Source organism: Chenopodium album, chromosome 12 (genome assembly GCF_948465745.1).
Source record: "Chenopodium album chromosome 12, dcCheAlbu1.1, whole genome shotgun sequence".
NCBI lineage: Eukaryota > Viridiplantae > Streptophyta > Magnoliopsida > Caryophyllales > Amaranthaceae > Chenopodium > Chenopodium album.
In genome coordinates this window covers 49,916,708-49,987,356 of record NC_137845.1, presented here as the reverse complement: position 1 = coordinate 49,987,356, position 70,649 = coordinate 49,916,708, and the positions used below count along the sequence as shown (strand labels likewise).

Below are 70,649 nucleotides of genomic sequence, written 5' to 3'. Positions count from 1 at the left end.
AGACCCGGTCATACAAAGTCCAAGGCCTTATCAATAAACCAAATCCGCATAGTGGGATTACCAACATGCTTATAAAGCATTAATAATAATAATTCAATGGTTCAATAAATCCTTTTAATATCTAATAAATTCCAATATAATTCAAACTCCTTTTTAATAATTCCACATACCTTCAAAATCAAAACCTTTTAAATAGATACTTGAGAATAAAATCTCATATTAATAACTTTTCAAAATCAATAACTCTTCCTTAAAAAACCTTTTATTTTATTCAACAAATCTTTTAAAATCAATTCCTTTATTTAAACACGATAAGTAATTCAAACCATTCAAAACATGATTTAAAAATCAATCATTCAAAATACTTTTATTAAAATCAATATCTTCACACATAATTTATTTCAAAATCATAATTCAAATCAATTTAATTCAATCACCAATCAAATCATGTAAAACATGTTATTCAAACCAATCACTTTCAAAGGTATCTAGCCACCTAAATGTATCCTTGCTAGAAAAACCACACAAAAAGAACCTCAAGAACCTTGATTCCGAATATCAATCAATACTTTGCACTTTCAAAGTTCAATCACGAATACACCTTGCAAATAACATAACCATAAGGTTATCACAACATAAACTCAAATCTAATGTGCATGGACTATAAAACTCTTTTAAAATAATACTTTAATATAAAATTATAGCTTTGAAATAGGTATTTGTATTTTAGAAAACTAACCATGAAGAAGATAAAGGAATAGGATTAAAGAGAATTGAATTTTCGTTGGAAAGAATAGGCAGAACTTGCAGAAGTCATAACTCCTTCAATATAACTCCGAATTGGGTGATTCTTCAGCCTAACCTCAAGGATTTTTTGAGAGGAACAATCTTCCGTGAAACATCAATACCCCAAAAACTGACCAGAAGTGCCCAAAAACTGGTTTCAAAGATAAACGAGATGATTTGTGTAAAAAGAGGAGAAGAAAAGTATGAAAAGGTTTGGGGAAAAGAAGAAGAGAGAAGAAGAGAATTGGGTTGGTGTGAAGAATATGAGAGGTATGAAGGGGTATTTATAGGCTCATGAATGAGGGAATTATGGTAGGAGAATGTAAAGTGAATTATGGTAAAAAGAATTACTTGGAGAAGTGAATACAGAAATATGAAAACTTTTGATATTAAGGTGATTAAGAATAATAGAATTTAGGAAAGTGTGTTTGTCATGAAAATAATATGGCAAAAAAGATTAATTGGGGAATAATCAAAGATGAAATAAGGTAGGAAAATAAGATGATCAAATATTTAGTAAATGGGAAAATAAAAATTAAGGAAAATTATAGATTTAAGGGAAATAATTAAAAATACAAATTACCAAAATAAATCACCCATAAATCAACCAAGGTGGCCGAATATTTTGAGCTTCCATAGCTCAAAATTTCGGACCCCTTATGTAGAATTTAGGAAATTATTTTGCTAGATTTAAGGAATTAAAAATAATTGTGTAAATAAAATATGATGTATAAAATAATTAATTAAGAAAATACCAACTATTCACTAAGAAAATCATATTTTTTACACTTAGAAAATCCAAAAATCATAGCTTATTATTTAGGAAATTCGGACCTCCTAATTAAATAATTAAAATATAATTTTTGATTAGTTAAAATATCCGAAATATATATAAATAATCCGGTTTTTAAAATAAAATATATGGATAATAAATCTTATCCAAAATCCAAAAATAATAATTGAAAGTTTTTAAAATACTTTTGGTGCCAAAATTCAAATATCATTTTGGCTCCCAAAATATTTATTAAAATACCCTTTTTAAGAGAATACTAATTAATTAATTAAAAAAAATACGTTTCAAAAATATGGGGTATTACATCCATTATCTCCGCCTGAGTCGATGTTGCACTCACACTTGTTGGAGGCGCTGGTGAGCAGAGGAGAGCGCTATCAGTTTTCTTGGCGAGAGCTTGTGCGCATGGACGGCGACTACTCACAGGACTTGCTCCCTTACTTAGCTCCTCCACCCTGGCTTCCCAAGGTTTGATTTTTTTTTTTTTTAATTTTTTTTATGGTAGTCCCTGTTTAAACCATCGAATAACCTGATTATTCGATCATGTTTTAGGCGACTGCTCGTCATAGGGGAAAGATCGAGATCCTGTCTCAATTCGTCCGTTACTCGGGGCCAATTGGTATGGTCGAGGACCATATTGCTGATGCACCAGAGGGTTTTAGACAGGCGCAGGAGTCCCTACCTAATGAGTTCGAACCGGTAAGCTTTCTGACACAGCTTTCATTCTTCTTAATATTGCTTGTTACTGATTTTTTTGCTTTCAGGTCACACACTCGGATATGATGAGCATAATAAAGCTGGTTGGTCATCAAGCTGCGTCGCGGTACGAGTTGTCGGAGTAGTTCAGACGATGTTCACGAGGTATGTTAGCCTGTGTTTCCCTTGTTTACCTTTTGTTTTATCTTACACCACTGATATCTTTTCATCTTGTGTATTTCAGGAGCGACGGAGGTCTCGCTCGCGCTTGAGGCATAGAGGCTCGGACGAGGGGGAGCCTAGTCGCCGCAGACAATCCCCTAAGATTCGTCGGCATTCTCTGACCCAGTGGCAGCAGCCTTAGTCTTCTCAGCCATTTCAGGAGTTTCAGGCTCAGTGGCAGCAGCTTCAGTCTTCTCAACCATTCCAGCACTTTCAGACCTAATGGCAGCGTCCTCCGTCTTCCCAGCCATTCCAGCCTTCACAGCCTGAGTTTAGGCCGATCATTACTCCCGTGGATTGGGGCTTATTTTCAGTTCCATTTTCTAGGACGATGCCTACATCTTGGAGTCACCCAACGCATTTTACCAGCTGAATAGGAACTGCCTTGACTATGTCTTCTACTGGAGTTGTAGAGACTAGTAGGGACACTACTCCTCGTACTCGGATGATGGAGGGCCTTTTTGGTCCGCTATTCCCTTACTCGCAGTCTCGTGATGACACTGGTCCTAGTTCTTCTAGAACTGGAGATTTTTTACTGAGGGTTTTATTATGTACATTGACACTACTTATGTACCATGACTCATTCTTGTGCATTTTATTCACACTCTCTGTATTTGACACTTTATTTATTCGATTAATGTGTATGTTAGTGTGTGCTTGTGACTGTTTGTGTGTAATTGTGTATTTATTAATGACGTGAGAATCGTTATTTTTTCGTAAGTGGGGGTACCGACCTTCTCTCAAAGAAAAAAAGATGAAAAAAGAACAGAAAAAGTTTTACAACTTCCCCAAAAATAAAAGGAAATAAAAGAAATGGGACAAGTTTTACAACTTCCCCAAAAATAAAAAATAAAAATAAAATAAAATAAAAAATAAAAAATAGGACAAGTTTTATAACTTCCCCAAAAATAAAAAATAAATATAAAATAAAATAAAATAAAAAATAAAAATTGGGACAAGTTTTATAACTTCCCCAAAAATAAAAATAAAATAAAAATCAAAGTAAAAATAAAATATATGGAGAATTTTATTAGGAATAAAACTCTCGAAAAAAGAGTTTGAATGATAAACGGTTAAGGAAAACACAAGAATAATCCAGAAAAAGAAGGTCAAGGATAAAAAAGGTGACGCGTGACTACCGTCACACGTGGCCATTGCCGTGTCACGGTAATTATTGCCGCACCACGGTAATTATTGCCGCACCACGGTACTCATTCTTATGACACGATAGTCCTGACTGTGTCACGATGTGAAGATATTGCAGCGGTGTGTTTGCGCGTGGGACAAGATAATTTTTTTGCGTTTCTGGACTCTTTTGGTTATAAATTACGACCAGTTAATTCGTGATATGCATAATTACGAAACGTAAAATAGCTAGAATTTCATATTTCAATAATAATGTCTTAGAATTTTGATAATACATTGCGTGACTGGTCATATTCTTTGACCAATGCAGAGAAAAGAGAGCTAGAATTGTTTCATGTCAGAGATTTATTGGCAATAAGGCATGTAGCAATTGAACATGATTTTCTGAGAGCGGCCTTAGACTATTGGAGTCCGGAAACCCATTGTTTCAAGTTCGATTATGATGAAATATGTTCTCTGTCGGAGGAATTTGGTGCTATCTTTGGCTTCCCCGCTAGAGTTCTCGTTGCAATGCCTATCTGCGTGAATATTATTACCAGGATTTGTAGGCGTCGTTTGAAGCACGCCTACGTAAAGCATGTGCGAATATTATTACCAGGATTTTGAGCGTCACCTAAATCTGACAGATCCAGATTTAAATAAAATTGTGTGTGGTAACGAGGTAGATCTAGAAAAGTTTGCAAATATTTATATTTCAATCGTCCTGTCTCTGAGTCATACCATGTATACCGTAGGAGAGCTTATATTTTTTGCATGTTTAGCAAGCTTTTTTATTTGTAAACGGTAGAGTAGGACATGCTAGTTTAGCATTTGTGCTTGAACATGTTGAGTTTGGAAGATTCCCTATGCCTACTTGCCTTGGAGAAACTCTGTGTGGTCTCGACAAAGCAAAATCTGACTGGAAAGCCGTCAGGAAGGGCTCTCTAGTACTATTGCAGGTAAAAACGAGTTCTGTCTAACAACCGTGACACGTGGCTGGCACTGTGCCACGGTATTGTTTGCCGCGACACGGTGCAATGTGTCGTGCCACGGTGTTCCATCATTTTTTTTTACCATCTGCATTTTTTTTCGTAGATTTGGTTGATGGAGCGTTTGGAACTCTTTGAAGCCCCCGACGATATCAAAAAGTATGGTCCCAATGATCTAGTTCGTAGGAAGAAAAACTACACTACAAACATGTCTTATGATGATTGGAAGTTGTTCTTTGCGAAGAGAGAATTTTCCATTCGATCGGTGGTGCCTTAGTGGAGGCTTACTAGGATGGTTGGGACGAATGATACCCCGTATTGTCGTGTTCCTAGTCTCTCGAAATTGACTTTTTATTTCCCTTCCCGATTGATGCGACAATATAAACTTGAACAGGTAGTTCTACGCTATAATGATAGCCCTCGTTCATAAGTATGAGATATATTGGATTAGAAGACCTTTGTGGACCATTTCTGCGAGTAATCAACCTCCTCCACCCTTGTCTAGTGCATACAAATCATGGTTAAATCCTCAGAGTAGGAGAGAGCGAGTTGGATCACAAAAGTTTCACGGTGATGTGAAGGAACGACTTGGAAGTAAGAAGGCACCTCCTTAAGATCGTCTTGGTCCGAGAACACAAGGAATTGAGTTTAAGATTCCTATCATGCCTAAGAAGAAAAGTTGGGTAAAAGGAAAGGGTAAGGACAAGATGGTGTATAGAGAGAAACAACCTAAGAAACCTGAGAGAGGCGAAAGGGGTGAAAGCTATACAAGGAGTGTGACGGTTCGAGCTACGAAAGACACGCTAATGGTGAAGGCCGACCTAGTTGAAAAGAAGAAAGAAATTCCTAAGGCTAAGAAGGATTAGACCAATAGTGCTTTGCTTTTATGATTTAAGTTTTAATTTTAAATAAGGCGTATGATGCCAATAATTGTAGTGAAATTTATTTTATTAATAATAGCATATTTATTTTTGCCTTAATTAAAACTTAGAATGACTTTTTAATATTATTATTATTTTGTTTAATTTATCCGAGTCAAGAAGTCGGACGCAATGGAAGAATAAAAATTGTCAAATGAAATAATCGTAAAACAATTAACAAAATGCAAAATCCCGGAAAAGGTTGTCTGCCGCGTCACGGTAATCTTCGCCGCGTCACGGTAACTTTTGCCGCGTCACGGTAAGTTTTTCCGCGACACGGTGCTTCTCTACTGCATTTTTCAGCCAAAATTCCGCTGTGACACATTGTATTTTGTCGTGGCACATTAGTCATTGCACTGACGCGGTTTTTTTGCCGTGGCGCGGTGCATTGTGCCGTAGCATGGTAATTGCGAAATCTAGAACTGCTACCATAATTCTGTCGTGCTGCGGTAACTTGCGCCGTGGTGCGGTGGATGTTGACGTGGCACAATGGTGGCTGACGTGGCACGGCGGTTGCCACTGTGGGATTTTCTTGGCTTTGTCGCATTTTACTGTCTTGTTTACTGTACTTGGCCGGCGAAGGAGGGATTTTTAAAGTGGTCGGGTTTCCTTGAGGGGTTGCCTACGTATCTTTAAGAAGGAATCAGGCCAAACGTAGCTCTATCGGGTCTTGAACCCATTCAACTAGGCATAAAATTTCTTGAGTTGATCCAAGTTGGTTAAATTATGGAAGCCGTTGCCATCCATGTCTACTAATTGTGCCGCTCCGTCCGATAAAATGGACTTGACAATATATGGACCTGACCAATTTGGTCTAAATTTCCCTCTTGGGTCTAACTCATTTTTGCGAAGTGCCTTAAGCACTAAATCACCTTCTTTGATATTTCTATTCTTGACTTTTTTTATTGAAATGTCGTGCCATACGCTGTTGATAGATTTGGACATGATGCAAAGCTGCCAAGCGTTTTTCGTCAAGTAAGACTAGTCCATCATATCTCGCTTTAATCCAGTCGACTTCATCTAGTTGGCTTTCTAACGCAATCCGTAGAGAGGGATTTCTAACTCGATTGGTTGTACAGCTTCAACTCCAAAGACTAAAGAGAAAGGGGTAGCCCCCGTTGATGTACGAACGGAAGTTCAATAACCCCAAAGGGCGAAATGTAGCTTGCTTGGCCAATCCTTGTAATTTTCCGTCATCTTTTCGATGATAGTCTTCACATTCTTATTGGCCGATTCTACCGCACCATTCGTTTGTGGTCTGTAGGGTGATGATCTATGATGTTTGATATGATATTTCTACAATAGTTCTGCGCACTCGGCTTGGAAATGCGTCCCATTATCGTTGATCATTTCATGAGGTACACCATAGCGACATATGATGTTTTTCTCGATGAATTAAGCTACATGATTTGCCGTGAGCTTAGCATAGGAAGCAGCTTCGACCCATTTGGTGAAGTAGTCGATTGCTACAAGGATGAACTCATGTCCCCCTTGTCTTGGTGGCGTTATCTTCCCAATGATGTCGATTCCCCAAGTAGAGAAAGGCCATGGAGAAGTGTATGTGTAGAGAAGCGAAGGTGGAACGTATTGCAGATTTGCGTAGACTTGACACTTCATACATTTCTTGACATATTCGTGGCAATCTATCTCCATAGTAGTCCAATAATAACCTTGTCATTGAATCTTTTAGACTAACATCTTGGCATTCATATGCGATCCACATATTCCGGCATGAAGGTTTTCCATGGTTCTGTATGCTTCTATTTTAGATGTGCATAAGAGATTTCTCCCTTGTGCAGTCCTTTTATGGAGTTCTCCCCTGATGAGCACATACTGTGAGGCCAGGAGCCTCAAAGCATGGCATGCCCTTTTATTAGTGTTAGGAGGGTATTCTCCCTTGTCACATAGTTTGTCTGTATACCATGGTTCTTCATTTTCTTCTTGTGATTCTTGTTCATTATCAAGTGCGTGAACATAAGCTGGCTCATATCTTCTTTCTATAATCAATGGCATTCTGACTATGTCTCTTGGAATTCGCACCATTGATGCCAACTTAGCTAGTGCGTCGGCAAACTGATTCTCTTCTCTAGGCAAGTATGTGTATTCCACTTCATCTAGTTGCTCCGTGAGATTTTCCAAATGAGCTTAATACGTAGCGAGACTTTCACTTCTCACTTTCCATCTCTTAGAGATCTGGTTGATGATTAGCGACGAGTCGCCATAGATTCTAAGCTTCTTAATTCCTAAGGCCACAGATGTTTCTAATCCCAAGATGCACGCTTCATATTCTGCAGCGTTGTTGGTGACATCAAAATCGAGCTTCATGGAAATTGGGATGTGTTTTTTGTTGGGTGATACGAGCAAGACTCCTACACCACAACCCTTTTGGTTCGAAGCTCTATCGAAATAGAGCGTTCAGCTATCATCTTCGGTCATGAGTAGATCTTCATCAGGGAAATCATACTCTTCTTCTTCTTTCTCAACTTCTTCTAGTGGGAAATCTGCTAAGAAGTCAAAAACTGCATAACCTTTGATGACCTTTTGCGTTACGAATTTCAGGTCAAACTGAGCAAGGTTGACTATCCACCTTGATAATATGCCATTGAGTGTTGCCTTCTCGAACAAGCACTTGAGAGGATCCATCTTTGATACGACATGCACTGTATGAGTGAGCATGTAATGTCTTAACTTCTGTGCGGCCCACACGAGTGCGAGACACAAATTTTCAAGTGGCGTGTACTGAGTTTCATAACTTTGAAGCTTCTTACTCAAATAGTATATTGCATTTTCTTTGCTTTAGATCACTTGTGCTAGCATTGCTCCCATCATTTCTCTTGTGACCGTAAGGTAGAGTCGAAGAGGAAAGTCGGGTATTGATGGCGCTAGCACAGATGGATTTGCCAAATACTCTTTGACCTTGTTGAAAGCTTTTTGGCAATCGTCATCCCATGTGACTAGAACATTCTTCTTAAGTTTCTTAAACATAGGTTCACATATCGTAGTTAGTTTAGATATGAACCTACTTATATATTGCAATCTTCCTATAAAACCTCGAATCTCTTTCTTAGTCTTGGGTGGTGGCATGGCCATGATTGCCCTGACCTTTGTGGGATATATTTCAATCCCTCGAGAATTGATCACATAGCCAAGGAGTTTGCCTGATGTAACTCCGAATGCACACTTTGCTAGATTCAATCTCATGTTGTATTTGCAGAGTCGTTCAAAGAATTTGCGAAGTGCAATGATGTGGCCTGATCAATCTTTTGACTTGACGATCATATCATCAACATAGACCTCCACCTCTTTATGCATCATATCATGTAACAATGATGTGGATGCTCTTTGGTAGGTGGCACCCGCGTTTTTCAACCTGAAGATTACCATATAGCAATATGTACCCCATTGTGTAATGAATGTGGTTTTCTCCATGTCTTCCTCGGCCATCAGTACTTGATTATATCCAGCATAGTCGTCCATGAAGGAGAGGAGTGCATGGTTTGTTGTGTTGTCAACCAGAATGTCGATGTGAGGCAGAGGGAACCCATTCTTTGGGCTTGCCTTGTTGAGATCCCTGTAATCAACACACATTCTGACCCTTCCATCTTTCTTAGGAACTGGAACCACATTAGCTATCCATTCTGGATACTTGGACACTTTGATGAAACCTGCCGCTAGTTGTTTTTTGATTTCTTCCTTGATTTTGAGAGCCACATCCGGTTTCATACGACGTAGCTTTTGTTTGACAGGCTTTATACCTGGAATGAGTGGTATCGTATGCTGGGCTATATCCCTGTCAATACCTGGCATATCTTGGTATGACCAAGCAAATACATCAACAAATTCACTAAGCAAGTTAGTTAGCTCTTTGCGTTCGTCTTGACTTAGTGTTAATCCAATTTTAACTTCTTTGAGAGTCGTATCATTGGAAATATTAACTGTTTCTGTATCTTCAATAATTGTTGTTTTATTTTCATGTTCTTCTATTGCTTTTATTATTTCTTTGTCATTTTTATCATTAGCAAAGCAATATTGATCAGAGTTAGGGGAACGACTCGCATCGTAAGCAAAGGTACTCATCTTATTGAATTCATTAAACATTACATCAAAGAGGGCGAGGTCAGCTGGGACCTTGCCGGAATTATTTGGGATAAAGGGTGGAGACTCGACAAGAGGCTCAACACTAGGAGAAACTACAGAAAAAGACTCGATAGCAGAAAGGGGGTCGGCCTTAGATCCTACAGGCTCATCAACAGACTCAAACTCGGACTCGGACTCGAACTCAAGACGATTCAGATTCATCAAACATAGGGCATTTCCCAGTGGTCACTTCCAGCTTTTCTCCACTCGGCGTAGTGATCTTCACCGTTTTGCACCAATCCTTTAGAACACCATCAGCTGGGACAATCAACTTAGAGGGGTCAAAATCTTTGCTTGACATGACAGCTTGAATAAGCTTAGAATTATTATTATCGATGTGCTTAGGTTCATTCTTTTCCATCCTGAAAAGAAGATTAATATTCATATCATCAGAGCCTGGACTAGTTGGTTTCTCAGTTGTTGAGAACACATCGCCTTTGTCGATGAAATCACAATCCATGAACACCTCAAACCCTGGCTCACGTTTCCCATTGTAGATGAAAGACTCGGGAAATTCATAGCATGGAAAGTTCTCCCCTTCCTTGATGTATTGGCTATTGAGAGTGAAAAGATAAGGATCCATGGTCATTTCTGTTTTCATGGTTCGAGCATTGTTGCGAGCCTTCACCTTCAAGAGAGTTTGTTTCATATCTTCTTTTGTTGGCTTAAATCCCAAGCTAAAGGTGTCTTTCTTGGGTGCACATGGGTGGCCCCAAAGTTTAGCCATCTTTTTCTTGATGCCAAGGGTCATTCCAAGGAAATGCCCTTGCTTTTTCATGATTGCATTAATGTTGACATTTGAATAAAGATCAAAATCGAGGTGAAACTTCTCTTCTTCTTCAATCATGAGAACATATTCTAGAGAAAACCCCCAGAGATCTCATCTTCCTCATCATGCTCGACATGAACAATAGGAGTGTCAATAACTTGAATACGCATAGGAGAGACATCAATGGTGATTGGAACCCCTCCAACTATGGCTTTGACTTTCTAGTGCAGCGATGATGGGATTGCCTTTAGCTCATGAAGCCAAGGGCGACCTAACAACAGATTGAAAGAAGCCTTAATGTCCACCACCTGAAACTTGGTGCGACGTTTAATGGCTCCAGTAATGATGTTCAACATGATAGTACTCACGGCTTGACGGCGGGTATTATCATAAGCACGAATCCCTTGAGTAGAGGAAATCAATTCTTCATATTTTATGCCCAGCTTCTTCGCAGTGCGCAGCGGGCATACATTGGTTGCTGAGCCATTATCAACTAGGATCATGGGAACATTCATCTGCCTACACACCACAATAAGGTGTAAGGCCTTGTTATGTTGATCCCCTTCCGGAGGAAAATCCTTATCAGAAAAGGAAATCAAATTGCTGGTACTCGGCAATTCCGTAGTAAGAAAACTGACTAGCCCTTGAGGAGTCATATCACTATCAACTCTTATCTTCACAAGAGCATTCATTACAGCCTTTCGATGCTTGTGGGAGGTAGCCAAAAGCTTCCAAACATTCATTTCCACCTTAGTCTTTTACAATTGTTTGATTACATCGTTGCTTACAAGGTCGATGGGATCAACTATTGGTTGTGCTTGTGGTGAAGGTGGAGGTGGATTAGGTTGCTGTAGCCTTCCCTTCCTGGTGAGAACCTTAACTTCAAGGTCCCCCTAAACATCTTCGCTATCTTCATGATTGACAGCGCCAAGAGATGAACAGGCTATATCTTTGAGATAGATGTCTTCATCGTCGCTATCTCGAATTCCATTAACTTCTTCATAGCTTGAAACAAAACAAGCTCTGGTAGAGGTTCATCCACAAATTGGATGAGTAGTGACGGATCAAAGGAGATTTCATCTCCTGTGATAGCCAAAGCATCAGAAAGAGGATCTGTTTGAATATTAGGCTTCTTAGCCCCTGGAGGGACAGAAAGCTGATTAGCATCAATCAGGTCTTAAATTGCATCCTTTAACTTCCAGCATTTCTCAGTAGTATTACCTTTGCCTTGGTGAAATTTGCAATGAGCATTGGGGTCATAGCTAGCAGTTCTGTTCTCAGGCCTGGGCTCCGGAAACGGTCCAATAGACATGATCAATCCTTGACTGTGCAGGCGATCAAAAGTAGTGTCATAGCTCATTCCCAAAGGTGTGTAAACCCTCCTTTTCCTTTGGAATCTCTGAGTGGGAGCACTAAGAGCCAACACATCATTGAGGTTAATGTTGTTGGTAGCATTGTTGGGCTTGGAGGACGAAGAAGAAGGATTGTCGTTCTTCTTGTTTTTCCAAGTGTTATTGTTGCTACCAACAGTCTTCATCAACTCGTCCTCAATGTTGATACCAATATCATACACAGCTTCAAAAGTGTTCAAAGGAAGAAACTTCAAATGTTGCTTGTACTTATGAGTCAGATTTTGAATAAAGAGGCGAATCATCTCCTTCTCCTTGGGAGGATCCATCAAGAGTGTAACTATTTCTCTCCACCTGTTCATATATGTAGTGAAGCCTTCATTCTCCTTCTGTTTGAGAATGGAGAGTTCACGTTCAGAAGTCTTGGCTTGGATGTTACACTTGTAACAACTCATGAAGCTTTCAGTAACATCCTCCCAAGTCGCAGTATGCTTGGAATCCAAAGAATAAAACCACTATTGACAAGCGTACTCCAAGGAAAGAGGGAACACGGTAAGGAAGAGTGCTACATCTAATCCTTTGAGAGCCATAGTTGCAGAAAAAGCCTTCAAGTGAAACATAGGGTTATCAATAGGCTTGAACTTTGGGATGTCAGCAGTAGAAAACTTCTCAGGAAGCTTGTCCTTGACATTTAGAGAAGTGGAAGATTGCTCCACATAGGTGAAGTCCTCAGAAATCTTACTCACTTATTCTTTGATCTTGTCCATTGCAGCCATAGTGACATTAGTCTGTTCCATGGTGGAGACTTTAGTAGTGAGCGTTTGCACCATGGCAGCGAGTGCCTCAATGGTCTTGTTGAGGCTCTCGAAGTCTTCCTTAGTGGCCATTGGAATGAACTCAAAATGAACTGGAGACGAAGGTGGATTCTGTGGAGATTATTGTGGAGGTTTCCTTGTACGCCTCTTAGGTTTAAGAGGTTGTTGAGGTAATGATTCGAACCGTAACAATCTACCTCTACTTCTCGACCAAGCGCTACGATATTAAAAAACAAACGCACCTTTAATGATTGGACTCAACCTTGACCCATCCGGAAAAAAGAATTTTTTTTAGAAAATAAAAGTATGTATGGGAGGATACCATCCGACTTACTCCCTAAAAAAACGGATTAAACATAAGACCTCCCTAATGTACGGTCATGAACGAAACAGTGCACAACTCAAGAAAAAGTGTGTGAACTCGACATGACTTGTGAGTGATTAAGTGAGGTTATAGACGCGTGTTATAACCGTACAACTAGACATGGCACTAAACCGAACATACAAACCACATAAGTATGCAAAAAAAAAAAAAAACTGACAGGGTACTTTTCCTGGGCGCCGTGTCACGGTGACAACTGTCTTGACACAGTGCTGCATACCGTCAGATGGTACAAAGCGCCGTGTCACGGCATTGTACACCGTGGTGCATTATATCTTCCGTGACACGGTGCACAGTTCCAGGTCCAGTTTTGTGATTTTTCTAGATTTTATTCGATTTAAGTCCGTATTAAACTCTATGTGGAATAAAAACCCTCGGTCATAGGTTAGTCCAAAAAAAATGAACAAACACATGTGGGGTTAGCACCAAAAAAAAAAAACACGTAGCACTTAGTCACGATGATGCAAAAAAAGTTCACAACCTAAGGTTAAGATCTATGTTCAACTATGGTCAAGTTTTTGGTGTCAAAGGGTACCATGGCTAAGAGTTTGGACGCGTTGGCAAGGCAGCCTCCCTTGAGGGTGTATGCCAACGGGCGGCTCCGCGAGTTTGTGATGAAATCGAACTCGACTCCATGGTTTGGGTGGATTTGATAACTCGGATGAACCCTTATTGCCATGAGCGTTTTTGGGTTGATAGAGCTTAAATCCCCCGGGGCTAAGACTTATGTAGAACACACACGTTTTTTCATAAAAATCGAAGGAAGCTGACTGTGAGAAGAAAAATAAAGCCACTGGAAAGATTTCAGGACTGCCGAGACACGGCAGAATATATCGTGTTACGGTGCTGAACACCGCGTGACGATGCCTTGTGCCATGACACAACATGCTCTACCATGGAATATTTCAAGAATACTTTTCAAGAATCTTTCAAGTCTCACCCACTCATCTTAATTAAATACCTGTAGGGAATATTTCAAGCATCCCACACTTGAGCCCCACTATGATCATACACTTAAGCATGGTGGCGTCCAAACGGAAAGAAGCTAGAGCAAAAGAGTTGCCAACAAGTTTTAGGAATTTGTAAGCCGTTCACATGGTGAAGGTTATACCCCTTCACGATCCTAGAGATCGATAACTCCATAGTGGTCCTGAACCATGACTGTATATTCGGAGATGAAGGTACAAATCCAACCTAAAAGAGATAGAACCTGCCCTAAATAGGTCTCTACTTTATTCTTCTCATATTCATGTGCGCTTTCTGATTAACATACAATCAATAGGTTAATCCTAAACTTGTTTAATCTATGTTGGTTGAATATTAATGCACAAACAAAACTATTATTGGCGATCACTTGAATTAAAATCATATAAAATTATTAATTATTTATTAAGCGTGATTTCAAGTACAAATTCCCTTTAAACCTGCAAGAGAGGGCGTGATCAAGCAATAACAATAATATCAAGCAACATAATAACAATAATCATCATAATAATATCCTCATCAAAGCATAATAATATTAGCAAGATCCTAGGCATGATACTAACATGATTAATAACAAATCCTAGCATGTCCCTAAGCAATAAAGATCAAACCTTTAGCCCTAACATGATACTAATATGATAGAAGAAAATAGAGAGCAACCTAAACATGATACTTGAAGGCAATAAGTAACATCCTAACATGATACTAGGAATTAAAATAATATAAGTATGCTTCCAAAATATATAGCAATAAAATAACTTACTTTGTTGTCTCGTATCTCTTTCTATCAAAACAATACACACGTTAGTAACTTCAATGAAAATATTAAATCAAACAATTAATTTAAATAATTGAAATAGGGATTTGGGACCAAACCCTCAAAAATTATCAACCTTTCATGTCTAGGACGAAGGCAACTTCGAGCTTGGCTAGGTGTATTCGAATCTCGTGATGGACGGATGTTGTTTTGAAAAGGGAAGGCTTAGAAAGAGGGGGAAAGAATAAGCTTCTAGTTTTGAGAGAGAATATAATAGAAAGATGATTGTTGGTGATTAAGCTTGTTGATTGTTGGTGATTAAAACGGAGGAAATTGACCATATTTATAGAGAAAAACGACCGTAAATGATTAGAAAAGAGTTAGAATTCGAATCGGATTAAAATTCCTTTTGACGCGGCAAGATAAAAAGTATCGCGACTCGATAGGATTATCGCGTCACGATAAAAATAGTTTTTTGCGGATTATGTTTTTATCATAACTTTTGATCTAGAACTCCAAATAAGGCATATAATATGTCGTTGGAAAGCTCTTGAAGTCTACTTTCCAACCCAATTGTCTTTTGTAGAATAAAAGATATGGCCGAAATAGTGAAAAGGTGTCAGTTTTGGATAGAGTTCCGTATTTCTTTCATATCTTTTCCGTTATTGCTCGAAATTAATATTACAATATCATTGGAAAGATAATTTCAAGATCTATACAATCATATAAGATTTGGATAAAAATTATGAGGCACGAAAATAATATCTGAACATATTCCATTTCGCACAGAACAAGGACTCTAAAAAAGAGGAGTTTTATTCAATTTCAAATTCTTTGATCTTATCTTTTCAAAAAAGGATAATTAAGATCTCTTAGAAACTTATAGAACCTTCTAATTAATCCTAATTGGTTTATAAATACAATTAAGATTAGTGAACTCTCCACATGATCATTGGGTCGCACATCAAACTCGTTTAGACCCATTTTAGTATTTTGACCATAACTTCCTCATTATAACTCGAAATTGAGCTTATAATATATTGTTGGAAAGGTCTTTTCTAGCCCCATCCAACTACACAATTATTGAACCCTGATTATGGACTATATTAAACTGGATTGGACGTTTTTCTTAATAGGATACGAAATGAATGATTTTCGAAAACAGAAATGAGTATTTTTATTAAAAACAGAGAGATTCACGAGAGTCTTTTACATTTCACCTTATTCGATATTCATGACGTGAAAGATATTGATCACTGGGTTTGGTTTTTGGGGAGACACAATCAGGTGTCTACAGTAACATATACACATCACAATTCTTTTTTAACTTCAAAAACTATGTATCAAATTGTATGCAATAACCTAAGACATCGACCATATGCCAACAACTACAATAGTTAATATCTACTTCGTATAGAATCATATTTATTGGATTAATCAAAATCTAAAGTTAAATTTCAAATTTTCACTTTTTTTTTTTCAAAATCAAGAGTATACACTTGTATCTTAATTACTAGATTGCGTCTTTTATTAAAAAAAAAAAAAAAAAAAAAAAAAAAAAAAAAAAAAAAAAAAAAAATTACAAAATTGTGTCTATTATCAAAACGCAAATCGAATTTTTATTTGATTTTCGGTTCAGTTCGATTTAATCTAAATTGCTTTTACCCATAGCCTCTTACGGCCTTAACTCATCCCCTCATTACCATACCAAAGAAAACAAAATTACACGCTGAAGGGCTAGCCGCTAGCCATTCTGAAAGTGGGTGGGCCGTAGAATACCCGGAATATTCCCCAGATCACTACACACTTTTAACACTTCCAGTTGATAATCGATTTGCGCGGACTTTCCCAGAAAAACTCCAACAACTCCATTATACAGCCGCCTACCATTTTTCCCTTTCTTTTATAAGCAACTCTTTTGTACCTACCTCACCTTTACACTTCCATCACTCCATTAAAATAAGAGGAGAGAGAAACTAACAGAGATCACCAACAAACAGCAATGGCGACTACAAGTTTGGTGAAGCTAAACGCTGCATCTTCCAATTGGATCGGTCAACACTCCTTCACTCAACGCACCGGATCATCTTCCTCCTCCTCCTCCGTCGCCCTCCCTACTCGCCGAGTCTCCCTTCCCGTCGTCCGCGCTTCCTCTTACGTCGACGAGCTTGTTCAAACCGCCGTAATTTTCTCTCTATTTCATCTGTTTTTACATCAATTTTGAGTTTTGATCGTATAACTTTGTCTGAAATATGGATCTGTGATTTTGATGTTTTTTTTGTTCGAGTTTTGATGATTGTTTGATTTTTATTTTATGATTGTTGGTCGCATCAGTGTAATTTGGTCTTTATGTTGTACGAATTATGATTTTCGATGTAGGTCGGAATAGTCAGTCACTATCAATAATAATTAGTGAAAATTATTCAATTGTCCTACTATTAATGTCGTGTTCTTAGATATTCATGAGTGGTGGGCTCAACGGCTTGTTTGAAGGATGCTATATAAGCCTTGAATTATTATCTACTTGTATTAATATTAACCTTATTATAAATATTAAGTTGTGTTCGTTTTATGACTAAATTTACATTCCAATCTGTCATAAAAGAACGAAGCCTTTATGATTTTTGGTTATAGATTTGGATCATAATGTTCACATAGTGAACTAAATTAATTTGTAGGTTTGAATCATGCTGTAAAACGTTTAGTTTGAATGATGGAAGTTAATACTCGTATATGCTTGTTCACTTGAAATGCTTTTTATAAATTAAAATAAGTTCATATGAGTTGTGAAAATGAGCTACAAAGTTCATTTTACAGCTAAATTTGAGCTTCCGATGAGGTGAAGAGAACGAATCCTGTATGGTCTTTAGTAATAGAATTAGATCATAAAAGCGAGTTAAATTAATTTCTAGTTTTGAATCCTGCTGGATAAGTGCTTAGTTCAAAAGACAAAAGCTATTATATCCGTGTTTTTGTTATGTCTTTATTCCGTAACTTGAGTGTGGTGTGGTGTAGTAATGTGCTAGGCATTAGCATGGTTTCCAGCAGTAATAATGACAGAAAATTAGGAAGAAAAAGACTGATTATAGTATTAAGATGAGAATTACAACTAATTGAACGATAATTCCACTTTTGAGAGGTGGATTCTCTCCTAACATGAGCTTTCGAGAGGCTCACTCTCTCCCAATAAGAATCCTCACAATATTCAATATGATGATTATTCCTCCTAATGAGGCCTATTTATAGAAAAACTCTCATAACAAACTCTTAACTTATTCCCCAAGGTACTACTAATAGGCTATGACTAACATACCCTTCCCCTAATATGGATTCCTTGCATAATGCAAGTTGAACCTGATACAGAGTATTAACTTTGTGCGTTGTCTAATAATTATTGGTTGTTAAGTGATTGCCTTGTTGATGATTTTCTAAATGGATGCTAAATCCCCATACCTTGGATTACTGAATGTGAGGAATTTTGTGAGACAAGAAGTGTATTGATGGTTTGCGTGACATGTAATCTAAATGTTCTTTGCGTTTGTCCTCTTCTTCTGCTATTTTTCTTATTTTTTTAGAGAATATAATGAATTCATAGGTGTATAGGAGGGAAAAAAAAACCCTATCAAATAGAGTTTCATAGATGGTTTGTTATAGACCAAAATGTAGTCGGTGACATCTTGTTTACCAATGTGTTATACACCAAAGATGCTTCCATCTGAGTTCCCTGTTATCTTTCTAGTCTTCTGAAGACTTTTTATTTCGTTTGTGGTCTGATTCATGCCTTCAGACTTTTATTTAATTTACTTCTAATAGTCTCGTCATTTTTATCTGTATTTATAATTTCTGTTGTGATTATGCAGAAAACTATTGCCTCTCCCGGACGTGGTATCCTTGCCATTGATGAGTCTAATGCAACTTGTGGAAAAAGGTTGGCGTCTATTGGCTTAGATAACACAGAAGCTAATCGTCAGGCGTACAGGCAGCTTCTCCTTACGACTCCTGGCCTGGGTGAATATATCTCTGGTTCCATCCTATTTGAGGAAACACTTTACCAGTCTACAACAAATGGAAAGAAGTTTGTGGACTGTCTACGTGAACAAAACATTGTACCTGGCATCAAAGTTGACAAGGTATGGTTATTGAAGAAGTGGCTTGTGTCTTCCAGACCTTCATGATTGTCTTGTATTGTATAACAAATGCTCATTGATGGCTTTGTATTTCCCTCACGGTTCTGTTTCTTTCGTCTACCTTTCAGGGTTTGTCTCCATTGCCAGGGTCAAATAATGAATCTTGGTGCCAAGGGTTAGACGGGTTGGCTTCAAGATCTGCCGAGTACTATCAACAGGGTGCTCGCTTTGCAAAATGGTGAGCCAAATTTAACCTGTGCTCAACTCAGAATTATTCTCTTATATCGATTTCTTTGGGGCTAGGGGTTGGGGTTTTGAAATGTTTAGCAAAGATACTTTTGGTACCGATCCCTTATTCAGATGCTAAGAAGCAAATCTTTGTTTTTCCCATCTTCTGCAAATATCTTGATAATTTGCTTGCTTGGTTTTTACAAACATAGGCGTACAGTTGTAAGTATTCCATGTGGACCTTCTGCTTTAGCTGTTAAGGAAGCTGCATGGGGACTTGCTCGTTATGCTGCTGTTTCTCAGGTACACAAAAAACTTAATGCTTTTCTTTGAAATGTTTTTAGCTTATTTTAGACAGACTTCAATGTTTGCCTTTGAACAACTCAAAGCACTTAGATTTACAGTGGTCTGTAATTAATTTTGTGAATCATATGTGATATAAGTGTGTACCATGCTATCATTTTTGTGTGGTGCTCTGGTGCCTTTCAAGTCTAGTCCTGTTTAATCTCCAGCACGGGAGATAAAAACTAAGTTCTTATTGGAAGTTAACAGGCTAGGCGATGAAGTATTCTTGTTGATCAATTGGTAGTTTGGATGTCTGAGCTTTGGTAACTGTATATTGTAGACATCTTTTTCACTTAATTCAATTTTAACATAGTATAGCAAAAATTTATTAACCTAGAGGTCTGAATGACCTTTTATTTCACATAGCAAGGCCACCTCTTGTTGGCATCAGCAGGACCTCAAATACTGTATGATGGAAAATCTAGGGTGATCAAATGAAGCCCAACCTGGTTGTGTTTGGGTTATCGCTATAACCCACCCAAACTTGCCAATACTCCTAGTTGAGACCCGATGCTGAATAGAGTGATTCTGTGCTAACATTTTTTTGAAAAACATGAAGCGTTTGAAGTTCTGAGATCTTATTATCTGTGTTATTGCTTGTACTAAATTTCAAATTATTATTCTTTGGTGAAGCTTAAAGGGTCCAGACAGATAGTCCAGGCTTTTTTTTTCTTATTCTTATTTTTTTAATAAATATAAATAAAATGCTGTTAAGGCAGAATTGGAGTCTTCTATAATGTTCTTTTTTATGAAGAAAATTTCTCATGTTCTTTATGCAAGTTGAATGAGCTAATCTAGTTGTATAAACCTATGTAAGAGTAGGTTCTTGTATAGATGGTAGTGTTTTTGGACAGGTTCTTGAATTCAATGTATTGCTTCATAAGTTGATTCCTACATCCGATTAGTCCTTCAAATTTATTGTTTTTGTAATTGCTTGTTTATGCTTCAGGACAATGGCCTTGTTCCCATTGTGGAACCAGAAATCCTTCTTGATGGTGACCACCCAATCGAGAGGACTCTGGAAGTTGCTGAGCGGGTGTGGGCTGAAGTCTTTTTCTACTTGGCTCAGAACAATGTTGTTTTTGAAGGAATCCTTCTAAAGCCGAGCATGGTTACCCCAGGAGCTGAGCACAAAGAAAAGGCTTCTCCAGAATCCATTGCAAAACATACACTTCAAATGCTTAGGAGGAGAGTGCCTCCTGCTGTTCCTGGAATCATGGTATGCTGCTTTTAAACTTTCTTTCATTTTAATTCTGTAAATCAGCATAGGTTTTGTTGCTAACAGACGTGACCGTTGTGGAGAAAAATTGAGGACCGGGAAGGTGGGAAAAAAAAATGAATAATTATATACATACAAGGAACATGAGCTAAATCAATCATTTGACGCTTCTTTAATATGAGTATGGGTGTGTCTATGCAAATGGTGAAACCCAGGCATACAACTGAAATGACTCCCTCTTGCCCCTGCCAGTAAACTAAGGGACCAGGGACCAGACAAAGGGACCAGAGAGGTGCCTGTATCATACTTTGTATATTGGAAGAACAAAGGAGACTATAGTCTCTAATTTTTGATAGCAATCAAGAAAAGGATATAGTCTGAGGGTGGGGAAGAGAAGATCCATGGAAAATCCTAGATCCCAATTATGTAGTTTTCCTCATTTCGTGCACTCAATTCTGACATTGGGACTTTTCAAATGAACTATCTGTGCCAAATTTTATGGCTTTTTGATATTGTGGCTGTGGGTTGACCTATTTTCTAAATTAGCTTGGTGTTGCTGCTCTATGAGCTCTGCCTTGACTTACCCTTTGCTTTCTCATTAATTAATTTGTTCATGGTATTTATCTGAACGCAGCTTAGCGTATTGGTCCATGTTCCTTATTACCCTTTCTTTGTCCCTCAATCTCCAGCTGATCTAATTAGGTTTCAGGTAAAAGGGGTAAAATTAAATAGGGGCAGTGAAAGTTTGGCAAGGCATGCTCTTGTAAGGGTTAGAAAATCGATTATTATACGGATTAAAAAATTGATCATTATTGTCTATTGATTCCTTGATTGTGATTGTTTTTGTTAACTTGACGTACAAAGAGATCTAACATCATTTTTTCCGTTTGTATTAGTTCTTGTCTGGAGGTCAATCAGAAGTGGAAGCAACCTTAAACCTTAACGCAATGAACCAAAGCCCCAACCCATGGCACGTCTCTTTCTCATATGCTCGTGCACTACAAAACAGTGTACTTAAGACATGGCAAGGACGCCCAGAGAACGCAGAAGCTGCCCAAAAAGCTCTTTTGGTGCGTGCCAAGGCAAATTCCCTTGCTCAGCTTGGGAGGTACTCTGCCGAAGGGGAGGATGAAGAAGCCAAGAAGGGTATGTTTGTCAAGGGCTACACCTACTAAGGATAGTGTTTTGAGCTATCTATAAGTTACCATTGTTAGAGGTGTATTTCATTTTCTCCTCACTAATTACTTGATGTGATCGTCAAGACTCAAGAGCAAGAGAATTGTTTTAATTAGATCGTCACTTGCATTTCCCCTCGTATTGTTGTATGGAAGTATAGAGGTGTTTGAATGTCTGCTTGTTATCGCCTCTGTATTGGCATGAGAATAGGTAATGGATAAATCGGGAATAGTGAGGTTTTTATTCCCTACCTCTAATTATTTTCTTACTAACTAAACAAGTAAGAGATTTTGCATTTCTGACTCATAAATCATTATTTTTTTGTTCAAGTTAAAGAACAAATTAATAATCACTTTATCTTTTTGCTATATTATTAAAATATATTTCAAGCCAAACAATTGCACATGTATTCTTGATAAAATTATCTGTTGATGGGCCTTTTTAGGTACAGTTATGTAAACTGGAAAGCTTAAAATAAATCAAATTTCACTTATAAGTTAACTAATCAATACTTTGCTCCAACACTACATCATCCTATCTCCTTATCGATTAACTCCAAAAGCCGATACTCATTGGAAGCATCTTAATTCGACTCTAACTAATCCATGGTATTTAAAACTTACGGCCACATTACAACGCACTAGTATTATTTTTTTATTTTTTTTGAAAGGACAACGTCCTATCAAGCCCTAATACTTAACTTTCTAAAATATACTACGTATGAGTATATAATAGTTAACTTTTCACAAGATATTTTTAAAAAAATACTTCATAATAATTATTGCAATAATATCTTTTAATTAGATTCTATCTCTTAATTAATATCACATCAATAGCTCAAAAGTACGAATTACAACTTTACAAGTATTTATCATTCAAGAGATTGCAATCTATTATGAAGTACTTGTAAGTTGTAATACATATAGCATCCACTAAATGTTGCCATACTTACTCTCCCTTAAGAAACTCTCCCTTACTTTGTACTTCATAAAGACAACAATAAAATAGTAAAATAACAACTAGTCGATGACGAGTCTAATAAAATAAAATTGATAAACAATTTTAATGCAAAAATATTACAAAACCATCCCATCACGAGCGGAGTTTAAATAAACACAACCAAAGATCAATGGCAAAAAATAAAAATGGCAATTTATCATTATCCCTAATAAAAAAATCCGCAGTACATAACACATCTTCATTTACGACTACTTCGTTGAATAATAATAATTACAACTGGTTATTTCCCTTGACCTTGGAAGCAACTTGACTCCTTAAACCCTCTACCGCAACCTTAAGTCGCTCAAGATCATCTAAACCCATATCATCAATCGGCTGTGCAAGAACGTCCTCGTAGAAAAAGTACGACGAATTGTTTTCGTCTGCATTAGGGTGTCCGAAAGAGTATGCCTTTCCTGCAGGAGAGAATGTAGCAACCGCACACTCAACGCCGCACATTGAACACAACTCGCTCGCCTTCTTGAACAACCCGACACGGCGTTTCGAAAACGTAACTAGTTTCCTGGGTTTGTTATCTATCGGAGTAATGTCGATTTTCCGTTTGCCTTTACCACTGACTTTTCCCACAGCAGCCATTGAACAATTGAAGAACCGTACGTGTATACAATGAAAGAGAACTAGGAGATAATGGAGTTAAACCCTACTACTTAGTTAGGTTTTTTTTAATGGTTTTTTTTTTTTTTAAAAAAAAAAAAAAATTTACGAAATACCTTAAATGGAAAAGGCAGATGAATTGGGGGTGTATATATAGAATTTTTTTTTTTCATTGAAACCGTGTATATAGAAATCATAGCACCGTCATAACTCTAACTTTGGCAGTTAAAAAAAAAAAAAGAAAGAAAAAAAGAGAAATCATGTCTTTTTAAAATTATGATTTTCCCGTTAAAAAATAATAATATGATTTTAAAAAGATTGAATTAGAGGTTTGAGGGCCATTGAGGGGTTTGAGGCAACGTAATATAAAGCATATAAAATTTTAATGGGTCATGGGTACGATATTGGGCCGCAAATTTTAAGATGCAGGTGCACATGCATATATTTTGAACAATTAGTAAATAAAATATGAACAATTGCAAATTTTGAACATTCAGTAAAAATTTTGAACATCTCAAATTTAAACTAAAAAAATTTGAACAATCGCAATAATTTAATAGTTTTCTGAAAGAAGTTTGTCTGACTCGTAATAATTGAATAGTTTTATAATATAAACTGAACATTCACTACATATAAAATGAACATTACTTTATAAAATATGAATGTATAAAATTGCATATTTATGTTCAGTTTTTGTGACGTATTCATATGGAGAAAGAGACTTTTAATTTAGGGATTGAGGGAGTATTGTTTTTTTAAAAATCTGATTACGAAGTATATTTTAAGGACCATAAAAGCAATTTGGTTAGAAGGGTTGGCACATTAACTGATTTACTTTCTAGATGAATTCTTTTTTGTAGTTCTCTTCGCCTTACAGAAATAATAATCAGTAAAAATAATTTAAGTTTAGTACTTTTTAATCTAATTACGGAGTATATTTTTCCAATATGATCTAATAGTAGTTTATTCATTGGTTAGTGCACTTGCAGTTCTCATGTTAATTAATCTGCATTTGTAAGAGTGGATTGCATGATGAAGGGAAAGCAACAATCTAGAAGCACATATAACAATTCAATTAGATGTATATAATTAATATTGGGATTTGGGACCTAATGTTCACTACCTTTCATGCTCACTTGATAGTATAGGTCAATCCATAATTTATGCAAACTTTATTTATCTTTAACATTGTTGTTGCCACCCTCAATTTAGGCAAAGTTTTCCACCTACAAAAAGACAGGATTCGATTTTTGTATAATTGTAATCATGCTTTAACATTCTTGGTATTTCTTCATGAGTTTCGTGCTTTCCTTAATCATGCATATTCAACTGGTGAACATAAATCCTTCAATGTAGGCAAAGTATGTACTATGATTGAGCAAGGTTTAAATAGCCAAATAATAACACTCCATTTAATTATAGGTTACAATTAGGTTAGATCCTTTGTCATGCACGAAATTTTTCAATATTATTATGTGTAATAGAATTATTAATTATCTATTTTATATTTTTGTATGATGCTACCCCAATCAGCTCCTTAGCTTCCATATCCCCAAATAAAAATCTCATTTGTATTTTATACAAGTTTTTAGGACGGTGAATAAAATAATAAGATTGTGGAGTTTAGTTGATTAAGGTAGATATAAAAACATGATAATGAGATTCAACTGATTAAAAAATAAATAAATCAAAACAAGTATTTGATTAATTAAAAGTATATAAATATAGAGATAATAAATGATTTAGCGTCAAATGAGAAGGGTCTTTTCATGAGAAGGATTATATGTGCATATATTTTGCATTGAATATGCATATATTTGGAACTAAATGTGCAAAATAAAAAATTCAACTCAAATTTGATATATATGCATAAATTTTGTACATACTGTGCATAATTTCAGTTTCCCAAAAAAATGGAAAATTTTCAACAGTTCAAAAATCGAATTTGCACATTTATTGAAAAAAATATACACAACTAGTGAAAAGAAGCTTTTGCACAATATAATTAATCATTCTCATTCTTTTCATTTTAAGAAACTTTTCATAGATTTCAACTCTAATAAAATAGAGTTAAGTATATAAATGGGGTCTATCTTTTTTACTTTTTCACCTTTTGGGATCTCTTAGTTTTTTTTTTCACCTTTTGAGACCTCTAGTTAATAATCCGATAAGTTAATTCATATTTAACTCACTAGAAAAAAATTTAATCCCTTCATTAATATTTTGTCCAAAAAACTCAGTCCTTTCATTAATATGATGTCATATATAAAAAACATAGGTCCTTCATTTGATTTCACCCAAGGTAAGATAGCTTCTTGTTTATTTCTCACTGTTTTCTAACAAGTTATTTATATTAGATCAATTGTGAGTAATGCAAATTAACTTATTATGAAATATACATTGATTTTCAACCGTGCTTGTATTATAAATAAATTTTTGGTCAATTCAATTTTGATCAAAATTTTGTTATCTCTTTCACAAAATTTAAATTAAAAAAAATAAAAAATAAAAATAAAAAATAAAAAAAACTTTTGTCATTTAAAGTTTGGTACTATATTAGTTTTGTCAAGTTTTATGGGCGGACCAAGTGTGGCTAGTTGCACTCAAGGGAGAACTCTATATGAAATAGAGAAGATTTTGCGTAGAACACATTCACGTGAGATCGGACTCAGCAACAAAAAGGCGCGAGTCTGAGAAACCCGATTAAAGCCCGCGCACCAATATTTTATAAAATCGATAGTATTGTCTTATTCCTGATAAAAATTATCTTATTCCTGACTAATATAGTCTTATTCCTGATAAAAATTATCTTATTCCTGACTATTATTATCTCATTTCTAACTAAAATAATCTTATTTTTGACTAAATTTTTTTAATTCCTGACAAATATTAAACTAATTAATATAATCTAATACTTGACAATACTAATCTAATATGTGACAATACTAATCTAATACATGACAATAAATATTTAATACCAAACAGTAACAATCAAATACCAAACAATAAGCATCTAATACCTGACATTATTTTCTCTTTTACCACTGACCCTCTTCTTCTTTCATGACTACTCAGATTTCACATCATCTTTAACAAACTTCTACATTTCATCATCAATTAACAATTCCACAATCAAATTTCACAAAATCAAATTAATCAAATTCACCCAAAACCGCCGCAACAAAGCCGAACCCTAGACATTAAGATTCGATTTAACCCCAAAATTAACCCCTGTTACCATGAATTACACAAAGATTGGTATCTTCAGAAAAAACAAACCACTAAGCTTCAGAGGCCGAATGGCAACGACGGTGAAATTCTGGAATTCTAGTACTTCTGATTTCATGAATTGCGATGGTTCTAGGCCAGAAGCAGTGGCGCTTCTTGACTCTGCCAGTTGCAGGGGCAGATTTTCGTTCAATTAGTTGCCAATGTCATCCTTGCATAGCTTCAATGGAGGAAGAAAGTGAAAGAGAGAAAGGGGAAGAAGGAGAATGAAGATGGTGGACTTACGTGAGTCCGTCTCACCCAAAACTTTACCTACGAAGTATCTTCGATGTGGACTTATTTTATCCCTAAATTGACGATCGAATTAACAATAAACCGGAAAATGTTAATTTGCTAATCTACTAGATAAACACTAAATTATGAAATTGATATTTGAATATTAAAATAAGCAGAAGAAAAAACAAGAACTTACTTCAAAAGCTATTTCAATATAGGAAAAAAAATTAATGACACGGTTGTTTACGAGCGTCAGATCAATTCAGTATGAAGATATTGACGGTCACGATTCAATCCAATAATCAGCCAACAAACAAAATAAATAGGGGACTATTTGTTTTAGTAGGGACTATCTTTTTATGGGCAGCTTTTTAGGGGATTGAGTTTTTAATTCAAGGGACTATCTTTTTTACTAATCCTTAGTTACTTTTTGGCCGGAAATTCCCTTTGAGATCCCAAAAGGTGAAAAAAAAAACTGAGAGATCCCAAAAGGTGAAAAACTTAAAAAGATAGACCCAAACTTTGTACTTAACTCAATAAAATAAGACTTTTTTTAAAAATGAAAATCTTAAGAGAAACAAGACTTTCATTTGAAAAAGTAATGAAGTACTACCTCCGTTTTATATTAGTTGCAATTTTAGGGTATTATTTGTGAAATATAAAATATTCCAAAGTTGCAACTAATATGAAACGGAGATAGTATTGGAGATGAGGTGTGAATGTTTGATTTATCAAATGTAAAAGATGGTAATTGTGTAGCTAACGTAGGGGATCAATCATTCAATCAATGGAGATGGAGGGGAGACGTACAACGCTATGCAAGGGGAAAATAATTCGCAGAGACCGCACCCAATAAGTTTAAGTTGTGTATACTCCATGCATCAAGACTTTTTAGGCTGTTAAATTTTGAGACAATATGAAATGGGCCTAGGCAATCCGAACAAGGAAGAGGAGAGTTTGGTCCACAAACAAGGTTTTGGAGTTTCCATACTAAAACCAATTGGCATAAGAGGAATAACTCCTCTACCTTATAAAGTGAAACCACCTCTCCTCTTTATCCAATATGGAACACTCACAAGTAGGGTACAATGAGTTTTAACATAGGCTCTAAAACATTCTACCTACATACTAGAAATAAGCACCATAATAGCAATGTGAAACACGTACATTAAAGACACAAGCACATCCATTTGTCCCACTAACAACATTCATAAACTAATTATGTCTCTATAATTAAGGACAACTACCGTACTAATTACTCTGATCTCAAGATTCTCAACAAGATCAATAAATAAGAGGATGGAACCATAAATTAGATATATATTTCGACAAATTACAAACTTACACTTTATAAGGGGAGGTTGTGGTTCTAAAATATAAATAGCAACCATGTACGTATCTAAACAACTAGCCCATAAATAAACATAGAATTTTGCATGTTAAAGTTAGAGCATATGATCAACTCAATTTGAGGAGCATGTGGTTAAGGCAACAAGTACGTGGTTTTGTCAAAAAAAAAAAAAAAAAAAAGTACGTGGTTGTTGCAATAGTCTTGTTCACTCAGCAAATCAACTTATTCCTATCAATACTATTATTTTTAAACAGGAAGTTGGAAGGACACGTGTCCTCTTTCTGCTTTTCCTGTTTTAAAATAATTTTTTAAATTAAATATATATATATATATATATATATATATATATATATACATCACCTCAATCTCAATCCTCAACCATGCCTATTCAACAAAATAATAATTTTTTTCCTTAAAAAAATATAAAAATAGCAATCCCAAACCTATACCAAAAAAATAAACTCATGTCTATAATTTAGGTTTTTTCTTTTTTTTTTTTTCTCTTCTAATTTTTACAGGGTCTTCTTCTCCAACCGGCTCAAAACTTTCATCATCAACCCATATCATTGAAAGGATTGAATCAACATCACTAACTCTATCATCAATAATACAATCAACCATTTTTATTGGTGTCCTTTGGCTTCTCTCAATCTAACTATATAATATTTCCATCTTTTCCATCTTTATTAGTATTTATATGGTAGTTATCAATTAATTAGATATATTGAACTTTATCTTTAGGCATTCTACGATACATTTGAATATCAAGGTACATTCATTTTATTTTTTTTCTATATTATTTTGCTTATCAATTAATTAGTATGGTCGACATATCAATTTTAAAACTTTTAATCATTCAAATTTTAATTGCTTGTTTTGGTTATGTCAAGTCATAAATATTTTGGAAGATTCAAATTGTGATACGAATCCAAATTTATTAAAGAGTTACAGTCTAAATTTTCACCAGGTTATTTTGAAATTAAGAACTTTTACCTATTTTCTAAATTGGAAATCATCACTTCCTTTCCTTCTTCTCCTCTCCATTCTCTTACACTTCCCTAATTCTGAAATTGATACATTCTGAATTATATTTCGTTAGTATATTATTTTAATGGATGAATTTTGTTTTTGCAATATTAATCATACTTTGGATGGTATTTTTTGGTACAAGATTGTATTTGACGATAAAATAGATTCGATTTTTTCAACACTTTGCATGTAGTTGTTGAAGGTTCTGTTTTTTTTTTTTCAGTATTTTTGTTCACTTTTCAACTAACTTAAATTGCATTTTGATGTTAATTTTTACTTACTTTCACATATAATGCATTGTTTGATTGTTTTTTATAATGTTGGATCCATTCTGGATTGCGGTTTTACTTGGTGATTGAATATTGGTGTCTCTTTTTGCATGTGATTGAATATTGGGTTGAGGTTCTTGATGAATATTTTGCATGTGAGTTTTTGCACTTACTGTGAGTTTGGAGTATAAACTAAAAATCCCGTATTATTTTATTAATTAATGTTGTGTGTCCAAAAAAAAATTTTATTAATGGAAATTTTGCGAACAACTACCGCAAAAGTTCCAACTTTTGCGAACAACTACCTTTATCTTTTTTTTATTTTTTTTAATTTTTTTGCGAACAAGTACCATAAACTTTGTATTTGTTTTGTTAACACTACCAGTTAACGATGGACGTTTCCTTGCCATATGTGGGTCCCAGTAGCCCACCCTAATTCGTTCAATACACAAATAAATGAATAATTAACCAGAAATCATAAGAAAGATTAAGAAAATGAACGAATATTACCTGTTTTTTCAATCCTAATAGCTTGAATTCGATCTCTAGGTGAGCAATTTCACCTATGCCCTAAAATTTTTCGAAGACAAACATTCAAAGATATAGAGAGTATCTAATTAGGGGGAAGATCGTTAATATAAAGGAGATATAGTTGGAGGGAAAAGGACGAAAGGTGGGCCCCACATACGGCAAGCAAACGTCCCTCGTTAACTGGTAGTGGTAACAAACAAATACAAAGTTTGTAGTAGTTGTTCGCAAAAAAAAAAGATACAGTAGTTGTTCGCAAAATTTGGAACTTTTACGATAGTTGTTCGCAAAATTTCCTTTATTAAAGTTTATTTTATTGTTTATTTTCAAAAAAAAAAAAAGAATTAATAACTATTATGGATAAAGTTAATTTTAAACAAACAAAAACCACAATACGAAAAATAGTCGTGCATCGCACGGGTTTAAGATTAGTTTTCTTTTTGTAACAAATAGCTTAATTGATTTTTCTTAGTTTTAGCAAACGTACTATACAAAAGGTTTGTAATCTTTTTGCTCCATTCAATTCTTTGACTTTTCGTTAATACTCCATCCATTTTAAAAAAAAAACTTGCTTCATTATGCCGACGTTAATATTTGATGAATAATATATTTAATTATTAATAAATATAAATTCTAATAACAATAGAAAGTTAATAATCAATTCATTGAGATGATTCCAACAAGTACCTACATGACTATTTCTTTTTTCTTATGTATAAATCACAAACATTAGTCAAAATAGAACAAATGAATAGTACAAAAATTAAAAACGGAGCATGTATTTAAAAACGGAGGGAGTATATGTTACACTTTGACTTTTTTTTTCACTATTCACGTAATGGTTTTGACTTGACTAATATACTAAATTACTAGTATATAAAAAAATAAAAAATTTAAGGAAAAATGGAAATAAATAATCCCATGTTTGTGTGGTCTGATAATAACAACCCACCTTTTGATTATTACGAGGCAATCCCACCTTTGTGTGTCATCTTCTTTTAACAAACTTTTTTACTTACAACCTATTAAACAGGTTAAAATATATTTTTTTATTATTTTAAAGCCACATGTCGCACAATAATTGGTCAAAATAAAAAAAATAAAAAAAAAAGTTTAAAACAAAAAAACATGTAAATTTTTTTTTTTTAAAAAAAGAAAAAAAACCACCACCACCACCACCCCCAGCCACCGTAACTCTAACCCTAGCCCCACCAAAAACCGTCCTGTCGCCGCCCTAAACCCTTGAAAACGGCCGACCGAAACCCCCTAGTATAAAAAACCACCCCGCCGAACAAAACCCACCTCCAAAATCACCCCCGAAATCGCCATAACCACCACAGCCCAATTCCACCACTCCGAAAACCTCACCTAGCAGCCTTAAACCTGCTGAAACACCACCCAGACGCCGAAAATCCACCAAAAACTCCACCCAACCGCCGAAAATCAGCCGAAAGCTCCATCCCAGCCGCCGAAAACTCCATCCCAACCTCCCTAACCACCCCGAAAATCTCCACCCTAGCCTAACCACCCCGAAAACTCCATCCCAACCTCCCTAACCACCCCGAAACCTCCCCCCCCCTTAAACACCCTATAAACTCATCCCTGTTGCCGGCTGGCCATTTTCGGAGGTTGAGGAGGGTGGCCGGTCGGTTTTGGTGGTGGCTGGGGTAGGGGACAGGGTTTCACGGTGGGGGTTGGTGGCTGGGTTTTTTTTTTTTTTTTTTTTTGCTTTTTTTTTATTAAAAAAATGAAATAAACCTATTACATTTTGACACGTGGCATATAACCTACAAAAAACGGTCATTAACAAGTCAGGGTCTGTTAAAAGAATATGACATGCAAAGGTGGGATTGTCTCGTAATAATTAAAATGTGGGATTATTATTGTCAGACCACGCAACGGTGAGATTATTTATTTCCATTTTTCCAAAATTTAAAACAAATGTTATTATATAATACATTGTTGGATTCATTATAATGTCGTATATTTTTATAATATTAATTTTCACTATAATCTTACTAACATATAATTAGAAAAATTAATGGTCAAAGTCATATCTCAACATGCGTGTTTGATTAAAGTGTAACACTTATTAAAACATAAAGGGAGTACAAAGTATTTGAGTTGTTACTTCGCCTTTTTTTTTTAAGGTAAGAAGAAGGACCCTATTGAAGCAGCACCTCTCACAGGTTTAGCCAACCCAACTCCGCTGGTCATCGTTTGAGAGTAGGGGGGAGGTAAGGAAATTCCTCTACTCCCAAACATTTTGTAGTTGGTAGGGCTCAAACTCGTGACCTCAAAGTCACAAGGTGAGTTCCTCACCAACTCCACCAAACTTTGCTTGGTTATTTCGCCTTTTACTTTGAAACAATGTACGAGTAGATTTTTAATACAGTGATAGTATAAGTCAATTAATCAATATCAAGCAAAACCATATAATATTCATTTGTAGTCAAAATAATTATACTCCGTAATATACTGTAGATTTTTAATACAGTAATAGTATAGTCAAAATAATATTTGTAACATTGTAACACGAAGACAATAATTGTTGAAGACCATTAATTATAATTTCTAATGATATATACTCATATAGAATTAAGATTCAATTTGTCTTGCAACTAACTAACTACGAGTAATAGAAAAAAAACAAATGAAATCAAATACGGAATACAAGAAAAACAATCACCCAAAAAAAGCATAACATATACTTCTTCCTTTTTAACTTAATTTGCAACATACCACTTTAAAGAGCATATTAATTTATTTATTTTTTTTCAAAACAAGAGCATATTAAATTAGACAAGTTAAAAAATGACTATACATATAGAGACTTTGTTGATTAACGTATGTACAAAAACAAAAAAATAAAATAAAAATCCAATAAAACATACGAAGTTTTAATATTAATTTTAAAGCATCGAGGGAATATAATACTTATCCATTTACGTCTAATTTAATGAATGTGTTCATCTTCAAGAGCTTTGCATGTTTGTACATACGCTAACTGAATTGGTGAGAGCATCTGTCATGTCTCTGCTGCAAACATTATATGCTATATTTTTCTCAAGCAAAAAACAAAAAATAATCAAATATACTGTATTTAATATAAAATCTAGTATATACATAGGATTCTATTCTATTTCTTTAGCTTTTTTTTTTTTTTTTTTTTTTTTCTCTCTTTTTTGGATGATAAATACTTAGGATCCCTTTTTCTTACAATCCTAAGTTTCCTATTTCTTTATATTGTAATTATTGTAATATATAATAATTTATATATGCAATTATGACAAGGGATGAAAAATTGAACAGATCAGCTTCCGTAGATGGGGCAGGTCGTGGCAACAATTTTACTTGCATCACGTAAAGTACTTAATACTAATTATTATTATAATAATTATATTAAGTATTATATGGTCATCATGTTGCCAATATATTGTGATAATCATAACATGTATATGTGTTTGCTTTGCATTCTTATGATTAGTTAGCCACTAAGTACTAAGTACTTTGAAGGGTTCTAGTCTTTCACAATCATTATTAGTAATTACTTTAGGAAATATATACAAGTAATATTTATTGCTCGCTTTTTGAGTCTCTTCTTCGACCAATTAGATGTATTCATTGAATCGTTCAATTGTATATATGTATTTACTAGCCCTTTATAGTTGCAAATTTGATTAAGGATATAATACGAGTATTCAAAATATTCACTCTTTAATTAAAGGAAAAATTGGTGAAAATAATCCCAACTTTAAGGCATTTACTTTTAATAATCCCAACTTTAGATTATTATTGAATAATCCCAACTTTAGGGGGTATTCGCTTTTATTGGTCCCAACCGGTAAACCAACCTGTTATAACAGGTTATGGGACACATGTCGCAACATAATTGGTAAAAAAATATATGATATATATTAAAAATTAAAAATTAAAAATTAAAAATAAAAAACCAAACAGCCTACATCGCCCACAATTCGCCTGCCCCCTTCCAACCGCCTACACTCCGGCAGCCCCCTCCCCACCACCCACAATCCGACAGCCGCTTTCCCCAAGCCCCACCCGTCGAAAATCCCCCTCCCCACCCCTTCCAACCACCAAAACAACCCCTCTTCCCCTGCACTGCCCTGATTCCCACCCCTACCCCCAAACCCCTCCCAATAAACCATCCCCTCCCCTTTCCCCCACCCCAAAAACCACCCATTACCCCTTCCCCAACGCTAATAAATGTTGTTCGGGGCTAGGCAAGGGAGAAAGGTGGTTTTCGGGGTGAAGGGAAGGGGATAGGTGGTTTTTTGGGATAGTTTTCGTGGGTGTGTTGTGGGAATCGGGGCAATTTAGGGGAAGGGGGGCTGTTTCGGTGGTTGGGAGGGGTGGGGAGGGGGTTTTTCGGCAGGCTGGGTGTGGGGAGAAAGGTTGCCGGAGTGTGGGGGTTGGGGAGGGGGCTGTCGGAGCGGGGTTGGGGAGGGGTGGCGTGATGGTTTTTCTTTTTCAAAAAAAAAAATCTTTTTTTTCTTCTTTTTTTTAGTCTTTTTCAGCCAATTAAGTGGTGCCATATTTATTTAAAACAAATAAATATATATATTACCTGTTTGACAGGTTACCGGTCACTTGGGACCAATAAAAGCGAATACCCACTAAAGTTGGGATTATTCAATAATAATCCAAAGTTGGGATTATTAAAAGTAAATGCCTCAAAGTTGGGATTATTTTTATCAATTTTTCCTTAATTAAAAGTTAAGTGACACGTATTATATTGAGAAGTGGTACATCAGATTATCTAATTAATTATCTAATTAATTAATCATAAATTATTATATTTATATTAGGTAAACTAGTACGTAGTATTACATTCCTTCCCAAAAAAAAAAAAAAAAAAAAAAAAAAAAAAAAAAAAAACTTGTATTACATGCGGGCTATTAATCTATACCTGGTTTATAAAACCCAAACAATGCAATTTATGCCACATGCATGTCTTCTCCTCCTTTAATCTTTTCCCATTTCCTTTTATATATTGTAAAAATATTTTTAATCCTAATACAATTAAATTTTTTTTTTTTTTAACGATACTCCTTTCACATTTTCCTATATACTTAATACTCCCTCCGTCCTTTTTTTTTGCCCCATTGCAAATATATGGGTCAAAATTTTAAAATTTTGACTATGAATTCTCGTTAATCTATAAGTGATAATTTATTCAAATGTGATCTTGTTAGAATCGTCTCATTATATATTTTATTAATATCAAGTTTTATAATTTTTACGCGTGTTGAATGGAGATATATACGTTTAAAGACACGTCTTTGAGACCATGAAAAGTGAAATAGGGCAAAAAAATAAGGGACATATCATAGATGGAGTAATTAATACTATTAGTACATTCAATTCTTGTTACGGAGTACGTAGTACTTAACTTTGGAATATTTTATGTCTCACAAATAATATCTCAAAGTTGCAAATAATATGTAACTATTTACTATAGTATATAAACAATAATTATTTGCAAATTTTTCTATCACTAAAATCATTTCATCGGCTATGAATAATTAAACATTACCAAGGAAAAATCATTGCCTTATTTCAAAAAATTTAAGTGACGAAATATATGGAGTAATACATGTACAATATCATTTAATTTGAGTTTAGACCTTTACCAAGGAAAAATCATTGCCCTGTTTGAGAAAACTATTTTGAGAAAATTAAGTGATGAACTACATAGAGTAATATATGTACTATATCATTTAATTTGAGTTTAAACACCTTTAAAGATGAAGAGTTTTGACTAGTGAAGATTTTGTGGGGTTATCACAACATCACAAATACTAAAACTCCAAACTTTGTGTTCATGCAACTCTTTTGTTTTACCACCAAAAAGAAGCCATGAATATGTTTATTGATATTATATTACATCATGTCATTTTCAACAAAAAAATTTGGGCATTAAATTTGGTAGAGAAGAAAATGAAATATAACAAGAGTAAGCAACTTTCATAAAATAGACACCCATAAAAAATGACATTTTGAAAGCAAAAAAGTAGTAGTAACACACTAACACAGTAACATGACTTGAAAAAAAACTGATTTAATTAAATTTTGTTGTTTTTCAATCTTATATTATACGTGAGTCCCACAAACATCATACTATGTGTGGCCCGATCTACAAAATAATCTGAGCCAGTATGGAAAGAGAAAACTCACTCAATTTCATTTTCATTTTTAGTGCAAACCCCCATTTCTCTTTTTCACCTCCAAACAAAACCTCTAATTTTCCCCTCTTTCTCTCTCTTAAAATGCTCTATTTTCTGAGTTGGGTTTTTAATCATTAATACCCATTTTCCCTCAAGCTGGGATTTTTTTCAGGTACTGTTAATTTGATTTTTCTTTTTCCCATATTTTAGATGATTTTTTTTTTTTTTAATTTTTTTTTGTGGGTTTTTAATGTTGATTTTTTTTTTTTTTAAAAAATAATTTTACTTGGGTTTTTTATGTTCTTGTAATTGGGGTTGTTTATTTGATAGTTGTTGTGATATAGTTTTGGAATTTGCTTCTATTTTGAAGGGCATTTTTTGTGGGTTGTTAATTTTGTACGCTATTATTTGTGCTTTTTTTTATCAATTAATTTGGTTCTAGTTTCTAGGATAAATGATGGGTAATTAAGATCTGCAGATGGGATTATCTGTAACATTGTTTTGCTGAATTTGAATAAGTATATATGTCATTATCTGCAGTAAAGCTGGTGCCTTTTTCATTATTTAAGCTAATTATTTGGGGGAAAGAATTTCTCTTTTTTGGTTTCCTGCATTTGTGTTTATCTATCAATAAAGCTCATTTGATTAATTGAACTGTATTAGCTTGTTTGCCCTTATGTTAGGCAACTGTAGTTGCGATTGATTTGTTTACTGTCCAAATTTCTTGCTTTGATATGGTGGTTAATGTTCTGCTCTACCTAAGATATCGTTTCGATGTTTTCGACACGATTGGTGCCTTGGTGGATAGGGATTTTAGAAATGTTATGGATATAATAGGCAAAAGAAGTACATTTGACTTGTGATTTTTACTTTTTACCTATGCTTGTAATTTTAAAAACCAGCACTGATATAACAAATTTAGTTGGCCAAATGTTGGCGGAATCGCTTCGAGACTGTTCTTATGTAAACAGACCTTCTTCTGTAAATTACCTAAGTGGGTTTTTTCTTTGCTTAGAATAACAGAGAGAAAGAGGGGGAGAGGGACAGTGGTTGGAAAACTCGGATGTAATGTAACAAATGTAACCGACTTTAGCTTTTGTGGTGCATAAACAATAGTTTTTAGATTGTCAAAAGGAAGATAAAAAAAGTGTATGATCATCCCTCTAATACGAATATTAGAAATGAATGCATTGTTTTTACTGATGATCGATTTTGGAATTCTCTAACCGTTTTTAATTATAATTTGGTAATTTGTATATTTTTGTTAGAATGTTTAGCATACATACCTCCTAATCTTCATATACATAGATATGTTTCGGCAGCTTGATGATTGACTCATCACACTATGTTTGTGCATTTCTTTAACAGGATTATTATTTTGCAATCAGAAGTACCTGAATGATTTTAGCGTCATTCACGATTATGTCGTTAGAAAACTGCAGCAGCACTCTTGTTTTATAGTTCAGATGCTTCTTTTGGAGTAGAATGGTATGATACAAACTCTTGCCCTTTTTCTGTGCCATAATTTTCGTTTAGTATGGCACATGTGAGTTTGTTTCCCGGTAATTGTGAAATTGTTGAAATAGAAGAGGAGTTGAATCCAGGAGAAAATTATAGGGGTAAGAACTATTTGACGTCTGAATTGAAAAGAGAGGAAAAGGACTCTAGATCTCTTGCCTCAAATTCTGGGAACATCAGTTCTCTAGAGGATGATCTCAATCAACTATTTGAGATGTTCAATCGCAGAGTTTCATCTCATGGGTCCCCTCATCCAAGCCAAGCTGGGACATCAAGGAAGAATGCTTCAAAAAAGCCTGTCAAATCAGGTGGTTCATTTTCGCCTGGACATGGAGTTTCAGATCGTGTCAATCTAAAGCAGGCACTTAGGGGATTGTGCCTTTCTCAGGCTTCTGAAATGGCAGCCATGAAACGCTCTTCAAAATCAGGCACATCAGAAGCTGGAAGGATATCGACTAGGTACCGTAATGTAGTTGAAGACAGTGTATCTGATCATTCCCAAGATGATGGCCGAGGGGGCATGCTCGAGATATCACTTGTTCCTGAGGAAGAAACTTTTAACACTTTCCGAAACATCCGTGGAAAGTCACCAGCATCAGATTATTGCTTTTCAAACCGAAGTTCTCTTACAGAAAGAGAAACTGGATTCACCCTAATGTCAAAAAATGAAAAAGGTTTTGAGTCAAATTACTATAGCAATCAAGTATTGAGGTCTGATAAACCTGTATCTGTATCGTCTCCATCATCTCCTCATGTTGATGACAGCATCCCTGACACGGGTCATAGTATTTTGACTCAGAAAGGAATAAATATGCCATCAACTAAAATGAAGAATCAAGCAGGAAACACTGAATTATTGCAGCAGCACATGTTTCTATTGCAGAAAGAGAAGCATGCTTCTTCAAAGTCTTCACCACGTATTAGCAATGAGAAGGGCTCTGTGGAACTTGCTCGAAATGGTCCGGCACATAGGGAGGTAATTGCAGTTGGTGCCCGGAACCAAATGTCAAAGGTTGGTATGGAGCGCAGGGAGGAAAATACACATTCTTTGCGTCATTTTGATCTCCTTGACAAAGCCGGAGAGCATAGCAAGAGCAGCATGACAGAGATTCTTAAACTTTCTGCCTCAACTGATCTTGTAAGTCAAACACCTTTGACGGGGTCACTGCAGGATGAGAATCATGTGCTTCTTCAATCCTCTTCTGGTGATGAAATTATCCCTTTGGAATATGCTAGGAAAGTGGCAGAGGAAAAGGAAATGATTTCTGTGTCAACTGAAGCTGGGAATGAACAGGTGCATCCAATGCACGAGGATGATCATGCTGATATGAGCTCTCCACATCGTCCTGACCTTGGTGATAAAGATTTGGGTGCAAGCAGCAGTAATCCAGCACCTAATAGGGTGGTAAGCAAAGAAGCTACTGGAAAATCAGCAAAACTGGGGGCCGGTAAGAAGATCAGCTCCAAGACTGTATCCTCAACTGGCTCCCCAAAAAGGAAAAAAGGAAACAAGTCTACTAGAAATGCGCAGCATCTGGTCAAACCTCTTATCAAGACTAAGAATTTGATTAAGAGGAAGTCGAAGAAGAAGATGAACACAAATAATAGCTTGAAAAACGTGCGAAGTGAATTCAATAATGACTTGTATTCAGGCCCAAATCCAATTGTATGTCCGAGATGCCAATGTGTAGTGACAGAAACCTGGAAAGAATCCAATCAAGAGTCTTTGGTATCCCAGCAGGAGTCTCCGTTATCCCAGCAAGAGTCCCCACAAACCCATCAAGATTCTCATGTATCCCATCAAGAGTCTCCTGTGCTCTTTCAGGACTCACCAGTATCTCCCTTTGCAAGTCTCAGTGCTGAAATTAGCTCAGGCAACGTTATATCAGATGTTAGCACACTTGGACCAAGTCCTGATAGCACAAACCAAGAGACAGCTATTGCTGAATCTAGTGGCAACTCAAAGTTGAAATACAAGGGGGAATTCACTCAGAGTTCAAAAGACAGCCCTGGTGAATGTAGCAGTAGTACAAGTATTAGTGAAGAAAGCATTTTGAGCAGGCCCAGCTTTTGTGATCGGCCACACATGTCTAAGGATGTAAGGTGGGAAGCGGTTCGTCATGTGAGGTTTCAGCATGGAACTTTAGGCTTGAGACATTTCAATCTTTTAAAGAAGCTTGGCTGTGGAGATATTGGAACTGTTTATCTTGCTGAGCTCATTGGTACGAACTGTCTATTTGCTATAAAGGTCATGGACAATGAATTTTTGGCTAGAAGGAAGAAAATAGCGAGGGCACAGACAGAGAAGGATATACTGAGAATGCTGGATCATCCTTTTCTTCCTACTTTATACTGCCAGTTTACGTCAGATAACTTGTCATGTTTAGTTATGGAGTATTGTCCAGGGGGTGATTTACATGTTCTCCGGCAAAGACAGCCTGGCAGGTGTTTTACAGAACAAGCTGCAAGGTAATATGTCATAATTTTATTTATTTGTTTGTTTTTGCTATCGCCCCCACTCCTTGTATAAAATGATGCCAATTAACATATACTTCATACTTCAAAACAGACAGTACTACACGGCTACACCTGTTTCCCCTCTATAACTTTTCTAGCCGCTAAATAAACCTGCAACGAGTTTATGACCAAAATCCTTGGAAGTAATGCAACTATATGATGCTAGTGAATTCATGATGCCTCTCTATAACTTTTGTTTGTTTATTTGTTTACAGAATAATATGTCATAATTTTATTTATTTGTTTGTTTTTGCTATCGCCCCCACTCCTTGTATAAAATGATGCCAATTAACATATACTTCATACTTCAAAACAGACAGTACTACACGGCTACACCTGTTTCCCCTCTATAACTTTTCTAGCCGCTAAATAAACCTGCAACGAGTTTATGACCAAAATCCTTGGAAGTAATGCAACTATATGATGCTAGTGAATTCATGATGCCTCTCTCATCTTTCCAATTCACCCATGATATACCTAGTCTCATACAGGTTCATAGGTTTGTAAATTATTGAGACTGCTTTACAAAGAGCCATTCAAAGCTCTGCCTAATCTTACTTCATTTTTTCTAGAGAAGGGGGTTGAATTCTAGGAATTGGCTATATGTTCTGAAGTAGCTTAAACTTAATGGTAACTGCATATTTCATGCTGCGTTGCTGCTTGTACAACTTACTGGCTGAATGCAAGTTGTGTCAAGTTTTTAAATATTAATCGTGTTACATCCTTGACCGTGTGCTTTGTTTCTTGTGAGAGGGTCATATATGTCATGAGGCTCTCAATTTGAACTTTCATATTATTCTGTAATGACTAAATATTGTTAGTATTTGTAATGAGGTTAGATTTATGAAACCTTGTTTTATAATGCAACATTTTATTTGCAGATTTTACGTTGCTGAAGTACTCCTTGCATTAGAGTACCTCCACATGCTTGGAGTTATCTATCGAGACTTGAAGCCTGAAAACATTTTAGTCCGAGAAGATGGGCATATCATGCTGTCAGATTTTGACCTCTCACTCCGATGTGCTGTTAGTCCGACTCTTCTGGTTTCATCATCGATGTCAGAGACCTCAAGAAAGGTCTCCCGTCCATGTGTTGATTCACGTTGTGTACAGCCTCTCTGCATTGAACCTTCCTTTCAATTAACATGCTTTACTCCTAGGCTATTAGCCTCTTCCAAATCCTCTAAATTGAGGAAAATGAAATCTGATGTCGCTGCTGAGATGAGACCACTGCTGCAGTTAGTAGCAGAGCCCACCGCAGCACGGTCCAACTCTTTTGTTGGTACCCATGAATATTTGGCCCCTGAAATTATAAAAGGAGATGGTCATGGGAGTGCTGTTGATTGGTGGACTTATGGTATCTTCCTTTATGAACTGCTTTATGGTAGAACACCATTTAAGGGAGCTGGGAATGAAGAAACCCTGGCTAATGTTGTACTCCAGACCTTGAAATTTCCAGATAGCCCCCTTGTTAGCCTTCAAGCTAGGGATCTAATATCTTCCCTATTAGCAAAGGATCCAGATAATCGCTTAGGAACTGAAAGAGGTGCTGCTGAGATAAAGCAGCACCCGTTCTTCGAGGGGCTGAACTGGGCATTGATCCGATGTGCTGTACCCCCTGAGCTTCCTGAGTATCGGAGCTATGGGATGCCAAAAGTAGCATCACTAGAAAATAATAACAAATATGCGGAGTACAGTTCTGGCTCTGGTTCTGCAGAGCATTTAGAGTTTGAGGTGTTTTAGCAGATCCTTTCCACATAATGTTTGTATTTTAAGTATAGCCCTTATATTGTAAAGTTTTGTTATATGGTACAGTTCATTTTTACAGCAAGACATTGAGAAGAGGTGGTTCTTGTGTCATTTTATGACTCTTAAAAGAACTTGAAGGTTACAATAAAATTTTGTTCAGCTGGCAAGTACTTAATGCCTTGTTGAGATCATTCATTTTATTAGTGTAGCCCCTCTATGTTTCCCTTAATTGTTGTAATGGTATTATTGATTTCATGAATGTTTCATTTGGTAGAAATTGCAACAATTTGACATTTTTGGCTAATATTTTTTTATTTAATTTTTTTTAAAAAAGTAAATGTTACTGTGTATAATTTTTATTCTAAAAAATATCAATATATACTTGTATAGTTTTTACTTATAGAATTTTACAGATTTAATGATAAAAGTTGCACATCAGCAAATATAAGTCATATAAATACCTAGTATGAGTATAAGAGTAAAAAATATTTTACCAATAGAAGGATATTTGAGAATAAAAAAGGTAAAGAAATGAAAGTAGTGTAGTAGTGCTCTGGTTATTTTTTGTAAATTTTGAATTTCCTCGAAATTGACCCTTGTTGATTTTTGGTACCCATTTAAAACTTTATTTTATTTTGGTACTCATCAAAGTTACAAAGTATAGGTTTTGGTACTTCCGTCTAACTTCTATTAAACTTTCCGTTAGTGGAGCCCATTATGTAATTAATTAATAATTTATTCTTTTAAAAAAAAGGAAAAAAAAAAAAAGAAAAACTTAAAAAAAAAAAAAACCAGCCACTGTCACCTCTCCCCCCTCCCCGTCAGCCACCTTTCCCCCTCCCCGTGCCGGCTGCCGGTGCCAAAATGTTTTCCCGGTGCCGGTGACTTCACCCCCTCCCTTCCCCCGCCGATCTCCTTCCCCTTTCCCACTCCTGGCTGCCCCCGACACCACCCCTCCCCTCTTTGCCCCAAATCAATTTTTATTAGGGTTTTAGGGTTCAATTTCTTTTCTCACTCCTCAAATCATACAACAACCTTGGCTTGGTGGTTGTGACAGCTTTGGCGTTCGCAGTGGTGGTCGCCGGCTTGTTTGGAGTTGGTGGTTCGTTTGTGGTGGTTTGTTTGGTGAAACGCGGTTCGTTTGTGGTGAAAGGTGGTTCGCTTGGTGGTGGTCGTCGGTTCGTTTGTGGTGAAAGGTGGTTCGCTTGGTGGTGGTCGTCGGTTCGTTTGTGGTGAAAGGTGGTTCGTTTGGTTGGAGTCGATGGTTAGTTTGGTGGTGGTTCGTTTGTGTTGAAAGGTGGTTCATTTGGTGGTGGTCGCCGACGGTCGGTAGGGAGGGAGGCTGGTAGTGTAGTGGCTGAGGAGGAGGAAGAGGGGGTGGCTGGGAGGTGGCAAGACCATGACTGGGCCCCACTAAGGGAAAACATAACGGAACATGGACGGAGGTACCAAAAGCTATAATTTTAAACTTTGATGGATACCAAAGTAAAATAAAGTTTTAAACGGGTACTAAAATTCAACAACCCCCATCTTTGAGGTACCAAAATTCAAATTTTCCTTATTGTATTGCTTGTATAACTCAAAATAGTGAACTTGCCTTTTCATAGGCAAATTTTGTTTTGAAATATTTTGCATGATTGTACTTTGTTACAAATCATTGTATTGGTTAATATGTTCACGTGAACTTCATAATTTTTCTTAAAACTCCCACTTGAACGTTGACATAAATGGGGTATGAGTTTTCTCATTAAAAACCTTGCTAGGTAAAACCCTATGGGATAAAACCATAGTTAGGAAAATACAATACAACGATATTATATTATATTCTTTGGTATAATGCCTCGTTAAAATCCTTGTCAAGAAAAACCCAGTAGGATAAAAATCTGGTCGAAGGAAAAAAGAGTCCAGCGCATATAATACTCCCCCAAATTTCAGCGTAGTTCACGAAGATGCCGCGTGCATTCCGATTTGTGAACTAATTGCTCAAATTTCTTCAAAGGAAGTGATTTGGCGAACAGATCGACATTCACTACTAGAAAAATATTTATTTGCTGCATTTTTGTTAAAACACTGCAAATTAAAATGGGTTTTAAATGTACATAAATTAAAACTATTAATTTGCAGGGGTTTTTTAAAAAATACGCTGCAAATCAATATTTTCCCCCTCACCCTAAACCCTCTCATCCTTACCCGCCCTAATTCATTTCACTCTCCCTCCCTCTTTCAACGTTCTGCTTCTTCTGTAAAAAAAAAAAAAAAAAAAAAAAAAAAAAAAACGTTCTTGCTTCAAACTCCACCACCTCACTTTCACAACCATCGCCGACCGTTTCCTCCGCCTCAGTCTCTACAAACAGCTGCCGCAGCCTCACCATCGAAGTGTAGGACGAAACCCTAAACAGGTAAATACTTTTTAATTTTTTTTTTTTTTTTTTTGTAAATCAACGAGTATCAATTTGAGTTAGTATTCATCGACTGTCAATTTCACAATCGTTGGGTTTATTGAAGCTAGAAAAAACGACTCTATTGAAGCAAAAAAAGTCTCATTTTGGATTAATTTTTTCGAGAATTGGCTTTCTACCTTGTTCTAGGTTTTAATTTTATCAATTTGCTGCTTCTGGGTTGTTCGGATTTGTGGTGAATTTGCTCATTGCAGCTTGTTCTAGGTTTTTATTTTTATTAATTTGTTGCTTCTAGGTTGTTCTGATTTTTTTTCATGAATTTGCTCATTCTAGCTTGGTCTGCTGCTTCTGGGTTGTTTAGTATTTTTTATCGATTTGCTGCTTATGTGAATTTGGTAATTTTTTAATGAATTTGCTCATTCTAGTTGGTATAGACGCAACTTATGGGTGTTCGAAAATAGATGGGAAGCTGATGAAGCTATTCTTCTAAGACACTGCAGATTGGTGACATACTTTGGTGAGTACTCTGAGAGGATTTATGGGGGAGTTACCCCTGTCTTGAATCCTGCTGGTGATAAAGTCTGGTCCCCTCCCCCCCCAAGCCGTTGCAAAAATAAATGTTGATGCCTCTGTGGATGCCGAGGGATGGGTTGGTGTTGGGGTGATTACTCGTGATTACAAGGGTCAAGTTTTATTTGCTGCAGTCAGAAGAATTCGTGCAAGGTGGGAACCCCTGGTGGCAGAGAGCAAGGCTGCTTTGTTCGCTATTCAAAAAGCACTCTCCTTTGGCTACAACGACATCATTCTTGAGACTGATTCGCTGCTCCTTGTTACCAAGCTCAAGAAGAAGTCTCTTTCCTTTGCTGCTGTTGATGGTATTATTGAAGACATTATCTTGTCTAGTTCGTATTTTTCTTCCATTGTTTCGTCTCATGTTAAGCGTGATGGTAATTTTGTTGCCCATCATATTAATAGGTTAGTGCCTATTAGTAGTGAACAATGTTGGGAAAATCTCGTTCCAAATGAGATTGCCCCGTATGTACTCTTGGATACTCTTACTATGAATTAATGCACTAGCCGCTTTAGGGGGGGTCAGCCACAACCTATACGGGTCTACGCTAGAAGAGTCAAACACGGGTATCAACAACACAAACCACAAAGAGCAAGGGACAAAATCAATTAAGAAGAGGAGAAGGAAAGAAAGCAACCTTAGTCCTAGGATGTTTATTTATGTTTTTCTATATTAGCTAAGTTTCACATGTTAAGCCTTAAGGTCATCCTTGACCATCTTAGTATAAGTAGTATGGGTAGTGTTAGTGGAAAATCGGGCAGAAATTGAGTGAACCTTTTGAGAGATTTGTAGCCTCAAGCTACTAGAGAGATTTGTAGCCTAAAGCTACTGAGAGATTCATAACCTCAAGTTATGGCTATCTTTATGTAATCCAACCTTTAATCAATCGAATGTTCAAGCTTTTAGCCTTAAATTAATATTAATTGTGCTTAATTAAATCAGTAGAATTCAGTCTATAACACTCAGGTGTCAATGTTGAATTCTCGATACTTCAACATGAGCTGGTATTTATCAGTGACATATACCATGTTTTCTGAGAATTGAGAAATACTTATTGTTCAATTTGAGTGATCAACTGAATGCTTTTATGATTAGATTAGGAGGTCATGATAATGGGTTTTCTGTAATGTCAGGTCCGCGATGTGCTTGGAGATGGGCGACTCATTAAGAGACGGATCCGTGATGGAGAAGGTTCAAGTCTTTTTTGTTTGTTTGTTTTTGTGAGTGTGTATGTCTGTGGTTTGGATTCTGATATTATACGCTGATTAGATAATACCAGATGATATCTTGTGTATGTCTGTGTTTGTTTGTGTTTTTTTTTTCATCAGTCCACATCTTTCACTAGCTTATGGATGTTAATAGTGGAGGTGAAAAGCTGTAGTCACATTGTGTACATATTATGATTATTCTATGCATGCATTCTAGCAGGCTGTTGTGGCTTGCAAATTGTACTCTCCATTCAGTTTGTATATACCTCCTCTTTTAATGGAATTTACGGATTTGTCAAGTTTTGCATTCCTCAGATTCCATATTGTAGTGTGCTGTGGCCAGTATGTACTTGTGGTGGCTTTGGCTTCTCTAAATTCTTTATCAAACTCATTTTTCTTGATTCTGTTTACAGTTATTTTTCTTTCTTTTCTTAGGTGGGTTTTGAATGACTAGTTGTACTGTAATTTTGTACTCCAGTAACTCCAATGTGTTGAATTATTCAAAATTATTATTTTTCGCTGCTTTTATAATTATGTTGCTGATTAATATTGCATTCAATAGTTATATTATTCGAGCTATGACACTGAAATTTTCCTCCAAAAGATATCTGATCTGGTTTAATGATATTACATACTGAAAAAAGAGGGGTATGAGTTTTAATCTGTGATGGTTTATTTGATCCTGTTTTTGATCAGGCCTTGCAATATTTCATTTGGTGTATGTTTAAGATTTTCTCATTCTTTGTGATTACTAGGGGAATTTCCCGTGGACTGCCCACTTCAGGACAATCAACTATGTGTCCATTACAAGGGCATGCTTCTGGATGACAAGAAGACAGTCTTCTATGATACTAGAATTGATAATGATGGTCAGCCACTAGAGTTCTGTTCTGGAGAAGGCCTGGTGAGTTGTTATCTTTATCGTGCACATTATGTACTGTAGATTGTATTAATAAAGAGGATAAAACAAAATGCATTAAATTTTATTTTTTGCTGTTAGATATAGTTGCTGTTATCAAGAAGAGAAAGACTCCCCTGCCCTTTGCATTAATATGAATTGGCCTATTTGTTAGTATTATGCTAGAAGAGTGTATACGCAGACGCCTTTTTTTTGTTCAAAATAAGCACAAAGCAATTCTTATCAACTCGACAATTTTTTTTTTAATCTGCATCTTACTAATATCGATGTATTTATTCTAATCTGCCCTCAACTTTTATATTTGAAAGTCACTTCGTCATTAAAATAATACTGTAATACGAATAATTTTATCTCTTTGTTAACCCTCCTTGATTTCTGCCTATAAATCTAAACTACACCTGAATGTGGATGGAAGGAGTTAATTCTGTTTTATTACCTTAGTGTTGGAGAAATGATGAGATTCCTTGTCAATTGAATAATGTGTCATAGAAGCCTTGGCAGCAGAGTGCTGTGTAGCTGAAATCATATGGTGGGAATACAATTGGCTTTGTTTTGGCTCTTAATAATAGAATCTGTATATCGTGCACATTTGGTTGTCATTGCGCACTTGCTTGTCATTGTTTCCTTGTGGGCCTAGCATTAACATCAAGGTTTTTGTGTTTTGAAGGATTAGCAAGGTTTTTTTTTTTTTTTTTTTTTTTTTTTTTTTTTTTTTTTTATTTATTTTGTGCATGTACTGAGAGATTTTTTGCTTTCTGATTAACATTAGACCGGTCTTTCTTGACAGGACTGGACTGGTTTGGATTTCAAAAGTATTATGGCCGAGACAGAGAATATTAGATCCACGGTATTGCACTATCATTGATCTACAGGATCAGTGTTGCTTTGCCTCAGTTACTGATTCGTTTGTGATATCATGCATGTTCTGTTATTTTCTATTCAGACATTTTAATTCTATTATTGTACTCTTCAATGACCTTGGAATTTAATGCTTTTACTATTAAGTACAGTAGAATTTTTTTGTGCAGCTTTTGTAGTTCTTGGTTGGTTAATTCTGCTTCAAAGATGTGGAAACTGAAACTTTCTCTGATTGTCCATTGTTAGGGTAACAGGCTTTTCAAGGAAGGAAAGTATGGATTGGCAAAAGCTAAATATGAGAAGGTACATGTTTCCTTCTTTAACATGGTCGCCTTTACTTGCATGATTCTAAACTTGTGAAAAAATCTTAATTATGTATATTGATCACTCTTTGTATAAGCACTAAAAAAAGTAAGGGAAAAGGCATTGCTTAGCAATTTGCTTTCAAAAAAAAATAAAAGCATTGCTTACATTTTGTGGAAAGGGAAGTATATAGATATACATATTTGTTTTACTCATAAGGGTCTTTCTATATCCTTCTGAGAGGTATAAGAGGGACTAGGAACAATGTGACACTAATTCTGTCATTCATATATAACCACTTTTGAACCTATGTGAGTCAATTGTTGTCCAAATGCCATTATTTTTGCATAAGTGAAGTATATAAGTGAAGTATTATTATTATTATTGTTATTAAAATTACTTTGATGACTTACTATATATATTTTATCATGTTCATAAGTTTGCATGTCTTTAAATGAAGATCCTTACATTGATGATGGTATTGAAGAAGTGCGGAACATATGGGCCTCATATTTCACTAATTATTGCGTGCGATCATAGTTTCGCGGCAATATTTTGACTTTTGTTTTGGATTGATATTTTTTGTATGTAGAAAATTGAATCGTACAATACAATTTATCATATGTATTGTGCTAATCTAATTTTATTAAAGTATTTTGTTCATAAAGTTCAGGAATACAGGTCCTTCATGGGTATATTACACGTAAAAACAGAGGAGGTGTTGTCGAAATTTTGATTTATTAATTATTTATTACCAAATAATGGTTTTTTTTTTTAAAAAAAAAATACTATTAATTAGCAGTGGGTGTTACACATTAAGCGCAGCAAATAATTTATTATTTTATTAGTAGAATGTATTTATTTGCGGGGGTTAGAATAGAAATCCGCCGCAAATAAATGCATTGATTTGCAGCGGATGTCATCGCAGCAAATCAATCAATTGATTTGCTGCCTTGGCGTTTGCTGCCACCCGAAAAACGCAGCAAATTAATGATTTTTAACCGCTGTAAATAAATGTTTTTCTAGTAGTGATTGTTGTCACAAGACTGAATTTGCTGGACATCTATTTTCTCTTTCTTTTGCACATCATGTGTGAAGAATAGTTTTGGGGATATATGTTTTGTTTTGTTTTCCTTAATATATATCCTTTAGTTAATTAGTTGAGATATGCATGTTGTATTGTCTTCAAAGATGATGGTTGGATTTTCTGTTATCACGTTCATTCCACATTCTTCTAGGATATTACTAATCATCGACCTCAGACATACACACTCTCGTCCTGCTTCCTAAAGAGCTATATGAAGGTTTTATGTCTTCGTCGAGTGCAATTACTAGATATATTATTGGATCAATATTATGGAGATAATAATTAAGTTCATTCTTTTGGATCGTCATTGCCTGTTGCTAGACGTAATAAATGATCTTTGGGCTAGTTAAATAGTCCAAATCTCAATAGAATGGATCTTATGAGGTCGCGCATAAGGGTGATGGATTGAACAAAGCATGAAACCCTTTAATGAGCCTCATGAAGAAGTAGCCGGACATATGGAGTATAAGGAGGAAGTAGTTCGGACTTGGTTAGGAGTTTCGGCTTCAGTAGGACTCTAATTATATAATAAATAGAGGCCTTGCCTAGGTTATGCATACAACACACAATATACAAGAGCATTTTATTGTGAAGCAAGCAACCAAACCCTAATCCCTATCAAAAGCCTCCTTCTTTCACTCCCCTCTTGCCGTACAACCGTACAACCCTCCCAGATGCAAGGTGTTGCGGTGGTGGTTCGTAGTGGTTTGGGCTCGGTTTTCTCCTATCCTCTTCGTAGAAGGTGGATCGAATGTGTTCATTACCAACTAACTAATATTAGTGGAGGTTCAATCCTAGCCCATGAACCAAGTAGAGGAATTGCGTTTGAGGTTTTATTCTCCTAGAGTTCGTAGTTGATCGCTTGTGGAATCACGCTTCAAAGGTATAATTATGTGTTCTTTATATGTTATACATGTTGATCTTGATTTACGTGTGAACAAATATGATTCGTGAAATTCCGCAATAGTACCTATTTCCCTACACTATCTACTCTACATGATTCGAGGATGTTGTGGTCAATGTCTGCTTTGTTAATTTCCATGATATTGTAATGCCATCATAAGTGAATAGATATCCAGTTTGTACTTGGCATTTTATGGATCTGAGAAGTATCCAGCATTTGCGTACTCAACGAGAGCAACATCTTGTTTTAGTTGATAATATAAACCAAGGTCTTGTGTCCCTCGTAGGTATCAAAGTAAGTGTCGAACTCCCTTCCAATATATATATATGTTGGTGTGTTGTTGTACCCGGTTAACGAGTTCTCAGAGAATGTTATGTCGGATCTAGTGTTGTTAGCTAAGTACATTAAGGCTCCAATTGCACTTAAGTATGATACTTCTAGACCTAGAATTCCTTCATTTGTACTCTCGGGATCTGAATGGATCGTTTTTCATATTTAAAAAATGAACAACCATTGGGAAGTTGATTGGAGTTGCTTTGTCCATGAAAAATCTTTTCAAAACTCTATCTGCATAGTTTGATTGATTGATGGGAAAAAAAAAGTTACCATAACTCAGATCAAGTGCTCAATTTGCAATCTAAGATAAAATTTAGTTTTTTCAAGGTCTTTCATCTCAAATTAAACTCTTTCATCAAGTATTTTGCAGTTCTTTCAAGCACATTTGAGGTTCCGATGATATTCAAATCAACATAAACTGCAATAATAGGGAAGCCTGATTGTGATTGCTTTATGAAATCACAGGGACTAATTTGATTATTCTTGAACCTTTCTCTCATAAGGTATTCACTAAGACGATTATACCACATCCTCCCAGATTGTTTCAATCCTTAAAGTGACCTGTTTTGTTTTATGGAAAGTAATTGTCCAGGCTTGTGGTTTTCTAGTAGTTTTGGTAATTCTGGGACTTTCATGTTAATGTCTGTATCGAGTAACCCATAAAAATATGCAGTCACTACATCCATTAATCGCATTTGCAGTCCTTTTGACACTATCAAACATACCAAAAATCTTAATGTAGTTGCAACAACTACTGGAGAATATGTTTCTTCATTTATAATCAATCCTTGGAATTCGAGAAAATCCTTGGGCTACAAGTCTTTCCTTGTATCTAACTATGTCATATTTCTCATTACGTTTTCTCACAAATACCCATTTGTATCTAATGGGTTTTACATTTGCAAGTGTAAGGGTTATTTTCAGAAAACTTCTCGTTTTTCAAGTGATTTTAACTCAGTTTGCTTTGCCTCCTTCCACTCTGGCCAATTACTTATGCGTCGACATTCTCTTCACTGTTCCTGATTCATCATCATTTTCATCAAAACAATTTCGATTGTAATGGAATTTGAAAATATTGCATTTACGATAACATCTTTTCTATTCCAATGAATCTTGGTAGAAACATAATTCATTGAAATTTCATTGTTATAGATGTCTTTGTCATCTTGTTCATTCCCCGTTGGGTTGTTTTCTTGTTTATTTCCTTTTGGATTATCATCGTAATCTTTACTTTCATCCAAATTTGGTCTTTTTGGCCTTTTGATAGGGGAACATCATCAGTCTCATTTTTTATTCCATCCAATCTGTTAAATTTCTTAGCTTAGAATATTTTGAACCAAGTGGTCTCCCTCGCTTTTGGCGTGTTTGAGATTCATTTTCAACGGCCTTATTACCGGTTGGAATTTTAATACACGCAGGGGAATTTTCTGTTGGTATATGTGATTTTGTCACCTTCTTTATGTCTACAAATGCATCAGGCAATTGATTTGCAATACTTTGTAAATGAACAATTCTTTTTTGCGTAGGTCCATTTTCTCTAACCCTAAGGCTGGGAATACTGTCTCATTAAATTGATAATCGACAAATCTAGCCATAAATAAATCATCAATCAATGGTTAGTACAAGATATTCAATTATAGAGTGGGATTCAAACCCGACATAAATTCCCAGCCTCCTTTGTGGACCCATTTTTGTTTATTGGGGTGGAGCAACATGAACAAATACAACACAACCAAAGATTTTTAGATGTGTGATACTTGATTCTCGGCCATAAACTAGTTGTAGTGGCGAGAATTTATGATAAGATGTAGGTTTCAATCTAATTAGTGCTGCTGGATGTATTATAGCATGTCTCCAAGCAGATGATGACAATTTTGACCTCATTAATAATGGTCTTGAAACAAGCTATAGTCTTTTAATTAGTGATTCAGGTATACCATTTTGTGTATGAACATGAGCTACTGGGTATTCAACAACAATTCCAATTGACACAATAATCATTAAATGTTTGGGATGTAAATTCCCTAGCGTTGTCGAGTCTTATTTTATTTATTGTTTGATCTTGGAATTGAGTTGTTAATTTGATTATTTTGGCAAGTAATTTTGCAATGGCGACATTTCTACTTGAAAGTAGACTAACATGTGACCATCGTGTAGAAGCATCAATTAAAACCATGAAATATCAAAATGGTCCACATGCCGGATAAATTGGCCCATAAATATCCCCTTGAGTTCTTTTCAAGAATTTTGGAGATTCAGTAGCAATTTTGTTCATATATGGCTTTATTATAAATTTTCTAAGTGAACATGCAGAGCATGTTAATTCATCTGATCGAGGAATTTTAACTTCTCTTATTGAATGTTCCACTGAATTTGCTATAATTCTTTGAATCATCCTTGTTCTTGGATGTCCCAAACGATCATGCCAAAAATTAATCAAATGTTTGTCATCTAACTTCTTGTTTGATATGATATTGATTGATTTCTAAGGGTCATCATATGTTATACAATATAACCCTGAAGAATATAACCATCGAAGAATATGCTAGCAATTTCTCATAAATATAGTTCTTGTCATATTATCCTACCATGAGGCATAAATACTCCTTTTGAGCTGTTGTCATTGTTTCCAAATGATAACTATTTTGGCATGCATTTTTAAAGCTTATGAGATTTCTTTGAGATTTACTCAAATATAAAGCATTATTGATTATCAATTTTGTTCCATTTGAAAGCACTATACAAGCCTTTCCAGATTCTTCAATTAATTTAGCTTACCCGAAAATGGTGTTTGTATTGGCTTCAAACAACTTTAGTTGTGAAAAATACTTTATATCTTTCAAGATAGTATGTGTTGTTCCATTGTCCAAAAGGCATTAATATTCAAAACCAACTTCAAGCAGATCCATATCTTTATAAAATAATAATTATGAGAGTAATTTAGAATAATAACATGTAAACTTTATTGATGATAAAAATTATTATTGCATGACTAGAAATTTAAAATATAATATAGAAAAGAAAAATACAGTAAAACATAATACATATCACTTTAGCAGATGGGAAATGATCTAAGCGTTGTTTTGTTCTCCAAGGATGAAATCATTTTCATTTCAGTGTCGTCCATAAAAATTAAGACACATCAAGGCTAAGACAAGGAGCATTTCTTCATTAACATAATTAGCTTCTGCGTATTTCCCTTTCCTTTTACAGAAGCTCGGTAAATATCTACCAAATACTTGGATGTACGACAAGTACGTCCCCAATGCCATGTGATGCATATATGTAACATGTGTCTTTTCCTTTTGAAATAGTTTGTTTGTGGCTTCTAGATGATTGCCCCTTATGTTTCCCAGAATTTTTGAAATTATTGTTTCTTGAAAAATTATTCCTACTACGTCCACGGCCGCGGTAATTCCCACGAGCATTATAATTTCCACATCCACCATTGTGTAACATTTGCCTCAGGTGGATAAGAATTTTTTGTTGCATTTGCCTCATGAGTGGCCAAAGACTTAGTTGGTCTAAGATTATGATTTTTCAACTGAAAATCAATTATTATTTTGCTCAGCAATAAGAGATACACTCATTAGTTCATTAAACTTTTTAAAACATCTTTCATGATAAAGTTCCTGCAACAATAAGTTGCTTACGTGAAAGGTAGTGAGTGTTTTTTCTATCATATGTTCATCGTTGACTGGATGATCACATTATTTCAATATAGATATTATCTTATGTATGGCTGAATTCTAATCAATTACAAATTTAAACACTAGTAGAAAAAATGATATTTGTTACGGTTTTTTTTAATGGTATTTGCTACGTACGGGTCTGAACTATGTAGCGAATAAGGAAAACTATTTGCTACTTTTAGAACCGTAGCCTTTTATATATGTCCCTATATATATCCTATATTTTTTTCCTTAAATTAAAGAGAGAGAAGGCTATTAAATAATAATATATAAAAAAAAAAAAAAGAAAAAAGGAGGGCTATAATAACCATTTGAATTGAGTACTGTAAATAAAGTGGGGAACTATTTTGTGAAGGAGTAAGTTTTGTATGTGGCTAGCCACAAGGTGTGGCCACATTGATGTACAAGAATAATCCTTATTTATATACTTCGTATTTGAGTAACCTTATTTCCCTACCTTATAAAAAGTGGGAAAATACTCTTGTGAATAGTGTTAGGATATTTTTAACCCTGAAAATGTTTAATTACCTTTATACCCCCATTAATGTTGTATGAGTAGTTTATGAATAATCAATGTATTTATTTTATTGCTAATTTGTTATTATTGATCAATTTCACAACATGGCTTTTATCGTTAATTTAATTGCTCACTTGTCAGTATAATCAATTTAGGATTGCTTTAATTATTCTAACCTTCATAAGTATTTTTTTTTTAAACCTAACCTTCATAAGTATGATTATGAGAGGTTTTGATTTTACATTCTTTCCTATATGAAGCACAAGGAACTATGGAAGCAAGCATTTGTCCAATATAGTGCAAAAGCAACTTGAAACTGAAATTGATATATGAGAAATCAGGCTCAAGTGTGGGTTGGTGAATCGGTTATATTTCGGACAGTAAGAGAAAACTGATGTCCATGATTTTGATATAAGTTTACAAGGGTATTGGTTCATTTAAAAAAGTTCATGAAAGTGAAATCCAAAAGATCATATGAGCAGTTCTAAAAAAAAAAAAAAAAAAAAAAAAAAAAAAAAAAAAAAAACTAGAAGCTAAGACAAAGGTTGGTCAAATACAATAACCAGAAAGTTATTCAAGAGATTGCGGTATTAATGTCATTGAGATAGTTTAGTTAGTTTGGTGACTCTTAAGGTTCAGCAATAATTGCCGAAGTTTTTATTCATTTGAACTGAAGACTAGCTTGGTAGAAATTTGAATTGGGAATGAACTTGATTGACAATTTCAAACAGTCAATCACTCAACATCTACTGTTATTAATCATTGGACCTTATTTCTCCACTTAACTTAGGGTCTATTCTCATTGACTGAACTGAGCTAAACTGAATTGGACGAGAGTTTTGATTAGTTCAAGATTTCAATCTTTATCCAGAGTTCTTAGAGCCTTCTGATCTTGCTACCGACTTAGGACACACTATGTTCGTTGATTCTGAAAGCATTAAGATATGTGAACTGAACTGAACTTATTAGAGCTGAACTAAACTGAAATGAAATGAATATTTTATGAGAGAAGGAAATTAGGAGCTGAACTGAATTGAACTTATTAGAGCTAAACTGTACTGAATTGAAAATAATCGTATGTGAACAAACCCTTAGTTTTTGAGGTTACTTGGTCCATTTTGTCCACTGCATTTTTTACCGATTCAAGAATATAACTTCATTATTTTTGTAACTTTAACAAAATAAATAATGACTTATAATATTAATTTACTCTGTAATCATTGTTAAATGACATTTACTGTAATTATTACGATCATAACTTTAACCGATTAAAACTTAAAGTGAGGTGTATTGGTATCTTATATGAATACAAGAAAAATATAGACATGTGATGTCCTGCTAATTGAACCATTTCAAATCTGTACTTTAAATATAGCAAACATCTCCATGTCTAGAACTCAATACTTTATACAACTCCTTCACTAATTCTAGAGTAATTTGCTAAAGTTTTGAGCATTGCTAAGATACATGACATTCAACATATAAATCGCATTTGTACAAATAGTTATAATAAAATATATGCAAACATGCATAAGGTATTAAGACTAACTGCAATAACTCAACTTGAAACACTACCTATACCGCGCGCATCGCGCGCATAGGATCCCCTAGTATTTATAAAAGTAACCTTATTTTGTCCACTAAAGTAATTCCAATTCATTATATGAGTAATATCAATTAATTTAAAAATAAGTAACCCCATTTGTTCATTCGAGTAACCCTGTTTTTTTATTTTAAAAACTGAAAGAACGATTCCACTTATGTAAAAGAGTAACCTTTTTTTTTCATTTAAGTAACTCACATACGTCAAGATAACTCCATCTGCTCATCTCTGTAACCTCTATTACTTAATTAATTGTCTTAAATGTGAAGTGGCCACACCATATAAGAATTTGTGTTTGTGAAGTATTGTACTACCTATAAAATAAGATAAGATAGGGTTAAAAAAATACAACTTTATAAGGTCATTTATAGTCACTCAGAGAATCTCAAAAGTCAAAATCATTTTCTCATTCCTATCTCATCTTCTGAATTCTTCGTATAAATGATATTCACATATTTTAATACTGTTTTATTCCAAGATAAAAAAAGGTTATATAACCTTTGATGCCCATCATCTCCCCCATTTTAATGAGGTGTTACCAGGCTATGAGGATATATCATCTTTAGATTGTGATTCTCATTACAATATACGATTTCGTCGATTTGTGAATGATGTGCATTGCGGGTAATTTAATGAATTGATTTTATGATGCTTTAGAATTGTCTTATATCCTTGGGAATTAGGGGGTGTTGATGTGAATGAATTGACTAACATAATTCAAATGATTTCTCATGTGCTACTCCTAATGATAGAACTACATTATATTATGATGAGTCTATTTTGAAGGGCAAATCAGTTCAAGGTGGGATATCATGATAGTGAGTTCAAATAAATTAAAGTGATTTTAATGGTGAACTAGAATTTTATATAAGTGAATTCAAATTAAATTAAAATTAAATAAATTAACAAATTACATGGTTTCAAAAAAATTAACAAATTACATGAAACTATATATATAATTTATATAAGTGATGTATATTACATTATTGACATATATATTTAATAACTTATTATTTCTTCATCGTTCAAATATTTGTAATAAGGTTTTTTTACAGATTAAATGGAGTAAATTGACTACATTACCTTAAATATAGATCCACCCCTGTTTTCTCATGTTTTCTGCTTTGGTAACTCGAAATTAACTAGTGTTTTCCAATGTGAGTTTACGGTGATAATAGATGTTGTAATATTCACTTTCCAAAAAGGTGGAGGAAGTTAATTCAGGACTAATTGTCTAGATCTGATTAAAGTGCTATGTGGACGTGCATTGACTCAACTAATGTTCGATGTTGAATATTGAGATCTAATTTAAATTTATTTTAATGTAGTTATCTAATTTAATTTTTAATAATAAATTTACATACGTATTAATTTAGTAAATTTATATGTAATATAATGTTTTAATTTTTTGTATGTAGTAAATTGTTGAATATGTTGAACTATTTTGAAGAATGATGAAGGTGGACCATATTTCTCGTGAAGCTACTAGTCTAATGAATGCAATTGCAAAAAATATATGGCGAATAATGTTATAGAGAGAGTCTATTACTTGACTTCTACAATGATTAAAAGAAGATGAAATTGGAGGAGGAAATTCCAATTTGGTTGAAAAAACTCCAAATCATAGTAAGAGGTAAACCTTATTAATTATATTAGATTATTCATTTCTATTATTAAATAAATAATTAAATAATATTTGGTTTTTATCAATTTTGTAAGCATGTTTCAAGGATTATTCCAGCATTTACTATTTAGATGTTTCTTGTGGAATTACATGTTGATGTGTAATATTAATTGCCTACATATTGAAGCTTGAATTACTTATATGAAATAAAAGAAAATTATATTATTTTAAGGCGCAATCTATGTAAGTTTTGCGATCTTCAACTTTGAATTCTGCTTTTCTTCTCTAATTGTTCAGTTTGTGATCATATGTATGGTTGTGAGTTCTATAAGCCGTGAAACATGGCCAGTATTTTCAAAATAGTATTATGTGGATAGTTGTTTGGACAAGAGACTGATGATATATCTCATGAAAATACGCTTATGTTGGAATAGATATGACTCATAGGAGGGTTAGTCCAAGAGTTAAAACCTTGGTCTTCATTTTTCTTGTACTCGTATTTTATATTGTTTTAGAGGGTCGTCTTTCTGCCTTTAGTGCTAATCTTTATAGCTTTCTCTGCTACTAGCAATTAGCTTATTGTCCCATGCTAATTAGAACTTTCAGCTTGAGGGATGTGAAAGAATTTCTTTTAGGTAGTGAATTTTGCATTGATAAAATTCATCTGATCATAAGTTGGTCAAATGGAAGGTCGTGATTGAGGATTTGTTACCAATAGTTGCAGAATGCTTTCTGCTAGTTTGAAGGTGCACCTTTGTTAATAGATCTTGGCGCATGTGATTCCAGTTTTGTCCATCAATTAGAAAAGAAGAAACTTGTTGTCAAAACTTGGTTGTTTTCATGAATTAGAGCCCACTATATTGTTAAATGGAACCGAGCTACTATATATAAGTATCTTTTCCAACATGGAGGTCTATATACCTCTATTTAGGTGCTCCTAGACAACCGAAAAATTTCCCAAGAGGCTGCATTATATGCAACAAATGGTTTGGCTAGTAGAGGGATTTTGTTCAAGCTACGATCAAGACTAGCTAAATTCAAGTTCTGACCGGAAAACAAGGAGAGATTCAAGCTAACTGTAGAGTAATTATCCCATAAAAGAAATAGACTACTATTTTACATAGTAGAATTTGCTACAACCCTTCTGTATTTTGTAATTCTGCATCTACTACTACAATTCTAAAAAAGCCAAATTCAATCTTAGACTACCAGTCTTAAAATTAAATTCTAAGATAAGTATCAAGGAGACATGTTTTCCTCTACAATAAGTTCTTGCATTGTCAGTTTAGATGGATACAACTTCAGAATTGTCAGTAAAAAGACAACTTTTCTTAGCCAATTATGTAGATATGTTCAAACCAATTGGTAAATTCCTTTATATAAGAAGTAGCTCACTAATATAACCTGAATATCCTTGTATTTTGTCCTGAACTTACAAAAAAGTTTCTCTTTTACACTTTTTCTAAGGTGATTTTGGTGCAGTTGTAAGTTTCAAGTTGTAGGTCCTAAGTTTAAGTCTGACAAAATAACTTCTCTAAAGAACAAGGTAAAGTTTACACCACGCTACTCAAACTCTTCATACCTCAAGCACCCACATTGGATCCTCGACAACCAAATATCGAATAATTTCATAAATTATCCAAGTCTAAAGACTTAGACACTTGCATAGTTACATTTGCCTAACACGAACCCCCAGTTTGATTAACAAGGATTATATATATTTAAAGCGGAGGACTTATATTACCCATGGATACATTTGACACCCTTCAGCAGACTAATAAGTCGTGTATAATACGTGTTTTTAGAGTCTATTTAGGTAGTTTTCGAGTCTAGATTAGTTGTTCATAACTTATTTTGGCTTGATTTGGTTTAGTTGTGATCATATGATGCTTTTATGGGTATATTCGTTGTTTTTTATGTATTTCAGGATTTAACGAGGCTATATGAAGGTTTTACGAAGTTATGGATCTTGATCATAGCTTGCCATTCACCTTGAAGGCTAATGTTTGATGTTGAAGGGAAAAGAAGCTAATTTCTAGCCAGACACGCCCTTGTCACTTAGAGACATGGGTGTGTCAGTGTGTTTTGAGGAGGCAGGAAGTTGGAAGTTGAAGTTCTATCTGAGGCACGCCCATGTCGAGTCAAGTGTTTCGAGCTAGCAGCGTGCTAAGGGAAGCATGGCCGTGTTCAATGTGGGCATGGCCATGCCTCGTCGAGTGAAGTTGGCCCAGCGAGACACACCCATGTCAGAATTTGACATGCCTATGTCTCACTGGAGTTTGAAGAAAAATTGATTCTGACTTTAGGCACGGGCATGTCCTGTGTGATACGCCCATGCCTGGACGAATTTGGTCGGTTTTAATCCGATTTCTTTCCTTATTCTATCCTATCTTTTGGCTTTATTATAAATACCCTTTAGTATTATAATTTCATAATCGATGATCTTAGAACCCTAGTTTTCTCTCTAGACTTTATTTTCATTGTAATTCAAGATTATGCACTCAAGATTCTTCGTTTATCTCTCGTAATTCAAGATTTGGTATTTTCTTATTCTCTTTAATTCCTTTTATTACTAATTATGTTTTCTTTAATTCTTGTTATTGTTTTCATTAATATGTGTGAGTAGTTTCCTAATTTTAAGATCTAGCGAAACCCGAATATGATTAATGCATGATTTAATTCTTTAAATTCTCTAATGATAATTATTGCAATTGATATGCTTAATTGATTGTGCTCATGCCAATACTAGATTAGGGATAATTATTATTGTTATTAATCCATTATTTTAATCGCAACGGGAGTTGGGTTTTGACGGGTTTGAATAAAACAATTAAGGGTTTGAAGTTCGTCACGGGAGTAGTTGAATGGATGATTAGGAAGTTAGAGTAATGTGCTCAAAGTCTTTAATTTACATGATTCCACGAAAGTAGGCTTGATTGTGATTAGGGAAGCCATTGATAACTCGGGAGAGACCATTGGCACATCCAGATCCACTACCAATGGCACCGTCCTTCTATAAAATTCCTCCTATTCCACCACCGTCAAACACATCAACCTCAACCCTTCGTACGGTCCAAAGAACTACCCCAGATTCGACATCAACTCCACCGTGACCCCCACCAGCAAATCCTCTAGAGAAATCACCACCCTTTGCGACCATCGGTGGTAAAAGGTCAACTTCAAACCTGCCTCGATCAGCGCCGCTTCCTCTACCATGACTACCGCCTTGGCCACCGTCGGTTCTACACCCTTCACCACCAGCCTTCTCGGTGGCACTACGTTGGATACCATTGTTTGAACCACCATAACTCAGGGAAAAAACTCTATACTCCACCACGTCCTTCTCTTTCTCTGCCACCCTCGAATCTACTTGAAGGTCTTGTTCCTCCATCTTCTCAAATACTTCCTGAGATTTCTCATTCATGTCCTCCTCATTTGGTCGTCATAACCCAGAATATTGGAGCAGCCACTTCTTCAATTCTTGCCAATCACGAAATGGTTGCCATTGGTTTTTGGATTCGAACCGCTGTAACCCTTTCCCAACAAGTCCTATTGTGGAAGCCTTAAGTTTCACCTCTTCACTTAAGTGGAAAAAATGAAAGTAATCCTCCATTTGAAAGACCAAACATCCAAGTTTCTTCCATTGAACTCATGAATTTGAAGCTCTAAACGAATGTTTCGCTCTTCCTCCAAATCCGAAATTCCATGTTCTCTCTTGCTAGAAATGTGTGCATACTCTTCACAGATCCACATATGCATATGTTGTGCTGCACTTTCTACAGCTAGCCTAAACGTCATTTTTTTTTTGAAAAAAAAAACGAAAATAGCAGCCTCCCAGAACAGAACTGCTTTGGTACCAAGTGTGATGAATTGAGTTCGGTCACCCAATAAAATCAATGTAACAATAAGAATTTCTGATTTTAAGTAGCAAATTAATAAAGATGAAAGCTTAAGATTAACTGATGATGGTGAAAGGGTTACAATAATAGGTTAATAGCTTAAGGCTATCAATCTTCAAAAGTGAGTTTAGCTCACAACTCTCCAAAAGTGACTTGAGGTCACAACTCTCAACAAGTTTCATCCAATTTTTGCCTACCTATTTCCTTCCCCTCCCTTTCTATTTATACTAAGGACTATTCACTATTACCCTAGTAAACTAATAATACTAGAATACCTATACTACCCCTCCTTAGGTTAGTCCATTACAATACCGGCCCCCTATTCTTCCACCTTGTCCTCAAGGTGGTTTAAAATTAGCACTTAATATCCTGCCTCGACAATGATGGTCATTATCACCCTTGATGCCTGGCTTCCACAGCCGATTGAGCTCCTTCGTGGTGAGTTCTCTTAGTGTCTCCTATGAAGAAACTCGTGTGAGGTGATCTTGGGAACTATTAGATGACCGAGAGTGAGATTGTGTTGTGTGGTAGTCAAGTGAGTTACTTGTAGAATAGTAGTAAGTGGACTTTGGTTGTTTATAGTAAGTAGCGCTAAGTTCCCAGCTTTGGTATAGATGTACGCTGACATTCTTTCAACAAATACCCGGCTTGAACTGTCTTTAATTTCCAGTGTCTCATTGGTAAGGCTTGTTACTCCCCTTCCTGGCAAAGCTATGGTGAAGTGTTCCTGGAGGTTGCGGGAAACTGCCGGGGGTAGACTTCAGGTTGCAGAAGTTTGGTCAGGGAAGTGAGCCTTGATTGAGTGAAGTCAAATGTGAGTTTGGAAGAATGAGAATGAGGGTTAAATATTGGTGGAGTAGTGAGTGTAGGAGTTGACAAATGGGGCTAAACAGAGTTAGCCTCGAGCCCAAATCTTTTAGCTAGATTCCATTTTAGGAAGTGAAAAATGATGGGCTTTAAATGAGAGGATGGTTTATAAAGGTGCTGGGTGATAGAAGATTGCAGGGTAGAGATGTTAAGCTTTAGAACATATATTAGGGAAGTGGGCCATGTTGTCGTGGGCCCAAGTAAGGGCCTGACTTCATAGAGTGAACTACTCACTACCACAAAAGTGGAATAAGTAACACACCTTACATAACTGTTAAGTTATATAGGCGATCTCTAGAATAATACAGAACGCCTATGTAAGATAAGCGTTTTGTATCTTGAAAACTATAGAACGCCTATCTAAGTTAACAACTCTGTATAATATATCTACATTTTACACTATACAATATAGAACGCCTCTATTCGTTAGCCGATCTATATTGCACTTAAAAATAATTAAAAAATAAAACCTCACATAAAAATATAAAAAAAAAAAAAAAAAAAAAAAAAAAACCCTCAAACCCTACCTCATCTTTCTTCTCCAGCCGTGTCACTTCCCTTTCCTCAAATTTTCTATTCTCATTTCATTCCCTCCTCAATTATACCCCTTCTCGCTCTAACTCTGAAACTCGGATCGCCACCTTCAACATTAATCACCACCATCACCATCTCAATCTCAGATCGATCGCCAACAGCCTCCAGTCGAACGCCTACAACAACCACCACCAACTGTACCTCTACAACCACCAACAATGTTCACCCACTACAGCCGACCACCACCAAAATGGAGTTATTTCCCGAGTTTCAAAGTCGGAGTTTAACACCAAGCGCAATCAATCCACGAAAATGGAGTTAGACCCTGATGATGCTTCCATCGACGATATAGATGATCTACAGTCAAATTATCTTCAGGTTTATTTCTACTTAATTTTATTTATTTATACAAGTTTATCAATTGTTGATTATATATACTTCGTATGTTAATTGGGGTTTTCTGAGTTTCTGGGAACTCCTACCTCCCACAATTTAACCACCGTCTACCACTGCCAAAATGAAGTAGCAACCTAATTTGGGTTTAATTCTTAATCGTTTTAGATCTCAGATTTCTGATTTTCATCTTTAGATTTGGTTTTAAATTCAATTAAGTTACATCTCAAATTTTTAATTTTCATTTTAAAATTTCATCTTGATTCTCAATTATTTTGGATCTAAAATTTCTAATATTCTGATTTTTCAATTTCTGATCTACAACTCTGATTTTCATTTTTTTTTAGGAAAAATTTTTATTTTCATTGTTGCTCTTATTGGTGTTAAGTGAATTGTAATACCCGAATATTTTATAATTTAATATTTTAAATTAAGTTATTTTAATTATTAAGTAACTTTCCTTATCTGCATAGTTTATTTTTGGAAGTCCAACTTTATACTCTGTGAATACGATGTTAAAAAAAAATGGAGTTCGTATTATTTTTGATTGTGCGTGACTTCCATAATCTAACCCCAATTTGATTCTTCTTAAAAGTGTCTTTCCTTTTCCAATCTCCATGTTAATACAAAGTATTTCATTCTCCAAATTCCATCATTAGAGAAACCCCACATCCCCACAATACGTTTGTAAGCCCGCAAATTACAACGTTGATCGTATACCTTGTCTTGAATGTTGTGGCTGGATTGTAACTAGTCGGAAGGTAATCGCGCTCGGTCCTTTGGAGTTGTTTGATCATATTAATTATTATATGTAGTCACACTATATTAATTTGGAGATGTTTGTATTATTTTTATTATTATTGTTGTATGTAATCACACGATCTTAATTCTTTGAGTTGTTTGATTATAGATTATTGTTTTTATTAATTGTATTGTTATTTGTATGTTCAATATATATATATATATATATATATATATATATATATATGTGTGTGATTAAAGTGTTGTATTATATGATTTGATTGTCGTATTAATTGATTGCGTTATTTATTTCTAGGGATTTAATATTGTTGTTATAGGGAGTATTGTTTTATCGAGGTTTTAGGGTTGTTAATGCAGAGTATTATTTTTGGGTTGTGAGTTAATTATATTTGCGTATTAGTTTAATTGCCCTATAAGAGTTGAGATATACTATGATTGAATCGAGTTCGAATTATTATGTTATTCGGAAACCTGTGCCAATATTGAGATATTATTTTATTATCATGTGAATGATTATTTGATCGAGTATGAGATCAAAAGGTTGAGGATGATTATTTTATTCTTGGTTTGAGGCTCGGCGTTTATTACCTTAGTCCTTGGCATATTGGTAAGAGGATGATAATCATCAATTAAGAATGAGGTACAATCTTTATTTATATTTTTCTATGGTCCCTTACAGTGGGATTGACCCATATGTGGTCTAGTTTAAGGTGTTTTTATGGTTATTGAGAGTATTCAAGTTTTTATACTTGTTGGTTTGTTATTCAAATTACCCATGTCCAAGCCTAGGTATAAAACAAAGAGCGTGGCATATTTATGGGACAGATGAGTTGAGTAAAGATTCGTATTATTATTCAAGGTTGAGTTAGACAAAGGTTATTTTCAGAGTACAATGTGTAATGTAGTTTTGAACTACATTGTTTAATTGAGCTAGAAATGTTAATTATTATATTATTCTTTGTATTCTGATGTGTGGTGATTACTCAGCTGCGTGTGTATATTGTTTTGTTGTGCTACTTGTGTTTGCGGCCATGTCTTTTTCTTATGGTGGCCTTGCGACGATCTATTTTGGAATTTGTCCTTAATGGTGAGCAGTCAAGATTTTCTTGCAGGTTTAACAAGTAATCGTAGCTAAAGGAGCTCAAGTGTTTCGATTAGTATGCTATAACGACTTTGTAAAGTTGTATAAATAGCTCACCTAGTTTATTGGGTTGTAATTTTTGGGATTTTGTAAGCCTTAACACTTGACAGGTTGTCGAGTGTGGCGGTAATACCTCCGATTTAGGTGTATGCTTCCGCAATTTTATAAAAAAAAAAAATTAAAGTTGTTACTTTTCCTTTAATTCCTGTTTATTATCCGTTAGTAAATCGAGGGTGTTACATGAATAGTATGAGGTAGTTGTTTTGAGTATTATTTTGTGAATTGAAAATCAGAAAATTAGTGAAAGGAGCAGTGTTTCTTTTGAGTATTATTTTTGTCGAGTTGCTAAATTTATGGTCTTACTTTTTTAATCATATGTCATGAGATGTTTTATAAGTTAATTGACTTTCTTTTTGGGAATTTTGTTTCATACGGAGTATGTTGTGAATTAATTAATTGTTCATAATTTTTCCATAGGTATTGAAAGGGTGAAGAAATATCAATGGATGAGGGATGGAATTCGACAAAAAATTTGCCTCTAAAATATAAATTGGCAGATAATGTTTACAATTTTTTTTAATTTCTTGACTTGTAATTTTTTTTTGAAATTGTATATTACACTGTAATTCTTCATAAATTAATAAAATGATAACATTATGGCGTATTGCTTTTTATCGACGAATTATTATTATCATTATTAATATTATTAATAATGATAATAATGATTTTTTTTTAAAAAAAAAATAATAAGGAAAAGAGAACTGTCATCTAAGATAGACGATCTCTATTTATTTGGATATAGATCGCCTATCTTAAGATGACAGTTCTCTTTTCCTTGTTTTTTATTTATTTTATACATAGAATTTGAAACGCCCATCTAAGATAGGCGTTCTATATACTATTAATTATAGAACGCCTCTAGGAGGCGTTTTGTAGACTTTATAGGGCACTTCCTCAGAAGAACGCCTCTACGGCATTCTCTATAGCCTATTTTAGACGTTCTCTATTGTCCAATTTGTGGTAGTGACTGTTGGACTCATTAGGGTATTTGAAGAACAACATTGCCACATAATTTAAAATGGTTGAGTAGATATCATGTGCTCTCATTAGGCAAACACCAGCAAGCTCAACAATTTCCTCACCCGTTGCCACGTCATCAGAACTAATATTTACAATTTCCTCACCCCTTGCCACATCATCAGAACTAATATTTACAGTTCTACTCTTACTAGTAACTTCCACTAATGGCTTCCTCTCCAAGCCAAAGACTTTAGTTAAGCTTCTACCCAAAGCTGCTTTATCTACATTCCCCAAGAAACCACATAGTAACCAGTCTAACCACTCCTCCTCTTGAAACCTCCCACCTGCTCCACCTCCAACAAAACCCCCACCGCCGGTAAAACCACCGGCGAAATCACCACCCCTTCTTGCAACTACTGATGGTGATGAATCAATTTCCCCGGCAAAAACATCTTGGCCAATGCCACCGCTCTCACCGCAAACACCACTAGACCCACCTTTCACGATGCCACCTCTGTCTCGGGCCACCGCTGGTGGTGGTCTTACCACTATCCTCGCCATTTTCGGCCATGCTACTGTCACCAAAAGAACCCGAACACCCATCAGGATAGCTAATGCCATTGCCAGCCTTGCTCGCTTTACCAATTTCTTCTCCGGCAATGCTACCTAGGCCATAGCCAGATCCATTACCAATGGCACCGTCCTATAAAATTCCTCCTATTCCACCACCGTCAAACACATCAACCTCAACCCTTCGTACGGTCCAAAGAACCACCCCAGATTCGACATCAACTCCACCGTGACCCCCACCAGCAAATCCTCTAGAGAAATTACCACCCTTTGCGACCATCGGTGGTAAAAGGTGAACTTCAGACCTGCCTCGGTCAACGCCACTTCCTCTACCATGACTACCGCCTTGGCCACCGTCGGTTCTACACCCTTCACCATCAGCCTTCTCGGCGGCACTACGTTGGATACCATTGTTTTCACATCATAACTCAGGGAAAAAACTCTGTACTCCACCACGTCCTTCTCTTTCTCTGCCACCCTCGAATCTACTTGAAGGTCTTGTTCCTCCATCTTCTCAAATACTTCCTGAGATTTCTCATTCATGTCCTCCTCATTTGGTTGTCACCACCCAGAATATTGGAGCAGCCACTTCTTCAATTCTTGCCAATCACGACATGGTTGCCATTGGTTTTTGGATTCGAACCGCTGCAACGCTTTGCCAACAAGTCCTATTATGGAAGCCTTAAGTTTCACCTCTTCACTTAAGTGGAAAAAATGAAAGAAATCCTCCATTTGAAAGATCCAAACATCCAAGTTTCTTCCATTGAACTCATGAATTTGAAGCTCTAAACGAATGTTTTGCTCTTCCTCCAAATCCGAAATTCCATGTTCTCTCTTGCTAGAAATGTGTGCATACTCTTCACAGATCCACTTATGCATATGTTGTGTTGCACTTTCTCCAGCTAGCCTAAACGTCATTTTTTTTTTGAAAAAAAAAACGAAAATAGCAACCTCCCACAACAGAACTGCTCCGATACCAAGTGTGATGAATTGAGTTCAGTCACCCAATAAAATCAATGTAACAGCAAGAATTTCTGATTTTAAGTAGCAAATTAATAAAGATGAAAGCTTAAGATTAACTCATGATGGTGAAAGGGTTACAATAATAGGTTAATAGCTTAAGGCTATCAATTTTCAAAAGTGAGTTTAACTCACTACTTCCAAAAGTGAATTAAGGTCACAACTCTCAACAAGTTTCATCCAATTTTTGCCTACCTATTTTCTTCCCCTCCCTCTCTATTTATACTAAGGACTATTCACTATTATCCTAGTAAACTAATATTACTAGAATACTTATACTACTACTCCTTAGGCTAGTCCATTACAAAACAAAGGCAGATTCTTAACAAAAAATATAAATTACCAAATATATTAACGTAGTTAGATTTATGAAACCTTGTTTTATAATGCGCTATTTTATTTGCAGATTTTATGTTGACAAAGTACTCTTGCATTAGAGTACCTCCATATAGGGATGTCAGTGGGGCGGGTCAAGTAGGAGACCCGCCCCATCCCCGCCCCAGTAGGGCGGGGATGGGTCTCAGTTTGGCGGGTGGTGGGGCGGGGATGGGGATAAAAACCATACCCGCCATGGGTGATGGGGCGGGGGTGGATTTTAAGTTGTACCCGCCCCATCCCCGCCCCGCCCCACCTGCCCCACTTCATACCCGCCCCATCCCCACCTCATACCCACATCTATATATCTTTTAAAGAAAAATTACATACTTTTATACTATTTATAAAATAATTACGTGAAATACAATATTAATTATAATACTTTGTATGACACTTATATTATAACACAAAAATGTGTGTAGAATGTTTTATTTTATAATTCGTATTAATTATGTAAGATTGTTTATTTGAGATACAGAGATTAGGTGGATCTTGGATGGGGATTAGGCGGGTCTTTGGTGGGGATAAGGTAGGGATGGATATCCAAGTGGGGGGTGGGGCGGGGATGGTTTTGGAGTTGTACCCGGTGGGGCGGGGATGGGGATGAAAATTGGACCCGCCGCGGGGATGGGGATGGGGATGGGGATGAAAATATTAGGTGGGGATGGGGATGGGAAGGCCAACATCCGCCCCGCCCCGCCCCATTGACATCCCTACCTCCATATGCTTAGAGTTATTTATTGATATTTGAAGCCTCAAAACATTCTAGTCCGAGAAGATGTGCATATCATGCTGTCAGATTTTGACTGCTCAGTCCTATGTGCTGTTAGTCCGACTCTTGTAGTATCATCATCGATGTCAGAGACCTCAAGAAAGGTCTCCCATCTATGTGTTGATTCACGCTGTGTACAACCTCTCTACATTGAACCTTCCTTTCAATTAACATGCTTTACTCCTAGGCTATTAGCCTCTTCAAAATCCTCTAAATTGACGAAAATGAAATCTGACATCGCTGCTGAGATGAGACCACTGTTGCAGCTAGTAGTAGAGCCCACCACAACATGGTCCAACTCTTTCGTTGGTACCCATGAATATTTGCCCCCTGAAAAATTATTAAAGGAGATGGTCATGGGAGTGTTGTTGATTGGTGGACTTATGGTATCTTCCTTTATGAAATGCTTTATGGTAGAACACCATTTAAGGGAGCTGGAAATGAAGAAACCCTGACTAATGTTGTACTCCAGAGCTTGAAATTTCCGGATTGTCCACTCGTTAGCCTTCAAGCTAGGGATCTAATATCTTCTTATTAGCAAAGGATCCATATAATCGCTTAGGAACTGAAAGAGGTGCTGTTGAGATGAAGCAGCACCCGTTCTTCGAGGGGCTGAACTGGGCATTGATCGATCCGATGTGTTTTACCCTTGAGCTTCTTGAGTGTTGGAGCTATGAGATGCCACAAGTTGCATCACTAGAAAAAAATAACAAATACGCGGAGTACAGTTCTGGCTCTAGTTCTGTAGAGCAGTTAGAGTTTGAGGTGTTTTAGCAGATCTTTTCCGCATAATGTTTGTATTTAAGAATAGCCCTTATATTGTAAAGTTTTGTTATATGATACTGTTCATTTTTACAGGAAGACATTGAGAAGAGGTGGTTCTTGTGTCATATTATGACTCTTAGGCCTTGTATGGTTGACAAGGAAAATAAATTCCCATAGGAAGTTATATTTCATGGGAAATTATTTCCCAAATGAAATTCCTAAGAATTTCACTCAATTGTTTGGTTGTAAGACTTGTAACAATGAAAAGTTGGAATTCCCATGAATTTTGATTGACCTAGGGAGGGCTAGGTAATTCATATCTCTGTTTTTGTAGGCGAATGTCTGTGTTACGTGAAAGTTTTAGTGCTAGCAGCTTGGATTTCTTGAAATTTGACATTCCAATAATGGCATTAACTGCTACTGC

General features: G+C 35.4%; 3 protein-coding genes, 1 long non-coding RNA gene and 1 pseudogene across 6 annotated transcripts; 4 read left to right on the top strand and 1 right to left on the bottom strand.

Annotated features, from left to right (window-relative positions):
* Positions 1 to 16,585: 16,585 nt before the first annotated feature.
* On the top strand, positions 16,586 to 22,114 carry LOC145572512 (fructose-bisphosphate aldolase 3, chloroplastic-like). Its single transcript, XM_081631483.1, has 6 exons — positions 16,586 to 16,906; positions 18,585 to 18,854; positions 18,980 to 19,089; positions 19,292 to 19,382; positions 20,374 to 20,643; positions 21,540 to 22,114. The coding sequence occupies exons 1-6, from the start codon at positions 16,727 to 16,729 to the stop codon at positions 21,816 to 21,818; spliced, it is 1,200 nt and encodes a 399-aa protein (XP_081487609.1). The 5' UTR covers positions 16,586 to 16,726; the 3' UTR covers positions 21,819 to 22,114.
* A 935-nt stretch (positions 22,115 to 23,049) lies between these two features.
* LOC145571272 (agamous-like MADS-box protein AGL28 pseudogene) lies at positions 23,050 to 23,415 on the bottom strand (annotated as a pseudogene).
* A 12,914-nt stretch (positions 23,416 to 36,329) lies between these two features.
* On the top strand, positions 36,330 to 42,197 carry LOC145570579 (serine/threonine-protein kinase KIPK2-like). Its single transcript, XM_081629700.1, has 3 exons — positions 36,330 to 36,474; positions 37,671 to 40,289; positions 41,219 to 42,197. The coding sequence occupies exons 2-3, from the start codon at positions 37,840 to 37,842 to the stop codon at positions 42,078 to 42,080; spliced, it is 3,312 nt and encodes a 1,103-aa protein (XP_081485826.1). The 5' UTR covers positions 36,330 to 36,474; positions 37,671 to 37,839; the 3' UTR covers positions 42,081 to 42,197.
* Positions 42,198 to 44,344: 2,147 nt separating this feature from the next.
* LOC145572511 (peptidyl-prolyl cis-trans isomerase PASTICCINO1-like) lies at positions 44,345 to 49,030 on the top strand. Of its 3 annotated transcripts, XM_081631481.1 has the most exons (8): positions 44,345 to 44,485; positions 44,911 to 45,002; positions 45,190 to 45,360; positions 46,190 to 46,247; positions 47,020 to 47,168; positions 47,971 to 48,030; positions 48,288 to 48,344; positions 48,805 to 49,030. In XM_081631481.1, exons 3-8 carry the CDS (start codon positions 45,358 to 45,360, stop codon positions 48,901 to 48,903), a joined length of 426 nt encoding a protein of 141 aa, XP_081487607.1. In that variant the 5' UTR covers positions 44,345 to 44,485; positions 44,911 to 45,002; positions 45,190 to 45,357; the 3' UTR covers positions 48,904 to 49,030. The 3 variants fall into 3 exon arrangements, with proteins under 3 accessions (XP_081487607.1, XP_081487606.1, XP_081487608.1); XM_081631480.1 differs by having other exon boundaries at positions 44,986 to 45,360; XM_081631482.1 differs by having other exon boundaries at positions 44,911 to 45,360; positions 48,784 to 49,030.
* A 14,414-nt stretch (positions 49,031 to 63,444) lies between these two features.
* Positions 63,445 to 66,365, top strand: LOC145572510 (uncharacterized). Its single transcript, XR_014096870.1, has 2 exons — positions 63,445 to 63,785; positions 66,181 to 66,365. It is a non-coding gene; the product is annotated as an uncharacterized LOC145572510 (long non-coding RNA).
* The last annotated feature ends 4,284 nt before the right edge of the window (positions 66,366 to 70,649 follow it).

Bases quoted from the DNA above. Each gene is read 5' to 3' on its own strand.
- LOC145572511 (XM_081631480.1), top strand. The intron at 46,248-47,019 runs GTTCAAGTCTTT...TGTGATTACTAG, and splicing joins ACGGATCCGTGATGGAGAAG to GGGAATTTCCCGTGGACTGC. The intron at 48,031-48,287 runs GTATTGCACTAT...GTCCATTGTTAG, and splicing joins CAGAGAATATTAGATCCACG to GGTAACAGGCTTTTCAAGGA.
- LOC145572512 (XM_081631483.1), top strand. From the start codon at position 16,727: ATGGCGACTACAAGTTTGGTGAAGCTAAACGCTGCATCTTCCAATTGG. The intron at 18,855-18,979 runs GTATGGTTATTG...TCTACCTTTCAG, and splicing joins CTGGCATCAAAGTTGACAAG to GGTTTGTCTCCATTGCCAGG. The intron at 19,383-20,373 runs GTACACAAAAAA...TTTATGCTTCAG, and splicing joins GTTATGCTGCTGTTTCTCAG to GACAATGGCCTTGTTCCCAT.
- LOC145570579 (XM_081629700.1), top strand. From the start codon at position 37,840: ATGGCACATGTGAGTTTGTTTCCCGGTAATTGTGAAATTGTTGAAATA. The intron at 40,290-41,218 runs GTAATATGTCAT...TTTTATTTGCAG, and splicing joins TTTACAGAACAAGCTGCAAG to ATTTTACGTTGCTGAAGTAC.